Source organism: Prionailurus viverrinus, chromosome B4 (assembly GCF_022837055.1).
Source record: "Prionailurus viverrinus isolate Anna chromosome B4, UM_Priviv_1.0, whole genome shotgun sequence".
In the NCBI taxonomy this organism is placed as follows: Eukaryota; Metazoa; Chordata; class Mammalia; order Carnivora; family Felidae; genus Prionailurus; species Prionailurus viverrinus.
In genome coordinates, this window is record NC_062567.1 from 52,237,360 (window position 1) to 52,309,448 (window position 72,089).

The 72,089-nt window shown below is 38.2% G+C and overlaps 1 protein-coding gene across 2 annotated transcripts; it reads right to left on the bottom strand.

Moving 5' to 3' along the window:
* Nucleotides 1–2,100: 2,100 nt before the first annotated feature.
* Nucleotides 2,101–52,862, bottom strand: GYS2 (glycogen synthase 2). 2 transcript variants are annotated; one of them, XM_047866760.1, is made up of 16 exons: nt 52,742–52,862; nt 44,113–44,294; nt 39,994–40,185; nt 37,668–37,850; nt 31,329–31,473; nt 27,773–27,890; nt 27,233–27,353; nt 23,926–24,032; nt 22,979–23,038; nt 21,964–22,042; nt 21,097–21,210; nt 11,418–11,544; nt 7,760–7,855; nt 6,200–6,363; nt 4,666–4,746; nt 2,101–2,489 (listed from the first exon to the last, which is right to left on the bottom strand). In XM_047866760.1, exons 1-16 carry the CDS (start codon nt 52,860–52,862, stop codon nt 2,271–2,273), a joined length of 2,109 nt encoding a protein of 702 aa, XP_047722716.1. In that variant the 3' UTR covers nt 2,101–2,270. The 2 variants fall into 2 exon arrangements, with proteins under 2 accessions (XP_047722716.1, XP_047722717.1); XM_047866761.1 differs by lacking the exon at nt 39,994–40,185.
* Between the last annotated feature and the right edge of the window lie 19,227 nt (nt 52,863–72,089).

A 72,089-nucleotide genomic window follows, 5' to 3' on the forward strand; every position in this document is an offset into this window, starting at 1 on the left:
TCTGACTCCCTGTGCAGACCTTCCCAAACTGCTCTGCAGATGTTGGGTTAATTTGGCATGCACAGGACATATTTCAAGGATTAGGCTTTAGGTAATTTATTTCCCTTTCTCCTGGGCCCTAAATGAGGTGAGTTTGCAATCATCTTCCATTGTGACCTGATTTATGGCATATATCCACCATTCATCTACTTTTTCTTAACAATAGTGATGCGATTTGAAGTTTCAGTTTGAGAGCGAACAGCTAAGAAAGAATTTCTGAGATAGTTTTGGTGCAAAAAGGTGATTTTATTATAGCATGGGGACAGGACCCATGGGCAGAAAGAGCTGTATCTACAAATATGAGGGATGACTGATTATATATTTTAAGTTTGTGGAGGGGGGTGGGGTAGAGGTAACATAAGTTTCCAAGAAATATTTGTATGCTGAAAGCAGGGTCTTGCAGGACCTTGAAGATTTAGCTATTGTCAAGATAAGGTTGCTTCTAGTCTTTAATGAAATATAAACATTAAGGCATTAAGGCAGCCGTGAACCCCTTGAGGCGTGTCATGTCCTGCATCTATCAGTGGGCTGCAGGCTGTAAGGAGATTTAACATAAACTGCATTTTTCTTGCCTTTGTTCTCCTCAATGGGGCAAGCAGTGGAGAGCTAGATTACAGTTTTCCCCTAGTCCTGAGCCATTCAACCCAGACCCACCACGGTCGTTGTTATTCTTCCCTTGTTGCCATCAACAATTCCACACTGAACAGACTAAAACTTTTTTAAAAGCTCTGCAGATCTAGGTCAACTGATATGCCAGCCAAGGTTTTCACTGTGATCTAAATGTAACAATACTCAAGTTGTGGGGAAAAAAAAAATTATCCAAGAATGAAGGTGGTTTCTTTTTTTCTTTTTTTCTTTTTTTCTTTTTTTTTTTGCCTATTTAGAAGTAATTACATTTAATAATTTTTTTAAAGTTTTTAAATTTATATTGAGAGAGAGTGGGAGAGGGGCAGAGATAGAGAGAGAAAGAGAATCCTAAACAAGCTCTGTGCTCAGAGCAGAGCCCAACATAGGCCTCGATCCCACAAACCGTGAGATCATGACATGAGCCAAAACCATGAGTTGGACACTCAACGGACAGCCACCCAGGAGCTCTTAGGTTTAATTACATTTAAAACAAAGATATGTTTACAATCACTCAACAATGTCCCTAAGCACATCATGGATGTGTTTAGAAACATTGTTCTTATTATAATTAAGTAGACTCTATATTTTCTTTTTGCTAATTTTTTAAAAGACAGTTTTAAATGTTATCCGTTACAAGGCACTGTTTCATAGTAGGTGCTTTCTACAAGTTATCTTATTAAATGTCTTATTTACAAGACATCAATGAAAGCTTAATTGATATGTTGATATTGATATACTAATTCCTTTGGATTTAACAATTCATCATTTATAGAAGACTGATTGATTGACCAAGTTTTTGAAAAAGCTTTCCTTTTAAAGAACAGAAAGATTGTTTCAGTCAGATGGCATAGTACAGATGGTAACATCTTCCCATCATTAAGTTGAGACGTGACCTTGTAAATATGCACGAATAGGTATCAGGATCTGAATTTAAGGTAGCTTGTTTTCTTACGGATTTTGATTATCTACAAAGCTAGATAGAAATTCATGGTTCTGACTCATGTGAAACATGGAAATAATCACTAAAGACTGAGTTAATTAAAATATGTTTGTAGTAGACATTCAGGGCTGAGATCAGGATCCTTTGTGGGGAAACTGGGAGGCTTGTTTGGTAGTTATGGAAGCTGTATAAATACTAAGCAAAGGATTATGGTGATGATCACTTAAAAATAAACACTAGCAAATGAAAATTCTTATTGCTGACATTAACCATTTTAAAAACATTTCTAAGAGCATCTGGGTGACTCAGTTGGTTAAGCATCTGGCTCTTGATCTCAGCTCAGGTCCTGATATCAAGGTTGTGAATTCAAGTCCCACGTTTGTAGCCTACTTAAAACAACAACACCCCACATCTAGTCTTCCTCCTTTAATGAACACTCTTCCTCGTGCCTAAATTTACTGGGGAAAAAGGAGTAGGGGAAAATAACTTGGACTTTATTAGAAATTACAAAATTGCCATTCACTTAATTTTCTCCCCTTTGGAGGCAGAGAATAAATCCTGTTGTAATGGAAGAAGAAAAAGAAATCTGTAGCATTTTCATGTCTTTAAGTAATCATTCTTACTATGTTCTTACTACATTAGTTCTGTTCTACAAGCGTGGAATTCAGTTCTTGTATTCACCATGCAGCTTTTTCTTCCCACGAGGAACACGGCCCAGAGACCATGGCGACTTGATATTTAACCGATCCCTTTCAGCCTCCTCTTCCTCATTGTAGCGCTCATCCTCTTCATCTTCCACATCACTGCTCTGAGGACTAGAGACCTGAGACCCTGAAGGGGAAGGTGGAACTGAGGAAGGCCTGGGATATTTAAATCCTTCTGTCTGCCAAAGACAAAAATAAGTCACAAACACTATAATGACTTCTTGAGTTTTCCAATGCTGTAAACACTTTGCATGTGCATTTAATAAAAAAGCATAGTTGGATATTTTTTATGGTCTGTTCATGAGCTATTATCTTTGATTTATTTTGATTCTGATACCAGCAAGCTCAGGAGAGATTCATTAAATAAATAACTTAGTTTTATTATGCACTGAAATGTGCCATGTGCCATCTATCTATCTACCTACCTACCTACCTACCTACCTATGTTATCTTACTTATTCCTAGTAACAACACCAATAAATTTGTTTTTCCCACATACAGAGACAACTGAGGATTAGAGAGGTCAGATGACTTGCCCAAGGTCACACAGCATGACCCTGTGTTAGAGCAAAGATTTGTATCAGGGCTATGATCACTCCAGATCCTTTAATATCAACTGTCATGTTACGCTGCTGATATTCTCAGTCTCTATGTCACTTTTCAGATTTGCTCAATGAAATTGCCAGAATATCGGCATTCTGGACATGCATGGACAGCCACCATTAGAAAGAATCCTGGAAGCCAGGTCACTTAGTTTACCCTGAAATTCCACCAGTTACTTTTAGTTCAGTTAATGAGTAAATATCACTAGATTTAATCAAATTGCCCTTCTACCTAAGATTCACTCAGATAACTCATTTGTTAAACAAGAGCTAAGCACAACTATGGGTCTGGCACCATAATGTCACTGAGGAAACAAAGATGAAAACCAAGATTCTTGCCCTTTAAGAGCACACATGCTTGACCAGGGAGGACAACTGTATAAAATAGTTGCAGCCCTCGTCACTCTGTATGTCAACTATTTGTGCACATTATTATCATGTCATACCTATACAATCACTGCAAGGTTCAGATATTTTGCCTGAAAGCAATAAAAAAGAAAAGAAAAAACGAGCTGAGTCATGCATTTAGGACCTGGCTCAAAGCAGGAGCTCAATACTTGCTAATTGAATACGCCGAATAAATGGATGAATATAGGTGAATCACCATCAAGTAGAGTGACTGCCTCTAAATAAGCTAAGCAATTAACCCTGTTAAAATCATGAACATGAGAGTTGGAATTTGTATTCTGAAGGGTTTTAAAAACCCTGTCATTTTCCATATGGGCAAATTCTACCTTGGGTTAACTTTTTAGATCCATTTCCCTTGAGACCTGATGGAGGTAGACCATAAGTTGTATTATTAAGCAAAATTGATTATGGTAAAAGTGACTCCTGACTGGGAGATTACATCTGAACTCAGAGGATTTATAAATACTTGACAAGGATTATAGCTTTGGGGAATCCCTGAATTTGATGACTCTTATAACTGTACATATTCTTTGTGGAGATCATGGAAGCTGTGAGATATTGGCTCCTGGGCAGGGGCGGGGAGGGGGGAGGCATAAAACTACTAAGCTAAGATAGATCTCATACCCAATAATATAGGTTTCATCTTTTTTACACCTAAGCTTTTACCTGGTGGATAGGGTGGCAAAGAAGTGTAACTTTTGGACTGCAATGTAGACTGCTGTAAGGATGAATCCCACTGAAGAGAAATGTCTGATGCTGCCCTACTTCAAGCTGTGTTTCCTATCTTATATCCTTCTAAGAGAATGTGGTGACAAGTAGCCTATGCTGGTCTCATGAATATAGATATCTAAGTGAACTTCAGAAGAAGACTCCTGGGGGCACTGCTGACTGGTACATGAATACTCATCTAATCCAATTCCTCCTGTGGTTTCTGAATTCACTCTTTCTCTTGCCAAGTAGTCACCTGTATCTCAACATTTCCTTGGATAGCGAATTCACTGGCTATGAAAGCAGGGCAGTTCATTTCTCAATAACTCTCAAGAGAATGGGGGTCTAACAAAGCAGTTTCAAGCACTAAAGCAGGGAGAGTTTTAATGTGGGGGTGCTTCTCCAACAACATGAATTAGTTGACTGTCTGCCCATCTGCATAAGGCTAACTCTGAATCAAGGGCTTTGACTTGATCTGATCTGTTGGTTCCTCTATTCTTTGCTTTAGGGCAAAATTATGAAAAAAATATAATAGTTTGTGTATTTAACTACTTCTAAATTCAAAGGTATTGGTAGGACTTACCATACATAAGAAATTTAGCTTTCAAAACAAATCCACAATACATAAAACACTTACCGTTGGTGGTGATGTAGGTTCCATATGGAATTTATCTGGAAAAGCTCTGCTTAATGTCAGGTACCTGGCATGTTGATAATACTGTGATAGAAAACCAATGCACAGGTTTAAAAAATTACATATTTCAGTAACCAAGCTATTATGTAAAATCTTATTCTCCTAGTTATAAAACCCATTTTTAAAGTGGTAAAACCAGGGCGCCTGGGTGGCTCGGTCGGTTAAGCGTCCGACTTCGGCTCAGGTCATGATCTCACGGTCCGTGAGTTCGAGCCCCGAGTCGGGCTCTGTGCTCAGAGCCTGGAGCCTGTTTCAGATTCTGTGTCTCCCTCTCTCTCTGTCCCTCCCCTGTTCACTCTCTCTTTCTGTCTCAAAAATAAATAAAAACGTTAAAAAATTAAAAAAAAATAAAGTGGTAAAACCTATTCACCCTAAATTTAAAAACAGAAAAAAATGAGTTTATAGTTTTATTATTTTCCAGTGAATAGGTAAAGAAATACTACAAAAAGTTGGAGAGAGGGGCACCTGGATGGCTCAGTCAGTTGAGCATCAGACTCTTGGTTTCAGCTCAGGTCATGATCTCACAGTTCATGGGTTCAAGTCCCGCATTGGGCTCCATGTTGACAGCACAGAGCCTGCTTGGGATTCTCTCTCTCTCTCTCTCTCTCTAATAAATAAATAAACTTAAAACAAATGTTGGAGGGAAAAGCCATACTGACCTTACTGAAAATTCTGAATTGAGCACTAAGGGGACTGAAAACACTGGCTTCATTCCACAGAAAAGCAGTATAACATGGGGAAAAGGTGGGGTCTGAATAATCAGACAAACTGGACTTAAATTCTGCTTCAGACCTTAGGTAAGAAACATTACTTGTAATAACCTTATCATTCTGGTTTTATTACAAAATGCAGACAGTACAATTAATCACCCAGGATTGTAAGACACTGTCATTAGCATGTGTAGACAGTCTGCAAATGGAGCATCTATCATTTTTCAGGGAGAGTTTAGTGATATCTAAACAGATCTATTATGTGAAGGCAAAGTCAACTCATTCTTTATTAAATCATCCAGTGCTAAGATATATAGACCTCTGGGTACTTACAAACCTATTGCATAATTGAAAGGAGGTATTTTCTGTACTTATCATTTGAAAAACAAAGTTATTCCCATTCCCACTGTATTTGAGGCATATGGTCACGTTATGGCTTAGAGCCAAACAAGATACAAATGTTTCTTTACATGTTTTCCTCATATTCATGAACCAATATCTGTAATGCATCAAGTTAAGCACTGACAATAGAGTGGTAAGATCACAGCTAGCTCCTGACGGATTTGCTGTTATAAGCTCAAACTAAATATGAAGATTTGAAGTTAGGACTTTGCGAGTTTATAGTAAGTAAAAAAGTACGTGAAAACATTACTGGAGATTTTAACAATGATGGTACTAAGTTGACTTTGTAGATTATGACAAGAATCTCGATTTTTATAGTTCAGTGGGATTTTTAAAGTGGCTCTCTTGATCACAGACTTGCTTACTCTGCCCAAGTATCTCCAATCCAGAAGATCGGAGAGCCTCTCAGTTCGGTTTCTCTGAATAATTCTCTGGCGGCGGGACTGTTTGCAAAATCCATAGAGAAACTGAGTCAGCTGATTGCAGGAATCATCTGGAGACTGGAACCGCCTGTCAACAATGTAAATGCCTGAGGGGCACAAAAACCAAAGCACAGATAAACGTAGGGCTAACCTTGGAATATTTCTTCTCCCATTCCTTACATTCTATCTCAGACCGCCACATGCATTACCCACTCCTTGACAGCCCCCACTGCCTGTTTCATCTTTCCCCTTCCAAGACTGTATTTCTCCCGTGATCTCCTCCTAATGGTTCACCACTGTCACCAACACACAGCCAACACAATGGATCTTGTTAAAAAATTTGGCAGCAGAGGAAAACCCTGGATCAGGGATTCTCCCCAGGACTGCTCACTAACCAGAATCTCTGGGGTGAGACCTGGGTGTCAGTGATTTTTTTAGGCCCCTTGGTGTTCCCACCATGCACCACTGGCTGAGAACCAGAGCTGTAGCCTGAGGAAAGAGAACCATGACAATGCAAGGGTAGGAGACCAGGAAATTGGGAATGTGTGGGCAGACAATCTATCCCCTCTCCCTTTCTTGCTGCTGGGCAACATGGACACAGAGATGGTGGTATGCAAATTCTCCCGCCATCTTAAACAATTTAAGTGAATTTTGCTAACTTGGCACAGACCCTTAAAATAATGACACTGGGGCACCTGGGTGGCTCAGTCGGTTGAGCGTCCGACTTCGGCTCAGGTCATGATCTCACAGTCTGTGGGTTCGAGCCCCGCGTCGGGCTCTGTGCTGACAGCTCAGAGCCTGGAGCCTGTTACAGATTCTGTGTCTCCCTTTCTCTGACCCTCCCCTGTTCATGCTCTCTCTCTGTCTCAAAAATAAATAAATGTTGGGGTGCCTGGGTGGCGCAGTTGGTTAAGCGTCCGACTTCAGCCAGGTCACGATCTCGCGGTCCGTGAGTTCGAGCCCCGCGTCGGGCTCTGGGCTGATGGCTCAGAGCCTGGAGCCTGTTTCCGATTCTGTGTCTCCCTCTCTCTCTGCCCCTCGCCCGTTCATGCTCTGTCTCTCTCTGTCCCAAAAATAAATAAACATTGAAAAAAAAAAATTAAAAAAAAAAAAAATAAAAAAATAAATAAATGTTAAAAAAAAAATTAAAAAAAAAATGACACTGACCAATCTACATACTCTAAGGCCATGGTTACTGTAATGTCACTTCTAGATAGTAAAGAGCCAAACCAGTTCAGAAAATAAAAAGATAAAAGGGCCAGACTTGTCCAAGTTTAGCATGCCTTTTATGGTTTGTCTTTTGGACCATATATTTAATATTAACAGCATTTTTATGTTTTCTGTGAAACACATAATTAAATCTACTTTTAATTAACAAGAAGTATAAACATTACTTTAATCATCAGGATAGCTTTAGAGTTAGGCTCCATAAAGACCCTGTGCTTTGTTTGGCTAGAGGTCACTTCTCCCTGTGTTGGGTGAATGATGAAAAACCTCACCCACCGTAGGCAGTAGGATCAGCCACGTGCTCCTGCATGAAACAGCCAAAGCCGGACAGGTTTGTTGTCACACTGGGTATACCCATCACCGTACATTCAGCTGCCAGGGAAATAGACAAACACTTGGCTTCAGACCAGTCCCTATATCCTCTAATGCACGCAGAGGGGGCAAAAGCCCAAGTCTGCCTAGTAATAGTGATGTTTATTTTGTACCAGGCACAGTACTGAGCTCTTTACATGTATTAACTCATTTAATCTTCTCAACAACCATGTGAAGTGAGACTGTCATTATCTCCATCTTACAGATGAAGAAATTGAGGTTAAATAATTTGCCCAATGTCATAAAGCCAGGGAATGGGGTAGAGCTGGGATTTGAAGGCAGGCGCTCAGCTCCAGGGCTCTTGTTTGGAACTGCTACTCTATACTGCCTCTCTCATTCCAGCTGGTTTTGTTTTTTGCTCCATTCTAAGCCATGTCTCAAAGTAAGTGGTGAGTTTGTGGTGTCAGTAAATAGACTTTGGACATGAGCACCTCCTCCTATCAAATTAATCTGCCATGCCACAGATCCCTCCCCTTTTCCAAGTGGTCCCTGAACCTAGTCCTCTCTCACCTTCTAGTCAAAACTTGTTTTTCATAAAATAGCAGATATGGTTTTTGTTTTGTTTTGGTTTGGTTTTGGTTTTCTTGTTTGTTTTTAAAGAAGTATTACTTCTCAGGGTGCCTGGGTGGCTCAGTCAGTTGAGCACCTCAGGATATGATCTCACAGCTCCTGGGACAGAGGCCCATGTCAGGGTCTGCACTGACAACTCTCTCTCCCTGTCCCTCCCCCGCTAGCAGACACCCTCTCTTTCTCTCTCTCTTAAAATGAATAAATAAACGTTTTTAGAAAAAGAAATGTTACTGCTCACAAGGATGTCTTCATTTTTAACAAGGAATTTACATTTGTTTATGGAATTACTCTTGGTTGACTGGTAGTTTGGGGTTAAAAAAAAAAGATTTCCCCACTATTCAAGAAGTAATACAATTTATTTTTTTATTTTTTTATTTTTTTAAATTTTTTTTTTTTAATGTTTATTTATTTTTGAGACAGAGACAGAGCATGAACAGGGGAGGGGCAAAGAGAGGGAGACACAGAATCCGAAATGGGCTCCAGGCTCTGAGCTGTCAGCACAGAGCCTGACGCGGGGCTCGAACCCACAGACCGTGAGATCATGACCTGAGCGAAGTCGGACGCTTAACCGACTGAGCCACCCAGGCGCCCCAAGAAGTAATACAATTTAGACAGTGGCCTTCCTTCTCTTCTGCTCTGCAAGTATTTCCTCTAGAGAGATGTGGTTTCCTAATTTGGTGGAGAGGGGTTGGTGGAGGAGAAAATGAGACAGGGATTATTGACTCATACAAGAATCTAATGCAAACCTGGACTTCCTTCCCAGAAAAATTCTTATGCATATATGTATAAGGAATTTTGCCTACAATTCCACACAAGTTCACTGAACCTTATTTTTATTAAATACTCATTAACACACATGTATTGAAATACCAGGTACCCATAACCTTAGTATATGTCCATTGAATGAATTTAATGGAGCATGTGCTAATATTCATTAGATTTTCTCAAAACACAAAACACAGACTTAAATGAATACTTTCTGGAGTATGTTAAACTTAGTATCAGATAAAAAGTTATTCTAAAACAAATAGAGTTATCTAACATGCTAACACCAAACTTATACCACAGAAGAGATATTGTTATTCCTGTAACTATAGGTTAGGTGAAGGGTGGCCAACTTTCTTTGGGTAATTCAAAACAGAGAATGACTCATTCACTATGGAGTATTTCTCAACCTTCTTTTCCTATCTACTTATCTTTTATAACACCTTTGGTGGCCTTTATCTTAAAACACTAGATGTATCTCCTCTATCATTTGGGTTAAGTTTATCTTTGTCCTATAAAATGACATTTGGTGGAAAGTCCTCTGTAATTTATAGGACATGCTCTTTACCCAACATAAATGACTTCCCACATCCCTCAGTCACTCATGCTTTGATTTTGTGCTTCTTTATTTTTGAAACTTCCTTGATAATAAAGTATGTTACTTCCTAGAAATAAAAGGAACAAAAGTCAATAACAAAATGTGAAGTCCACCAGTAAAATGTGCATTTCATGTATCTTAAAGGATAGACACTCTATTATAAACAATTTAAGGTGACATGTGGGGATTTCATAGGAGATATCATCTTTACAAAAGTGAACTGATACCCATAACAATTTTTAGAACTACAAGAGTGATAGCTGGAGGAGTTAGATCAATAGCTTTTCTGTGCCATATTTCAGGAGGAGATAATCCTTTATCTATTTTCCCCCAAAAGTTTTCATGTTTTTACAGCTGCTGGCAAATTATTCTTGGTGGAACTTAAAATGATAGAATAGGGCCTTATGTCAAAAGATGCAGAGACTTCATGTTGCTCTTGTTGTAAAGTAAGATCCTATTTATATAGAATATTATTCTTTTTCCTTCTAGATGTCTATTTATTTGAGAGAGAAAGAGAGACAGAGAGGGAGAACGAGTGGGGGAGGGGCAGAGAGAGAGGGAGACAGAGGATCCAAAGTGGGCTTTGTAGTGACAGCAGGGAGCCAGATGTGTGGCTTGAACTCACGAACCGCAAGATCATGACCTGAGCCAAAGTCGTAGACTTAACTGACTGTGCCACCCAGGTATCCCCTATATAGAATTTTAAAATCTATATTGAAATTCTGGGATCAGAATACAAAGATTAGAAAAATTCTTCCTCTACATAATTCAACCTATGATCTCCCTAACCTTGACTGCTGCCGCCTCTCAGTTGGGCAATGATGACATTGAGATCAGAAAGCAAAATGTATTAATTATTTGTAAAAACATTTTCTGAACCTTTTCTTTTAAAATTCTAAATGGAATTATATTTAAATAAAAAGGAAAATCTCTGATTGCCAATGTGAGAAGGAAAAGTTAGTGTTACATTCTTTCCATTGTCATATATGTAAAGTACTTGTTTCCTTTTTAATAGGCATTTCTGTACAAATACAAATTGAGTGCTCTTGATACCAATGACAACCATGCTCATAAGGGACAAAAATGGAAAACAGATAGTGGATCCAAGAATCCACCACTAGAGAGAAAAGAACAAAAGGAGGATGAAGAGGTAAAAGGGTCTGAATGGAAGGATGTCACTGGTCATAACACCTACCACTGAATTGGCATTTTATCTTAAAAGTACCTCTTTTTTGAATGACAAGGGTATGAAGAAAACTTTTCACTGTACACCTTCTTATATTATTTATTTCTTTAACTATGTGAATGTGTTCCCTATTAAAAATTAAATACATTCGTTAATTTTTAAAAAACCCACTTTGAAATAAGTTTTAGAGACTACTTTTGCTGGACCATTGTTTTTCATATTAAATTTACTTGTAGTCAATTTCTCCTTCACATGGATAGTTGGGACTGGTAGAGATAACTCAATAACATGTAATCTTTATAAAACATTCTTTTTCTTTGTAATATAATGTATTATTATAATTTAACCTTAGTGAAGTTACATATCAGCTTTGAATATTATATCTATATGCATAAAATATTAATAAAATTTAAAACATTCCCCAATCTATACAAGCCATATACCTGGAGTATAACCCCATGGTTCATAGTATGAAGGAAAAACTCCTAGATGACAACCTCGAACAAACTCTTCATAATCCATGGGTAATAAGGGGCTGGTGGAGGATAGGAACTCTGGGTGCAAAATCACCTAAAAAAGGGAAAATTCTAATGAGAAAAAAAGAATAGAAGAAATTAAAGCAAAAAATCTACCGTTTGGTATTCTGATACTGTAGAATCCTTGTGTTCTAGATTCAGGGAGAGAGAGAGAGAGAGAGAGAGAGAGAGAAGTAAAAAGAAAAAGAAAAAAGTGTGGGTGCATTTCTCTCTCTCTCCATTCTGTGTATCTAGTCTGTGGACCTACTTTCCCTCAGGTTCCAAGGCCTAGATTGGGGGGAAAATGTGCCCGTTTTTGTTCTCATGCTGAACTACATCCTTCAACCCAGATTTCGTTGACAATAAGGGTATTGTTTTAAGACTTTATTTCCAAGTAATCTCTACACCCAAAATGGGGCTCAAACTTACAACCCTGAGATCAAGAATCACATGCTCTACCGACTGAGCAAACCAGGCATCCCAACAATAAAGATTTTATTTTGTTTTCTAGTGGCTGACTGTTGTCTTATTTCTCAATTGCTCCTACCTCAGGCAGGAAAGAGGAGAGCTATGTAATAGGCCATTCTCCATTGCCCCAGGCATGAGTTAGCCCAGAGTAACAGAGCTAAGAGACAGAGATACTAGGAATCTAATCTAAATTAGATCAGACTAGAAGCCTTCACCCAAATCACAATCCTTTCTCACCTCGAGGTAATCACCTCCTAATCCATCTCCCTGTTTCTATTCTGGCAAGGTGTCTACTCAGTACAACGACTAGAGGGAACCTTTAAAAATGCCAACCCCTCCTCTGCTCAAAATCCTTCAGTGGCTTCCCATTTCACTCAGAGTAAAGTCCAAAGTGTTTACCATGGTCTTTTAAAGCAGTGGTGTCCAGGTAAATGTTTAAGAATGAAAAATCAAAACATAAGTATATATTTGTACATAAATTTACTACACATTTTACTGATATAAAAGATGTATAGCATACAATTTCCAAATAATAAAAAAATGTACACACAAAAACCTACACACATATGTTTGTATCAGCTTTATTCATAATTGATAAAACATGGGAGCCGTTAAAATATCCTTTAATAGGTGAGTGAATAAATAAACTGCAGTACATCCAGACAATGGAATATTTTTCAGCACTAAAAAGAAATGAGCTAGCAAGCGATGAAGAAAAATGTACATGGGAAAAAAATGTATATTACTAAGTGAAAAAAAGCCAATCTGAAAAGGTTAAATATTGTATGAATCCAACTATATGATATTCTGGAAAAGGCAAAACTATGGAGACAATAAAAAGATCAGTGCTCAAATGGGGGCAGGGTTGAATAGGCAGAGCACAGAAGATTTTTAGGACAGTAAAACTATTCTGTATGATTTTGTAATGATGGATACATGTCATACATTTATCAAAACTCACAGAAGGTACAAACAATGTAAACTATGGATCTTGGTAGGTAATAATGTGTCAATATAGGTTCACCAATTGTAACAGATATACCATTGTGGTTGGAGATATTGATAGTGGGGAAGGCTACATATGTTCCCAGGGAAGGAGTACATGGGAGCTTTCTGTACTTTCTGCTCAACTTTGCTGTGAACCTAAAACTTATCTAAAGAATAAAGTCTATTAAATATATATGTAATGTACTCCTTATTATAAATTCTAGATGATTAAATACTCCCAAATGCTTTTGTTGATTTTGGCCAAAATCTTGTATTCAGAACTAGTACATGGTTTCAATGCCTGAACGTAGTAGTTCTGACGTGAGATAAATGTCAGAACTTCATAGGTTCATCGGTGACATGAGTGACTTCTTCCCTGAGTTGGACATTAGCCTTTGAATACTGGAAAAATATCTCCTCATGTTTTTGTGCCACTCACAATTTTGTGTAACAACCATAGACACAACTCCCTTTTTTTTCTTAATTTTTAAGTTTATTTATTTATGACAGAGAGAGAGAGAGAGAGACAGCATGAGTAGGGGAGGGGCAGAGAGAGAGGGAGAAACAAAATGGGAAGCAGGCTCCAGGCTCTGAGCTGTCAGCACAGAGCCCAATGTGGGGCTTGAACCCATGAACCATGAGACCATGACCTGAGCCGAAGTTGGCTGCTTAACCAACTGAGCCACGCAGGCGCTCCTAAACACAACCCTTTTAAGCTTTATCTGCACTGTTAATACTTTATCCCTTTCTTAAGTCTAGACAATCGAGACACAATTAATCAACCCATGATGGGTAGTGTTCACTGTCTTCACTCTCTAGAGACTCCCACCATGGCCAGTTCCAAGTTATCACTGTGATGTCACTGAACCAGAAATAGGAAGGGCAGTAGCACGTCCTTATAGAATATTTCCACCGTGTGGGCACAATAGCCATAAATAACTTCAAGTGCATAGGTAATCATAGAATGTAATAAACAATAAGTATGTGATGTTTTTTGAGCATTACCTTTCATTTTAATATAATTGATTTATATTTTAAGTTGATATAATTTAAGTTTTTGATTAATATTTTTTAAGTAAAATTTTTTTTAATTTTATTTTTAGATGTTTATTTTTGACAGAGAGAGAGAGAGAGAGAGAAAGAGAGAGAGAGACAGAGCATGAGTGGGGGAGGGGCAGAGAGAGAGAGAGACACGGAATCTGAAGCAGGCTCCAGGCTCAGAGCTGTCAGCACAGAGCCCGACGCGGGGCCTGAACTCATGGACAGTGAGATCATGACCTGAGCCAAAGTCAGACGCTCAACCGACTGAGCCACCCAGGCCCCAGTTGATATAATTTAATTTTTTAAAATATCTGTTTTTAGGGGCGCCTGGGTGGCGCAGTCGGTTAAGCGTCCGACTTCAGCCAGGTCATAGCCCAGAGCCTGGAGCCTATTTCCGATTCTGTGTCTCCCTCTCTCTCTGCCCCTCCCCCATTCATGCTCTGTCTCTCTCTGTCCCCCAAAAAATAAATAAACGTTGAAAAAAAAATTTTTTAAATATCTGTTTTTAAAACTGGCTCACAAAATTTCTGAAAATTTAGCAGTTGGCTCTTGTGGGCTGGTATGAGCCACTACTGGGACTATGCTGCCTGCAATGTTATGCAAAGGCAGGGACAAGGGAGACAATGGCTATCATTAGAAAGCTATGAATAGAAAAGCTAGTTAACTGGTCACTTGGATGAAAGAACTCTGCTATTTCTCCTATTTATTAACATTTTTCTTGAATCATTATTAGGTAATTTGTTAGTTTCTCCCCATAGTTAAGTAGTTATTAAAAATAAATAGAATCTGAGGGCACCTGGGTGGCTCAGCTGGTTGAGTGTCCGACTCTTGACTTCAACTCAGGTCATGATCTCACAGTTCATGAGTTTGAGTCGCACATCTGGCTCCAAGCTGACAGTGCAGAGCCTGCTTGGGATTCTCTCTCTCTCTGCCCCTCCCCAACTTGTGCTCTTTCTCTCTCTCTTAAAATAAGTAAACACACTTTAAAAAAAAGAAAAAATTTAGAAAATAAAATCTGATTTTAAAGTATTGGGATTATAATTATATATATAAAATTCATATACTATATATTATAGTATTTATATTGTGTATATATACATCATATACATCATATGCAAACATATATAAACACATAATATAATATATAACATATATATGCTTATATATATGCTTATAATATATATGCTTATAATGTGTATATATTATAATATACATATAAATATATTGTTTATATTGCATATATACATAATATACATACATATATACATAATATAATATAATAAAAGAATAAGTATATATTTTTCCAAAGATAAATTTTTCTATATTTTTCCAAAGAGATTACTTTCAAGAAAAACCCTAATTTAGATATATAAGAACAATAACAGTTATATAATATGTTCTATATTATAAATAATGTTCTCATATATCACTTCACTTAATCCTAGCAGAATCATGATATTCTCATTACCCTAATTTTATTTTATTTTATTTTAAAGTTTATTTATTTATTTATTTTGAAAGAAAGGGGCGGGTGGGGGGAGAGAGAACGAGTGGGAGAGGGGCAGAAGGAGAGAATCCCAAGCAGGCTCTGCACTGTCAGAGTGGAGCCCAGTGTGGTGCTCAAACTCATGAACCGTGAGATCATGACCTGAGCCGAAATCAATAGTCGGACACTTAACCGACTGAGCCACCCAGGCACCCGATATTACCCTAATTTTAGAAATAAATTATAAACATTAGAAATAAATTATATACATTAGTTATATTGCAGGAGATCCATAAACAGGAGATAGGTTAAACTTAAAAAATAAAATGGTAAAACATCCAAAATTGACACAAATAGCAAAGTAAAAATAGGTAAAATGTTTTCCTCCATAAAGCAAGACCCGAGTTCCTATCATGTGCAAAGTACTGCAGTAGGAAAAGCAACAAAAACACAGATACTGACTGTGTGCAGGCAGTCATCAAATGGGCAGCCCACTGTACTCCTGGCCAATATCAGCAAACAGGGATTCAAAACTCATTGTGTCTACTTTGGCATTTGGAAGCCTAGGAAAATTTGTACTCTCCAAAGACCATTTTGGAACATGAAAACATCATGGCTCATTCGTTTTGTTTCCAGCCAAACAGAATGACAGCACAACTAAAATAAGAGAACAGCTGCTGTGGGCCCTAAACAGCCAATTACAAGGGCCCAGGGCAGAGGAAAGGATGTTTGAGGTCAGCCCAAGGTCATAGGGAGGATTAAATGAGATCCTGTGTACAAAAGCCCCTAGCAGAGAACCTGGCTCACAGCAGGCCTTGGATCAGTAGGGGAAAAACAAATAAAAACCAAAACGTTGCCTGACCATATTTATCCTGTGAGGGAATCAAGATCCCAGGAAGTTAATTTACTTTCACTGAGTGGTGGCACAGGGTCAAGACCTGGAATCTGCACTGTGGGGTTTCCCCACTACACACACTGCCGAGACAGAATTGATGATAAATTCAAATTCAAAATAATCTGCAACACTTCCTGAATCAACTGGCCACAGTCATATGGAGAGCTCATCATTGCACTCTGAGGGTTAAGAATCACTCGATAGAGTTCTATAAATATTCAGGTGGTCAAATATGCACTTACATTAGTTAAGCTTTTAAGGTTAGTGTTAAGCTTTTAAAGGATACCATTCATAAAATAAAATACCTGATTCTGAATTGACCCAAATCCATCTCAGTGCTTTGAGTGTATATTGTTATGAAGGAGTTATTCTTTTATTTCTTGTGTCAGTGTTTGCTTTATGATAATAATCAATGAATGTCTCAAAAGATTCATGAGTGTAACTGTATAAACATAATTTGTATGAGACAAACTTCCTTCCCCATTCACTCTACATAAGCCATGTGCTTTTATATCTCTGGGCCTCTTCATCTACTTCCTCTGCCTGTTATCTTCATGATCAACTGATACCGGCATGATAAACTCCCACTGGCTCCTCAATCAAGATCTAGCTCACAGGTCATCCATTTTATAAAACGTTATCAAGTCCTCCAGGCAAAGATAAGTCCTCCATTCTCTACTCTCATCAAACTGTTTACACCTCTTTTCTAAGAGTCATTGAGTACCAGGATTTGCTAGTATGGGGCTAAGTACAGATAAAAGCTAACATTTATACTGCATTATTATGCACCAGGTACTGCATTAAAGGCAACATCCATCATTTATTTAATCCTCACAACAGTTCTGTGAGTGTGGGTTTATTTGACCACCATTTCACAGATGAGAAGACTGAAGTCCATTATGTCATTTTACAAACTGATTAAGTGGCAGAGATTAAAGCCAGACAAGGGATCTTGATTGACAGCCCCAACTGCCTCCCCTGTGGAGAAACTACAGCAGTTGCTCTTAGCCTATAGACTTGGCAGAGGTGGGGACAAGGGCCAACTCATTTCTGCCCAACCAATGACTTTTTAAATGGGTGACATTTGTTTGGAAAAATCCCTACTGTGAATAGGAATCCCTATTAAAATTGTCGCAAGGCACCCATCTGCCTACCAACCTGAAACTGGTAGGTGAACAAAACACGTCAAAGTAAAACATAAAGGAAAGGTTTAGATACAGGGAAAAGACATATGTAGTAACACTTATCATATTTTAAATAAGTCAACAGTAAACCACAATCACACACGCGTGTGTGCACACACACACCTCACATGGGTATCTTTTGTATTAAGAAAGGAAGCACTGTAAAATAATTCTGAATCTGTGTTAGCTATAGATTGTACTGTTGAAAACTATTTTTGTGTGTGGGCACAGGAGTGCATGTGCCTCTGTGTGTGTGAGTGCACGCGTGTGTGTTTCCTTCCCCTAACTGACCAGCCATGTTAATGGTCTGTCTTTCCCCCTCATGAGTCACTACATAGTGCTGCCATGTGTGCATATTTTTCGTTTATTTGTGAATTTTTATTAATTCTAGTTTTTGTTAATGACATTTGACTTTCCTTTCTGTAAAAAAAAAAAAAAAAAAGGTTGAGCAATTTTTAGAACTGGGCTGCAGTCTGTGGGTCTTTACTCCTCATCCTTCCTCCCCGCTCTCTCCACCTGTCTGACTACCCCTCCCTGCCTGCCTTTGCCTTCAACCTCTTTATCCTTCACAGGCATTTTCACCAACAAGTGTTTCCACGTCTAATCCTGTCTTGGTGTCTGCCTCTCAGAGAATGAAAACTGAGAAAATTCATATGAGACATAATCGCTGCCTCAAAGAACTCACAGTCTCACTGAAGGAATGGACATAAATATTTTAAAAATACAAATAGTTCAGTGTGATGATTCCTAATTTGCAGTAGATAGAAATCATCTTGAGGATGCACATAAGGAGGCAATTGTTCTATTTGGAGTAGATGAATGCATGTTAAGAACAAATAAAGGAAGAGATGACTTCTAGGTTGGACCCCAAAGGAAATGTTAGAGCGGCTGAAGTTAGGGCACTTGAGAAAGAGAGAATAACAAAAACAAAGACACAGAGTTAGGAAAGCATTTGACATACTTAAGAAATATGTACTTGTCCATTCCTGAGAAATTGCTTCACTTTTACCATACTTAAAAAAACAACAACACAGGTCAGCAAAGCATACTTTGTTCAGAGCTCTTAATTTCAAGAGACCTTCCAGGCTCAGTCTTCCCAAGAGCAAAGGAAGCATGAACCACAGCCATGATTCCATGCTTCCTGTGCCATCTGTATTTACTATGCATATCATGTGCCAGGCACCCAACAAGTCCTCAGGGGAAGAACCACAGATTTAAATATAAGTGTGACATACAAAGTTCTGTAAAGCTGAAAAGAAATTCATAAGTTTTCCTTCTGCCACTATTTCCTTTTTAAGGTGTGTGTGGGGGGGGAGGGGGGGACTTGAGAAGGACCAGTCTAATTACATGAAAACGAGGTCAAATTAGTGCTGATACACTCTGAAGTAAGGTATGTTTCTGCAGATCCAATCGTGCTGAAAAACGTAAAGGATGGTGCACCCTTGGGAGATACATCCCTGCATTTTCAGGGAAAAATTTGTAGCCTACCTATTATGTGATGTGTGCTACAGGTAAAAATTTTGGAAATGCAGAAACACAAATGAAAAAATAAGTCACCCATAATTCTATAGCACATATTTTGCATGAGTGTGTGTGTGTGTGTGTGTGTGTGTGTGTGTGCAGAATGTGTTTAAATTGGATGGGTAACACCGCATGGGATATTTTATAAACAGCTTCTATCATTTAATTCTGCACTATGAGCTACATGAAAATTCCTCCTGACTTAATTTCTGAGATACTTTTCCTCTTCTAACTCTTGCTCCTTTCTTCCACGGACTTTTCCTCTAATCTCTTAAATCTTGAAGTTTTCTTGGGTCAACACTTTTCTCTGCTCACTCAAGCTGGTCTTCCAGCACAGCAGGTTTGGCATTCCCCGGTATCCTCTACTGCCCCTGCACTGATAGCTCCCTTCTAAACCCAGACTCTGTTTTCTAAATACACACGAAACATCTCTACTTGAATAGCTCACATGTAACTCAGACTCAATCTATCAAAAACAGAACTCAATTCATGATGTGACCTGACCCTCAAGCAAGCTTCTGATAATGCCTTTCCTTAGATTTTAGAAAGTATTGATTAAATAATGAAGCTATCATCCTTGCCTTCACCCTCTTTTTCCTTCCCAATGACCATGGGTCACTAAGTGTGATCTTTTCTGTAGGCAACCACCATTGTTCCTTCCTCTTCAGCACTTCTGGCATGGCCTTTGTAAAGGGCCCTTATCATCTCTCAGCTGTACTTGGTGGGGCGTCCTTAACTTGTCTCCCTCTGCCACACCCACTCATGCTTGTACCAAGGAATGAATGCAAGATGAGGAATGAATATACGAATGGACTATTTTTTTTTCCAAGAAATTTTGCAGAGAAGTGTGGGAAAGACAGAAACATTTAAAAACATCAAGAGGAGACCAGGTTAAGGCAAAGCTTGTTTGCTTATTAATGTGAGAATATTTAAGGAATGACAGCAAGGGAAGGAGCTAGTAAACCTGGAGCATAAGGGAGGACTAACAGGGGAATGAGGTCCCAGAACACCCTCAGAACCTAAAGGAAAAGAAATAATAATAGGTCAAGGTTTATATTTGAGGGGTACTGAAGGAATTTAGATCTCATTGAATTCTCTGTTCACCTGATAAGGTGAAAGAAAGAAGAAAAAGTGAGACCTTTGAAAAGATTGGTAAAAGCTTATGACAACTTCATCTGGAATACTGGTGAATGGGTTGAGTAGGGATCAGCAACTATCGTTTACATGTTCACCATTGTGCCCTGCACCAAGCACTGTACCTGGAACATATTTGGCCCTCGGTAAATGTCCTATAGACTAAGCTCCACAGTGGCAGAAACCAGGTCTTATTCATGCAATGAACACTGTGCTTAATCATTGTAGAAACTCAACCTTCAAAAAGAATGACTTGGTCTATAGAAAATTCTATAAAAATATCATTAGCCACACTCTCTGAAACCGGAAGCTTCTCTTATTACCCCTTTAAAGTTGAACTTTATCAGGAAGAAACAAAGAAAAGTCATGCTCATCTCAGAGATTCACTAATTAAAGTAATTCTTAGATTATATTTGTATCATTAAAAATGAGGCAATTTCCTCATTCTTACTGCCAGTCTTGTACAACGTTAAGAATGATACTAAAATAGTCATTATATTTTAATCACCCAAGACAGGAAATACAATTATTTTTTTAGAAATATTATCTGAGGGGTGCCTGGGTGGCTCAGTTGGTTAAGCATCCAGCTTCAGCTCGGATCATGGTCTCCCTGTTCCCTAATTCGAGCCCTTTGCCAGGCTCTGGGCTGACAGCTCAGAGCCTGGAGCCTGTTTCAGATTCTGTCTCCCTCTCTCTCTGCCCCTCCCCTGCTCATGCTCTCTCTCTCTCTCTCAAAAATAAATGAAAGGAAATGAAAAAAAATTTTTTTAAAGAAATATCATCTGAAATAGTTCTGATAGGTGTCAAAACAAACACGGGAGGCTTCTAATAAACTCTCAAAAATATATTCTATGTCATTTTGAAATGCCCTATGTAAACAATTAGTTGTACCTTGACTCTGTCTGTGCGGTTGTTGAAAAGTCCGATCCGTCTAATGGTGCTGAGAATGGGATCAGTGGAGTCATCAATCATGTTGTGAGTGGTCACTGGAGGCAAAGACTGTCGCTGAAGTCATAGAGGAAAGAAAATGTCAGTTGTGGAAAGAATGAGTGTGACTAACTTCAACAATAGGTCATTGGCAACACATCATCAGCCTTCAGTCTGCTGAAATGACAGTAATGATGATGACTAAGTTTTGTGTGTTTCAGAGGAGGATAATGGGTTGAAGAACTTCCTTCAGATATTATGATACCTTTGTTTTTCACCTGCAGCCACTATGTGAAAGGCCTAGACTTCTTGACTACTTTCAGGATTTATTTAGAATGAAGGTGTCCTGAAATCTTGACTCAAGATGGATGCCTTTCCTGGATCCTTCCTAGCAGGGCTGACCTCTGATGGTTCCTGATGCCTCACTACTGTGACAAGATGTGACACCTAGCTTCCATTTCTTGCAATAAGTTCACTCAACTGAGAAACAGTCACCGTTTCTCTATCATGACTCAAAATGCTCTGCTTTTTGAAAATTTTAGGGATGATTTTATCGTCATTGCAATATATTCAGTTTTTCAAATGGATATATTCATTCCAAACAAGTTTTTTAAGTGGATAAAAGACACATTCCATGAAAATGTTCAAAAGAGCCCTGAAAAGCACCCATAAAACAAGCAAAGTTGTTATTTAGGTGAATGCATAAAAAATGACTTTTCTAGCTCTTACGCTTAAACATTTCCCAAACTAGCCCATTCCAATAAATTCAAATATTGATCTAAATTGATTTTAACAATCTCGGGAAGTGATGGGCACTCTTGTCCTTGTTACCTGAGTTGAAAAGATGGCTCTTTTCATAACTGTTACATCATCTCGATCCAAAATATTGTTCATGTCAGGAATTTCTCCTCTGTGAGGAAAACCATGTTAATAACAAAAATAAAAATAACTGGCACTAATTCAATTGTTTCCTATGTGTCGGACTCTGTTCCAAGCACTTCAAAAGTAAATACAAAACATAGTTTTATATAAATATAAATATAAAAACATATGGTTTCCTGATTAAGCTTATAGACAAATTCCTAAAGCATGAAGAAAAATAAAAGAAAAATTTTGATAGCATAAAAGAAAATGAAAATTTTTAAACATTAATGTTGACCATGAAAAGGACATTTTCATCATATTTAGCCTAATCTTGAGTACCATGTTCCAAAGTGGCCATAACTGTCCATCTATGAGTTAATATTTTTACTGGTAAAAGGAAATGATGCATGCCTGCCACCATCGATCAGAAGATAACACAGCTTTCTCTTCATATTATAATAAAATCCATATATTTTATATATATTATTATTTTATAATACATTTTAATTTGATTTGATTATTTAGATTTTATTTTATAAATTTATATATTTAATTTATTTCATTATGTATTTAATGTTTATAATTCATAAAGTAAATATAGATTAATTAACATTACTTAATGTTAATAAATATTTTAATATGTGAGTAAATATAAGTATTTAATATATAAAGTCAATGTATTTTTTGACTCAAACATCTTGTGAAATCTCCCTCTATTTCACGTTGACATATAATCCTTAATGAGACTTCCATTGAATTAGAACCTATTTACTTATGTAAATATGTTCTCATTTGTACATCTTGTTTATAACTATTTGCCAGATGAAAGAGAAAACAAAACCTGTTCACATGACATAATACATATTCAAAGTCTACTAATTCCTTTATATTGGAACAAAGGAAACACATTATAGTGTAAATTGTTAAATTTGAACAGTGGAGCCCTAAAATGTTTGAAGTGGTCAGGATTCCCAGCACCTACCTTAATAATGCATCATAGAGTTTCTTTCCAAATTTTTCCTTCACAGAATGTGCAATGTCCCTGTATAAATTGAAAGATTTATAATTTAAACAGTGTCACAATTTGTAATCTTTTTTTGCTATGGCCATGCTGATGTTTTTGTCAGTGTATTTTTTGAAATTACAGGTCCTTTGGTACAAGCTCTTCTACTGTTTTTCCTGGTTGCCAGTCTAGTTGAATTAAAACCTCCAGAGCTGAGGCAGCAGAACTGCACTGAGCGGCCCACAGAGCTTCACATTTTTTTGCTTCAGGCGAGGGCAGGGAGGGGGTGTGGCTGGAAGTACAGATGTAACAAGATGGGGAAATTCTGTGATAATTGTTGAATCTGGGCTATGGGCATGTAGGGTGTCATTATACTAATCTCTTCAGCATTCATTTTTAAATTTTCACAAGAATTTTTTTTTTTTTAAGTTCAACCCATTTTTAAAGATTTCTAGGGCCTCCTGGGTGGCTCGGTTGAGTGTCCAACCTCAGCTCAGGTCATGATATAACAGTTCATGGGTTCAAGCCCTGCATTGGGCTCTGTGCTGACAGCTCAGGGCCTGGAGCCTGCTTCGGATTCTGTGTCTCCCTCTCTGTCTGCCCCTCTTTTGTTCATGCTCTGTTTCTGTCTGTGTCTCAAAAATAAATAAATGTTAAAAAAAAAAAGTCTAAAAAAATAGTAAAGATTTCTACAGAGGTTTTATCCTTCCACAGTGGTTCATTCCAAAGCTTTTACAGTAACATAGTCCAATAGGCATTCCATAATCTGACATAATAGCCTAATGAGAAGTGAGTAGCATTTGTGCTATAATAATATTAAGGGGAAAAAAAAAACACAACAGTCCAAAAAGATGTATCAGAAATTATGCATGTTAAAAAAATCTCTACACTTATTGCTTGAGAACATTTATAGGACATGAGATTACCATAGTTGTTTCCGCACTGCCTGGCCTTTCAGGGTTTCCACATTGAAATTGTTTGTCTTGGCAGGCATAATGAAAAACACCACCACTGTGACGTCACTTTTATGCATCTAATGAGGGATTAGGAAACACAACCAGTCAACTACCACAGATAAAAGAAAACATCAACAGATGGACCTTAAACTTAAAAAAAAAAAAATAGTGTTTTACATTATCTTTAGATAAAAGGAATACTTATTTATGACTGACAGAGAAATTATACCCACTTTCCTGAAGCTGACTCCAAAATATTATTTTATTTGGGCTTTCAGTCAGGATTTACTAACAATTTGAATATTCACACATAAAATATTTTCATTAACCAGCTAAAATATAGAGCAACTGCTATTGATAATTACAGTGCTTTTCTGGGGTTAAAAAAAGTCATAGGAGGGGCACCTGGGTGGCTCAGTTGGTTAAGCATCCGACTTCAGCTCAGGTCATGATCTCATGCTTGTGCCCTGCACCAGGCTCTGTGCTGACAGCTTAGAGCCTGGAGCCTGTTTCGAATTCTGTGATTCTGTGTCTCCATCTTTCTCTACCCCTCTCCAGCTTGTGCTCTGTCTGTCTCGCTCTCAAAAATAAATAAACATTAAAAAAAAATCTACAGAAGTCATAGAATAGGAAACTCACTCCAGGAATAGCCACTGTATTAGAGAAGAATAAATGTACTATCTGAAAGAATGCTATCTTTCAATTTCTCCAAGTATTATAATTATCTTTGATGTCTAAAATAGCAATTGGCTTTTTCTTCACACTTAAAAATAAAGTGACTATTAGGAGCACCTGGGGGCCTAGTCGGTTAAGTGTCCCACTCTTGATTTTGGCTGGGGTCATGATCTTGGAGTTCATGACTTCAACCCCCGCATTGGGCTCTACATTGACAGTGCAGAGCCTGCTTGGGATTCCCTCTCTCTGCCCCTCCCCTGCTTGCACTCTCTCTTTCTCTCTCTCAAAATAAATAAATAAACATTAAACATACACACACACACACACACACACACACACACACACACACATTTATGCAGCCACTCTGGAAAATAGTGTGGAGTTTCCTCAAAAAATTAAAAATAGAATTATCCTACAACACAGCAATAGCACTTCTAGGAATTTATCAAAAGGATACAGGAGTGCTGATTTGTAGGGGTACATGTACCCCAATGTTTATAGCAGTGCTATCAATAGCCAAATAATGGAAAGAGCCCAAATTCATCAACTGATGAATGTATAAGGAAGATGTGGCATATATATATATATATATATATGTATACACACACACACACACACACACACACACACACACACACACACAATGGAATACTACTCAGCAGTGAAAAGTAATGAAATCTTGCCATTTGCAACAATGCTGATGGAATTGGAGAGTATTATGCTAAGTGAAATAAGTCAGTCAGAAAAAGATGGATATCATATGTTTTAGTCATATGTGGAATTTGAGAAACTTAACAGAAGACCATAGGGGAAGGGAAGGAAAAATAAGTTACAAACAGAGAGGGAGGCAAACCATAAGAGACTCTTAAATACAGACAATAAACTGAGGGTTGATGGGGGTGGGGGATTGGGGGGGGCAGGGGAAACAGGTGATAGGTATTGAGAAGGGCCCTTGTTGGGATGAGCACTGGGTGTTGTATGTAAGTGATGAATCATGGGAATCTATTCCTGAAGCCAAGATTACAATGTATACACTGTATGTTAGCTAACCTGACAATAAAATATTAAATATATATATTTATTTATTATACACACATATATATGTGTCTATATATATATATTTAAAGTGACTGTTAAATAAATGTATAGATAAATTGATTAATAATGTCCCTAAACATGATATATGTTTGATATAGCCTTGACTCCATCTATAAAGCTTGTTGAATAGATACATACTAGGAATATTATGGAATAAGATTATTCCAGCCTATTCTAGAAAAATCCATCTGGTCTTTATTATTGTATTACTTCCTTATTAATGTGGTATCAGGAAATCTTTTAGGATACTTAGTACAATATCTGCTCTAAGGCAAAAACAAATCTATGTGCAAGAAAAAAAAATTAACTGGACAGTGGTTCAGAGCTCAGTAAAGTTTAGATTGTCTTGGTATCTCAGTAAGATTGAAATTCTACACCCATCACCTATAGCGTACTCTTATTTATTCTATATTTCTACATGATAGAATTAGAATATAAGCCAGAAACTTTCATCACTAGCTTTTACATGATACCATTTTGTATAGCTGCTTCTACTGGCACAAGTTTTATTGCTGGATTAACTGGGAACCTATATTAAGTCTCACCTTCCTGAGCAAAAAAAAAAAAAAAAAAAAAAAAATGATTCCACATTGAAGTGGGAGGCTCCTTTCCCCTCCTTCATGTGTCCCTGTAGTGGGACATCTCCTAGTTTCACAATTCAAGACTCTTAATCTCAGGGGGAGGCATGGCAGATGAGTAGGGAGAGGAAAAGCATTTGTGTGTGTCTGCCCAGTTGTACAGAGAGCAAAGGCTTGGATGCCAGCTGTGCATGGTACATGTTCCTCTGAAGGCCTTCTTAGGTTGGGGGAAGATGGCAATCGGATGAGATAACGAGTCTTATAGCAAGTTCAATATTAGGAAGCCTATTGGTGTCATATACCAAGCCACATCTTCCATTAAAGACTTTTTTGGTTTTAAAAATTGCAAATTTTGGGGCGCCTGGGTGGCGCAGTCGGTTAGCGTCCGACTTCAGCCAGGTCACGATCTCGCGGTCCGTGAGTTCGAGCCCCGCATCAGGCTCTGGGCTGACGGCTCAGAGCCTGGAGCCTGCTTCCGATTCTGTGTCTCCCTCTCTCTCTGCCCCTCCCCCGTTCATGCTCTGTCTCTCTCTGTCCCAAAAATAAATAAACGTTGAAAAAAAAAAAATTAAAAATTGCAAATTTTGTTCTGCGTTTGCTTGATTTCCTCATATTTATCTTTCAATCGATTAACTCTTGGGACAGGAGAAGGAATGTTACAATGTCATCTTAAAACATAACACCATAAGCTTGTGGCTCTCTTTAAAAAATATCTGATCAGGTAAATATACAAGTGAACAATGTAGCAATCCCAATAAGCAAATTGAAAGACCAGAGTCATTTTTAGAATAAGGTTGTCATTTTAAGTAATCAAAATCACATATTCTCTTGAAAACATCCTAAGAAACCAGAAAGTTCTTTACTTCTCACAGAAGGAAGTCCTGTTATAAAAGTAGTACATGGTGTACCACCTAGGGTGTTCTTACCCTCAGCAGGAAATTTAACCTGGATAAGGCTTCTAGGAAGATGTCAGCTCCTTTGTTTGAAAACTCGTATCTCCCAGCAATGAAAAGGAACAAAGTCTTTTCAAGGTCAAAGTCCAGATGACTAAAACAAAACAAAACAGTTTCAAATAAAATAAGACAACAGCAACAAAATGTACAAATGAATTCTGTTAAAATTTAATGGGACTGAGAAAGGTAAACATTTACTATAACAATCTTGTTTTCTCTATGTCATAGGTCCCTAAAACATGTGCTATTTTTTAAAAAAAATTTTAAATGTTCATTTATTTTTGAGAGAGAGAGGGTGAGTGGGGAGGGTCAGAGAGAGAGAGAGAGAGAGAGAGAGAGAGAGAGAGAAACAAGAATCTGAAGCAGGCTCCAGGCTCCATACTGTCAGCACAGAGCCTGACACAGGGCTCGAATCCATCCATGACCTGAGCCGAAGTCAGACACCCAACTGACTGAGCCATCCAGGTGCCCCTGTGCTTTTTTTTTTTTTTTTTTTAATAAAGAAAAGCATACCCATAGAAATGACCTCGAACAAAATCTTGGATCCTGGCCTTGTACGTGGCATGTAGATTTTGAAACTCATGTACTGCTGAAAATTTCTTAACACTCAAGCCATTTGGAGTAACTACATCTGGAAAAGCAAAAATAAGATCACCATAAATATCTTCTCTTGGGAGGGGTACCATTGTAGAAAAATAGTGTGCTTAAATATATAAAATTAGATGTCTATTAACATTTCTAGTTTCTAGCATAGAACTAAAAATTCGTAACACTTCACAATAAATTGTTGAAATAGGAAATCAGGAGTGTGTGACCAAAATAATATTAACTAGTACAATGAAACATCTAATTAAAAGCACTAATAACGATTAGTATAATTTTCCTTTATTGATTGCTTACTATGCACCAGGCACTGTTCTAAACACTTTAAAATGTAATTCATTTAATCCTTGCAAAAACCAATGGAAGTAGGTGTTCTTATCTGCATTTTCAGAGACAGAAACGGAGGCACAGAGTTGTTAAGGAATCTGTCCGAGAACACAAGTGTCAGTAGGAGTAGAATCCATGCATTCTGCTTCCACGTGTTGTGTCTTAATCATTTTGTACACTGAACTACCTCTTAGCAACTTATTTTGACCGACTATGTGGGAAATGTTCTGTCCACTTGGAAAACTGGAAAGGCAAGCCTTTATTTCTAATTCCCAGAAGATTTTACTCAAGCAGGAAGACATTTTTGTTTTCCAGAATACTAGTCTGTGACAAGAAAGATAGAGACTACTTGGAGTACAAAATTAGAGCTACCTACTGACTTGAATACATGGGTTGTTGCATTTAGTAGCAGTAAAAACAAATGAGATAAAAAAAAGAAGCTATGTCAAAAAAATTTAACATATGGCATTGGAGATTTTTGCTAGGTTTGAGATTTGAGTTAAAATTATAAATATGCCATTATTTTTGAAGGATATTTTACAGTTAACAAACTACCTTAAGTTTTTTTTTTAATGTTTGTTTATTTTTGAGAGAGAGAAAGAGAGAGACAAAAAGTGTGAGTGGGGGCAGGGCAGAGAGAGAGAGGGAAACACAGAATCTGAAGCAGGCTCCAGGCTCTGACCTGTCAGCACAGAGTCTGATGCAGGGCTCAAACTGCTGGAACCGCAAGATCGTGACCTGAGCCAAAGTCAGATGCTTAACCCACTGAGCCACCCAGGTGCCCCAACAGACTCCCTTTTGAAATGGTTCCACAAAATCAACTCAGGCTTCTTGGTCATTTCTCATATAAACAACTCATGGTTCTTATGAGTTTTTACTAAGTAATTGGGCAAATGCTATACTCCTTTGCATACCTCCCCACAGCAGAGTGGATTTTAGGTTGCCAAGGTTTCTAGTAAAAGCCCTCGTGAATAATTCCTAGATGAAATGGATAGAGTGATCTGGATAGTAGACAATCCTCCCTTATAATGTATTTATCTTTCCTTAACATTATATAGTGCTTACCTTGTGCTAGACTCTAGTATATTTGATAAATATTAATTTAATTTTTGTCAAACTACAGGAAGTATAAGTTATTTTGCTATCCTCATTTTACAGATGAAGAAACTGGCCTGTTGAGAGGTTATTTGGCCAAGATCAAAGTAACTACAAAGTAACAGAGGTAGGATTTAAAAACAAGGCAGCCTGGCTCTGAGGTCTATGCCTTTATCCACTGTGGTGGTCAGCTGTATTGTCCAAAAAGATATAGAAGCCCAAAATGTATATGAATATCTCCTTATTATGACTCTATTTCCTCTGGAATTTTTTTTTCATTGTTTCACAAACAAAGCTGTATAAGGATGAGATTGTGCAGATAGGATAGTAGCTTTAAGAGAAAGTTTTATTTTAAAACAGGAAAAAAAACCCACAAGTATTTTTGTAAGCTCAGAAAAAGATACTGTATGCAAGAAACAGGAAATATGCAAGAAAGAAATAGCGTGGTGATGGAGTACGTTTCTGTAAGGGACATGACAGTGATAATCCAACTGAATGCTGGAGAATACTTGGAAAGACAAAAGAGGAATAGGCTCTTTATTCTGCCATGATTCAAATTTCTTGGATTCTTTTTTTTTTAAATTATCTGGCACCTTGAAATACTTTCTCTAGACATTCAACAACCTATATTTGGAAGAAAGACAACCAGAGACAAGATCACAGGGATTAAAGAAAGAGGATATATTAATTAGGACTGTTTGGTCGCAAGTAACAGACCCAGTGCTAACACTGTGTGAATAGGTCCTAACCCTGGTTTATCTATAATAATGAGGAATTTATTCACAGGATGCTAGTGTCTCATGGCAAGGGTTTCTCTGGGCTTCAGGAATCGGTTTAAACCATTAGTTTAAATCACTGTGGAGAATCTAGAGTCTGTTTCTGCTTTTCATTGTACTTCACTGTAGGTTAGCCTTCTTTGCATCCCATACAACATAGAAGAAAAATGGGCACTGCCAACAGCTTCAAAGCTGACATTTCTTTTTTTTTAATGTTTATTTATTTTATTTTGAGGCAGAGAGAGGGAGTGGGGGAGGGGCAGAGAAAGAGGGAGAGAGTGAATCCCAAGCAGGCTCTGTGCTGACAGTGGGTCTCCATCTCACCAACTGTGAGATCATGACCTGAGCCAAAATCAAGAGTTGGGCGCTCAACCAACTGAGCCACCCAGATGCCCCTCAAAGCTGACATTTCTGTTATACAAGAGTGCATTCATACAGACTCATCTGTTTAGACTCCCTCCTGTGGGAGTATTCTGATTGGCCTGGTTTATGCTGGGTATCTGCCTCTGGACCAATCTGCTGTGGCCAGGTGATAGAGTCAAATTTTTTTAAAGTTTATTTATTTATTTTGAGAAAGAGGGAGAGAGCGCACAACCAGGGGAGGGACAGAGAGAGAGAGGGAGAGAGAGACTCCCAAGCAAGCTCCAAACTGTCAGCTCAGAGAGGGGCTTGATCTTACAACCATGAGATCATGACCTAAGTCAAAAGCAATAGTCGGACACTTAACCTACTGAGCCACCCAAGCACCTAGAGTTATGTTTTATGAACATGCCTCTTGGCATTGCAACCTCTGGATGGATCTGGAGATAGTTCCCAGAGAAGCTTTCAAGGTCTTGGGAGAAGTAAAACAGTATGTTTCTACTAAACAGGACTGATGGGGCAATGTCATAAGATGTAGGACTGACATAATCTCACACAAATTTCTGATATTTTCTGAACTTTTATTTCCTTAAAATAAAAAAGTTAACTTGCTTACACCCACCAAGTCACTGTGACAACCCTAGGACATAGGCCTATTTCAAGCATAGCTCATTCATTCAACAAGCACAGATTGAACACTACTATGTTGTAGATATAGCTTAGTGTTCATTTTATTACAAAGCTACTGAAATTGAGAATTAAAATATGTGTAAAGATCTGGGTGGTAATAGTGAATGTAATTTTTCCTCTATTATTTTATGGATTTTTCTTTGTTTTAAACAAATTTTTTATACTTCAATGTCATTTAGGACTGAAAGATTTTTGACAAACTCAGAGATAATAATTACCAGGCTTTCTCTTCAGCATATGTTCTGCCTCTATTGCTGTTATTTCAGATACTGTGGTGAACACATGAGCACAATGGACAGAGGCTCGCTCCATGCAATACCGGTGGTAAATCTGCCTTTCCCCAGCCTCTTTGTCTATGTCAAACTGTTTAAAAGAAAAAAAGAAGGAAAAAGCAAAAACACAAACACATTTTCTCATACTACTGACGCTTGAAAAGCATGGAGGTTAGTGGCATTGACCCCTGTGTAGTCAGAAATCTGCAACTAACTTTTGACTCCCCCCATACTTAACTACTAGTAGACTACTGTTGACCAGAAGCCTTACCAATGACAAAAACAGTTGATCAACACATATTTGTATATGTGTTACATACTGTATTTTTACCATATAATAAGCTAGAGAAAAGAAAATGCTGTTAAGAATATCATAAGGAAGAGAAAATACATTTATAGTACTGTACTTATTAGAAAAATCTGTGCATGAGTGAACCTGTGCAGTTCAGACCTGTATTGTTCAAGGATCAGCTGTACTGATCCATTTACACAAGGAAAACAAAATCACATATATTCATACTGTTTTTCTTCAAGACTGTGTAAAATTTAAAAAAAAAAAAAAAAGAGGTTAGAGTGGGAGAGAGCCAAAGCATAAGAGACTGTTAAAAACTGAGAACAAACTGAGGGTTGATGGGGGGTGGGAGGGAGGAGAGGGTGGGTGATGGGTATTGAGGAGGGCACCTTTTGGGATGAGCACTGGGTGTTGTATGGAAACCAATTTGTCAATAAATTTCATAAAAAAAAAAAAAGACTGTGTAAAATTTTATGACCAGAAAAAAGTAGTAACTTTTTATTATACCTATTACTAAAATGTATACCCACTCACGCTTTATTTATTTATTTATTTATTTATTTTATTAAAAATTTTTTTAGTGTTTATTTTTGAGAGACAGAGCATGAGCGAGAGAGGGGCAGAGAGAGAGAGAGGGAGAGACTGAATCCCAAGTAGGCTCCAGGCTCTGAGCTGTCAGCACAGAGCTGACGTGGGGCTCAAACCCATGGACAGCAAGATCATAACCTGAGCCAAAGTCCGACGCTTAGCCCACTTAGCCACCCAGGCACCCCCAGCCACTCATGATTTAAAAAGTACTGTTCAGGGGCACCTGGGTGGCTTAGTCGGTTAAGCGCCTGACTCTTGATTTCAGCTCACGATTTGATCTCACGGTTCCTGAGATGAAACCCTGCATCAGGCTCTGTACAGACAGCACAGAGCCTGCTTGGAATTCTTTCTGTCCCTCTCTCTCTGCCCCTCCCCCCGCCCTCTTTCAAAATATAAATAAATAAACATTTTAAAAAGTATTGTTCATTTCTGCTTCTAAACTGCTGTTTAATCCTCACGTGAATATTTCTACTTTGCTGTAATTACTTAGAATTCTTAATTTTTGATATCTTAATTATATTAACTTACCTTACATTTTATAAACATTGAGCTAATTACTTTCCCCAAGGACCTTATCATATTTTCCCCATAAGCAAAGAAACAAAGCCGACAGTAAAGTCGATACTGAAAATAAGGATAATTATTATCACCCTTAATTCACTGAAAAGCTTTCTGACAAAGAGAAAAGACAAATGATTTTCCAGGGTTATATAATTCCTACCACTGTATAATTTCAAGAGGTGTATGGTTACTTTAATTGGATGGTGTGTTAAATTGTGCAATCATCCTCTATTCTGGGTATCTTAACTTAAAAAAAAAAAAAACAAAACAACTTTAAAAACCAACAAGCCAAACACCAAACAATTGATTAAATAGTTGGCAACAGTTATGGGCTTTTGCCATTTTGCTTAGCTGCTGAATATTATGTCTCACATAGCTGCAGATGAAACTAGCTGTGTTTAAGAGAGAAAAGTATATCAAGTTTCTGGTATTATATTAGCAGGGTGTTTTCCATAATAAAGAGTATTAGAAGCTCAACAGTACTCATCAAGCTCTCTTCTAAGCATGATGTCATATTTAATCCTCATAAACCACTAAGGCTTGTATTGTGTCTTCATTTTGTGAAGGGGAAACTTGAAGCTTGTAGAGGTTAGGAAATCTGCCCAAGACCACATTCCTATTAAGTGTCTTAGCAGAGCCCTAAACTGATCCTTTATCAGCCTGACTCCAAGATTGTGCTACCTCCTGCTTTTAGAACATTTAGACTCTAGCTCGACCAAGTCAGTCCCAGTAACTACTGTCCCATATAGAGGAAAATACCGAAAAAGACTAAGTAGATGATTCTAAAGACTACAACAAAGAAAGTCTTAGAGGGTTCTTTCTTGTCTGTAATGTTTGCAACTATTTATCTGAAAATGTTTGAATCAGGCTCTATATGGCATCCTTGGATCAGCTGAAGTTTTCCCAAAGGCTTATTTGTCTGGTCTCATTTATACAATCAAATATGTCATTCAATCAATATTTGTTGAGTAATTTATTGTTTCTGTAGCCCTCAAAGAGCTTATAAATTAGTGAGAAAACAGGTTAAAATTAGGCAGAAATAGGTAAGTGCCTGAGGAAGGCATAGGGTCAGAATGAAACTGATTTACAGAGTGGGACTGAGAATAGGGAAACATAGCTCATACTATGCAAGTGTTTATATTGTCAGTATCACTTCCAGAATGTAAGATTTTCAAGGGCAAGGACCATGATTTATTAATCTTTGTACCTCCAAGTTATATTGTTCAAGGATCAGATGTATGTGAATAAAACGGCATTTGAACTGGGACATGAAACTTTAATTTGGGGAAAGGTTATTTTGGATTGAAAAATTAACTGCCCTAAAGAACAAGTACGTAAAGTCAAATAGGGTTCCTGGGTGGCTCACTCGGTTAAGCATCTGACTCTTGATTTCAGCTCAGGTCCTGATCTCATGCTTCATGGGATCGAGCCCCATGTCAGGCTCTGCCCCTCCCCTGCTCACTCTCTCTCAAAACAAATGAATAACTATTTTTTAAGTAAAAAAAATATAAAGTAAAATAGCATGTGCAGAAAAATAGCATCTGATGTGACCGTAGCAGAGAGTATAGAATGTAGGAGACATAGTAAGACAATAGACAAGGCTAGAAAGTTAGCCTTTGTCCTGTATACAGTGGAAAGCACTAAAAGGGCTCATTTAAACATATGATAAAGACAGTCTATGCTTAGAAAAAATAACTCTGGAAAAAGTATGAAATGTTTTCTGTTACTGAGCTTTTGTGAAGATTAAATGAGATAACACATAATAGATGTTTAGAAAAGCGCCTGGCACATGGAAAGTGCTCAACAACTTTACCTATAATCATCATCATTATTGTTATTTCTGTTGGTATTGTAGAAAGTAATAAGATTTCATATATGGGGAAGGGTTTACCATCTGGACATTTAGAGATAAGACGATAGGATGTCTAGATGAGCACACCAAGTATGCAGATATACAAAGGGAGAATAGTAGAGGCCTCGTGATCCTGTGAAAGGTCTCCACGAAGACAGGCATGTGCCTTTTCCTGGTCCTGTGGGGTCCATTACCTTCCAGGCCTGCAGTATGCTTGCCACATCTGTGGTTTACAGCAACTCTAGGTGTTTATACATACTGTCCACTTTTCCGCATGTTTATGATAGCCTGTTAAAATCTCTGTCTGGTAATTCCAACATCTAGGACATATCTGGCCCTGGATATTTTGACCATGGATCTTACTTTCCTACATTTTTGTATATCTCATTACTTTTTCCTGAATTCAGGAAAATGTGTAAAAAAGAACAAAAAGTGAGACAGAGCATAGATAAGTCAGCAAAGCACAGTCTAGTGACAGAGGATGATAATCCTGTGATTGAAGGTGATGAGCTCAAAACTTGGTCAGATGGAAGAGTTAAAATCCATCAAGCAATTGTCTATGGTTTCTTTCACTGTCTGTTCATTTCCATCCAGACAACACCGTCCTTACATTTCCACCCAGGAAATCCTGATATCATCAAAGAAAGAGAGTCCAAAGCATAAGAAAATTAATGGCCTTTTTTTAAAGCAGTAGTTATGTAGCCATTATAATTGAGGGAAAAATCGATCAATGGCTAGACCAATAAAAATGAATTTGGAAATATCTTCTTGGAGAGTCTCAGAAGACTGATATGCTGGCTGAAAATTGTTGAAATGCTATTTTAGTTAACAGAGTTAACTAAAAACTTAAAGCGACATCAAAGTCCTTTTGAACTGGCTATTAACTAAACATATTTTCAGTGAGCAATTAAAATTTAAGTGAAATAGTTCTACTCTTTCTGTTTTTAAATTAATTTTTGTTTTTATTTTTGAGAGAGTGCAAGCAGGAGAGAGGCAGAGAGGGGTGGGGGCAGAGGATCTGAATCAGGCTCTGTGCTGATAGCAGCAAGCCTGATACGGGGCTTGAACTCATGAACTGTGAGATCATGACCTGAGCTGAAGTCGGTGGCTCAACTGACTGAGCCCCCCAGGTGCTCCTACTCTTTCTGTTTTTATAACAGTTGGGTACTATTATTCTTGTTCCCATTTCTCCCCCATATTTATTTGCCAGATTCAGAGCTTACCTGATTCTGGGTCTTGCATCAAAGACTAAATTATGACTCATCTCTTATGTTGAACTTTTAAAAAATTTTCATGTATACAATTTGTTGTTATTATGCAACATCCAAATTCTGAACCTATTGTGAGCATGAGGTGGGGGGATCTGCTGTAGAAAATGATTATGGGGGCTTTTTCTGTGAAAAATGATTAGGAGTTTAACTCAAAATCTAGTTCCCAACTATTTATGATCTATACTCACACTGCTGGGAAGGATATTTTACTAGAAAGACAGGCTGGGGCTGACTAAGCTCACATATTTCAACCACTTTAAGCTGGTGAGATATATCCTATTTGAAAAAAGTATGATATAAAAGGATATTTTATTAAGAGGATAAATTGAATTATGTAACTATATACTGTAATCATTTTTTTACTTAAAAGCAACTAATATCCAATGAATTTTATTCGTTGTTTTTATTAATTGTTACCATATAATGGTCTTAAGTATACTGAAGTAAAATACTTGATATGCTTCTCCAATATTTTCTCTTTCACAAAAATCAAAGTCTGCTCTTTTCTGGGAAATAAGGTTTCTGAGCTTATCACAGATCACTGGTTTGCCCTTATCAGTCTACCATTAGTACATACCATCAGGAAATTTCCCTGATCTGACTTTCTGAATTCCTTGGTGACTTTATTTTGAATGTACATCTTATGTTTACAATCTGACCTTTAGATTAGTCTGACCTTTTTATAGAAAAACTCTCATTAAGACCACAAATTGATTTTCAAATGTTAAAGGTTGTCAGAAAGAACTTTCCTGCACTCAGAGGTCTTTGGGATAGTAGGACAGCTTACCACTACCGTTATCTAAGTATTCATGTATTACAAACTCTCTCTCTCTCCCTCTCTCTTTCACACACACATACACACCACTCACACATGCACATATTATTTCCACAGAATCCTAGCACTTTTTTAAACTGGGGAAGTGTTTAGAAATCAACTTTCCAACTTCCTAATTTTTCTGACAGTAAATAGGACCCTAAAATGCTAAGTTGATTTCATTGGCAATATAGATACCAAATTTGTAAAAGCCTGACTTTGTGGTACTCAGATACTTTGTTGATATTATTGACATGATGATATAAAAGATATATTTTTATTAATCTGATTTAACTGACAGAAAACAAAAGAAAAAAGTCAAGACTGAATGACTTTGGTCCTCTTTAGAGTTGGGCAATCCACTAGGATAAGGAAACCCAACTGTTTGATCACCAAGGATCCACATCCCTGTTCTAAATAACCTGTCTTACTTGACCCTCCCACAAAACTCCACCTACACATTGCAGAGTTACAGGAGAAAGCTGACCATTTATTCATTCAAAGGAGAGAGGAAGACCCATAGTGCAAGCTGTATGCCTAGAACCCTTGATCTGTAGCTGCCACTCAGAGCTCGTGTGGATCTAGCATTCTCACCGTGTTTCTCCAGCCTCAGGGTAGACAGGAGTCCAACCCACCTATGCCCACCATGCCTCCTGGGATCTTGGGTCTGTCGCTCCAAAGTAGGTAGACATTGGCCTGTCACCACAACACTCTACCTCACTCTGAACAAAGTTAAACTGAATTGGCTGTCACCTCAGGGGAGGCTTTGTCATGAATATTGATTAGTTAAAAGGGCATTTCTGCCATCTGGCTGGCAGATGAAATGTAAAGATCAATACTTCTCATCTTTCAGTTTCAAGGATCAGAAAGAAAGGTGGTGAGGGAGGAAGGAGGAAGGACTTTTTACCTTATCGAGATGGTTGTAGAAATCAATGTTTGCTGCACAGAGATACCTGCCAAGCAGTGTGGCATGAGTGGTAAATATTGTAGCGATAGGAAGCTTCCGAGCTCGAGAAAGGATCAGTCCAGTTCCTGCCTGCCATTCATGGAATTGGGCAATGACATGTTTCCCATCTGCATGATCCGTCACCTACATCAGAGAAGAAGCATTTAAAACAGTTGGTAAAGCCTGACCTTGCCCATGACCCACAGCATAAGGAAAGTTATCATACCTGTTAATTTTAGCAAAATTTAAAGAGAGTTAAACATGATGTGTACAGATTTAGCAAGCAGAATTGTTTTATAGGGTTTAGCTGCATGTTCATAAAACCCATGTATTTTTATGGTATAATCCTTCCTTGCAGTAATGGATCAGATTTATTTTTTGTATCTACAGAGGGGCCTCATAGAACAAATGCACAGGAGGCACTCAATAAATATTCATTGAATGGATGAATGAATAATAGCAATAATATTCTTGAAGATCTCGCTAAGCAGCTGAATCAGTTGGGACTACCCTCTTATAAGCTTCTTTTGAAACAAACAATAAATGACTTCATGTTTTAACTCCATCTTATTTGGATTTTCTGTTATTTGCACCCAAAAGCATTTTAACTGACATATTATTTTAAGAATATGGAACTGGGCAGAAGGGGACTAATAACTTGTTTAGAAGCAAATCCTAATTTAGTAAGACCCTGAGAACATAGGTCTAATCCCAGTCTAGATCTAAAACTAGGGAGGTGTCAGTTTCTTTGCCTTAAACTTACCTTGTTTCACCCTTTACATTCTACTTTTAATATTTACATCCCACTGCCATTATGACTGCCTATTTCCTCAATGAGGGAGTAGAATTGATAACGCAAAACATGTGCATTCAAGAAAACTGAGCAGAGAATTGGGAAGCCGAAAGTTTACCCAAGGAGGCAGTTCTCATATTTAGAGAACATCAGCATCACCTGGAAGGCTGGTTAGTCATGGATATCTGGGTCCCATCGCCAGGTAATCTGATTCAATACTTCTGGGCTGGAGGCAAGAGCTCTCATGTCTTACATGTTTGCAGGTGATGCTGCTCATGGCCCATGGAAATACTCTTTGAGAACCACTGACTTAGGCTAGGACATTTGTATTTTAGAGTACCTGCTCTTCAAAATTTCCTCACAGTTATTACCAGTTGCACAGATTGGTGGCATCCAAGAGGTGACTGCAGAAACAGGGCTTGCCCAGCAGCCTGGGATTTTTGTTAATGTCTTTATTTACCCTTTGAATCAAAGAAAATTTCTGTTTCTGAAACGGCTTTATTTTAGAGAATATTGGGGCTTTATTTTCTTGCTTCTCTCCTCTCCAGTTCTCTTTAACAGAAAGGAAGAGGGCAGACACACACACACACACACACACACACACACACACACACGGAAGCTGACCTCAGTCCTGGGCGGCAGTGGCTCAGGGAGGCAGTTTTCAGAGGAAGAGTTGGTTCCACCAACTGATGATAACACAAAACTGCTTACTGTCATTAAGCCAGATCTTGTCAGTACCCTCACCCTATTCTCCTAATTCTGTCACCAACACAAGCAATGGGACTGCCCCTTCACCTTCCCCTTGACTTCAAGGCAACCTTTTTGTGGCTATTGGAATATGACTTCATCGGTAAGAAAGACTGGTCAAGGGGACCCACTGCCAAGCATGCAGTTCTGTGATTTGTCCTTAGACTACACCCCTCCCCCTTTACTAGGGATGTTCTTCCTTCACTATCTGATTTTTAAGTTAGGCATAATCATTTTGAGTTAATGCAAGGAATGCAAAAAAAAAAAAAATCCTCCTGCCATGCTTTGAGAACTTAAGAAAGTGCAGGCTTGGCTTGTTTCACAGGAATTGATTTCTAAGGCTCTTGGTTTTTTATTTTTTAATTTTTTTTCATTTTGGGGATATTGCACTACTGTGGACTCCTTAGCACCTGCTGAGATCACTTCAGCCCTTAGAAAATGATGAAAATATCTAAAAGCCACTGCAACTGCACAAGTACTCGTGCATAAACAAAACCAAATATCTCAAGCTACTTTCTACTCCCATAAGTCTAGAATTCATGTACATAGTGCATGATCATCAACCATCCCAAAGGCTAGTATCTAGTTAGAGGAAAGCTAACATTTTCTCAGATTCTTTTGAAATGTATTAGGACAATCATGATGGCATCATTGCATTTAGCTTAATCTCAAAATCATGGGATCATTGCTGGGCACAGACCACAATCATGTTCCTCCTCTGTTGTATGACTATATGATAAACTATACCTCTTTTAAGAACCAGGCGGTTAAAGATCCGAATATTAGCATATCGTTGGCTTCTCGGTCATGATAAGGGATGCCGACACTGCATGCTTCCCAGAGATCTCCCTTCCATCTGTCCAGGTTCCAAGCCGAAGAGCCTATGTCAAATAGCACCACGTAAGGACTCCCTTCTATCAGCCACCTTCCAAAGTACACCTGCCATATAAGGAACACATGGGCTTATGTGTAATAACACATAGTAATATCAGTAATAACAGGCAATGCAAGGGAGAAAAAGGTATTTATGCTTAGAGTATGTACACTTTATTTAGAACTCAACAGCAGATGATCCAAGCTGTATACGAAGCTGTAGTGGTAACCCAAAGCATCTGATATTTGAGCCTGAAGATGAAATGGGCTTGCATCCATTCATCTAGAACCTCCAAGTTCTTGCTCTTCATTAAATGTGGTCATTTAAAAACCAAGTATCTAGATCATGTGATCTTTGTCCATCTGTTTCTGATTACCCTCCTGTGACCTTGAGTTCATGGTTTTAGGATTTAATATCATGGTCTATGTTTTTATGATAGAGTCATAAGATGAACTGGTCTGTATCTTTAACTTGTAGTGGGATATAGTGTCTATGGTGTCACTTATTTCCCTATATGCAACAGGACTTGTAATAATAGGTCATGCTAGAAAAATGTGTTTCTGTGGACAAAAGTATACGATTTCTTTCATTCCTTCTATCAAAAAAAAAAAAAAAAAAAGGTGACACAAAGTGTTTCCCAATAGGTTGCTGCCAGATGTCTTAACTAAATATATTGCCCAAGATACTTTATCTCTTTAATCTAGCAGCTCAAAGTCTAATCCTATTACATTCTTCAAATTGAAGTCCTTTATTCCTATTTTATTTTGTGCAAGTTTTAATGTATTAGCTCTCATTTTTTTTCCAATTGTAATTATATAATCACTGTATATGTAAGTTTTAACTTTCTTTTTGGCCTCTATTTTTTCCACAGTAATTTACACATTCTTTTGTCTTGAGTTTTATTTTATGTTTATTCTCCTATTTCGTGGTATGTAACTCCATTCATCACTTCAAGCGCTTCTTGGAAATTGGTGAAAACTAAGAGCCTCTCATTGGGTAAACTGAATGTGTCCACATGTTTAAATATTGACCCTTGTGACTCCACCCAACGCTGAATTTGGAGAGCTTGAAAGCCCATTTGATCATCATTCTGTTGCACAGGACTCAGGAATGCATGGTGATTTCTCTCCCATCTAGCCTTGGACAACTGTGAAAGACCCCCATTATCTGTCGGTTGCTCCCATTGTTATTAGCATTTATCATGGCATTCCTCCCTTTTCAGACTGAGTTTTCCTGAGCCCCAAACAACTTTTGAATAGTTTTCTCTTTGGCACATTCATTGATTTATGTATTCATTCAATGACTAGTGCCTAATATGTGACATATGATACAGTGAGCTAGGGTCATAGAGAAGTGTTGATACTAGAGAATGTAAGCTAGCTTGTATTGGCTTCCAGTGACTTCTTGGCTATAACAGAAACATCCATACATCAGAAATACATTTAGAACCTTGAGATCAATCAGTCCATTATGCTTTTCATCTCCCTCTTCTTTCACAAGAGCTTTAAATGCAAGCCCCTTCCAGAGTCTTATTATTTCACCCCAATAGTACAACAGGCATCCCTCTCTCATTTTCCTATGTTCTCTATGCTACACTCACTGATATATTTCCCTGGTGCTCTGTGGGAACTCAAGTTCCCTTCATTTAAATCTTCTGCATCTTAAGCCTTGCATATAACTTGTAGATGCTGCTACCCACATGGACATCTCAATGAGGGCTTCTCATTTTTCCACCCCCAGAAACTATATTCCTGGGATGAGTGTGAAGGAAGTTTGGATTTTTTTCATTACACTGAAATTTTATTATTTGTGTATAAAGTCATCTTTGAAATTTATGGTATTCAAACATACTACCTTTCCTTGTTCTATTAATCATCTGGTTATTTTTCCATCTTTTTCTGGGCAATTTCAAAATCCAAGATTTTATCTTACACATTTACCTCATAGTTATCTGACTTTATTAACCTCAAAGAGCTTCATGTCCATGGCATTTCAGCCACCCAAGCTCATGGCTGCATCGTTATCCTTGTCAAAACCCAAACTATTCCTCCTCTGGTATAATAATAATGGAATTATTACTTGCCCACAATGTCTATACCTGCACTTCTCTCACTCTGTTTCTCCCAGTGTGTATGTTCTTTTTTTTTTTTCCTCTTCAAGACCTCCAGTTCCTGGAACCTTCCATTTTTTCCTATATCACTGCCTCCTTTCTGACTTTGCTTCCTTTTCCTATCCATTTTAGATATAACTGTCCATCAATTTCAACCATTAATTCAATCAATTGCTTAATTACCTCCAGGACTTGTGCCACCTCATCCCATTGCTGAAATTAAACATCACTGAATCCCCAATTATTCAACTTCCTGCACTTGCTTACCCTCAGGCTACTGGTTGCTGGAGAAAGTCACAGCCATGTATATTTGTGCCACTAAAAAGTTATGAGTATATCTCAAGGTGTCCAGAAATTCTTTCATCTTCCTTTTTCAGATCTTCTTCCTCAAATGATCTTATTTTAACACTTTCCTAACTCTTACAAGATGACCTTCAACTCCTACTTCAGCAAGATCATCAAAAATGAGACCATCCTGCTTCTTGATCAACTTATCTCTATTTGCATTCATCCTTTATTTTCTGTTTGAGTCAAAGGGGGAAAATAATCCTCTCGATAGTGCTTTGGATTGTGTTCCCTCTCCAATTCTCAGTGATCTTACTCTCTTCGATTGTCCATTTCTTATGAATTTTCAACTTCTTCCTGTCTGCTAGGTGTTTCCTTTTGGCATATAAATATGATCAGGTCTCACATTTAATAAAACACTAATTCTCAAAACAATGCCATTTGCAAACTACTTAATTATCCTTTTTTCTCATAGAAAACTCTCATTGACACAGCTTCTGTACCCTTTTCCTCCCAATTCAGTCATTCCTCAACCCACTGCAATCTGCTTTAACGCTCTTCTCTCCTGAAGCTATATTTCACAAGATTACCATGAAAGACCTGAATGTTGCCAAACCCAATTTACCCTGGTTTAATCTTTCATTGACTTAATCCCTTCTTCATAGTTGAAACTTACTCCTCACTTGTTTTGACCTATTCTGTTATGATAGCAACAGATTACCACAAACCTAGTGGCTTAAAACAACACAAATTTATGACCTTACATGTTTGGGAGTCAGTAATCTGAAACAGGTCTTGTGAGTTAAAATCCACACATTGGCAGAGTTGCAGTCAATCTGTAGTCTCTAGGGGAGTCTGTTTTCTGGCCTTTTCCAGCATCTAGAGGCTACTGCATCCCTTGGCATGTGGCCTTTTCCTCCATCTTCAAAACTTATTAGGCCAACCTCTCCTTCCACTGGTACATCTTCATTCTGATTCTGACTCTACTGACTCTCTTTTATAAGGACCCCTGTGATTACATTGGGCCCACCTCAATAATCCAAGGTAATCTCCCCACCTCGGGCCCCAAATATACAAAATCCTTTTGCTATATAAGGTAACATATTTTCAGGTTCTGAGGATTAGGACTTGTACATCCTTGTTTCTGTATCACTAGCTGTGTTTCTACTTTTACAATCTCTGAGTTGTGGGGTTTTTTTTGTTTTGTTTTTTAATATACATGTTCTAACATGTTGACACTCCCCTCAAGGTTTGGCTCAAAACATCTGCTTTTAGTCTATAAACTTCTACTGAATAATATTATCAACAGCCATAATGTCAACACAATTTAAACACAAATAACTTTCTCCCAAACATCTCTATCCTATACTTTTTGTTGAGCTCCAAACCTATAACCCTACTGGACATTTCTTGATGGTTTTCACAAAGTGCCTCAAATGTAACCTATTTACACTTAAATTGATCATCTTTCTCACAAACCCAGTCCTTTTCCTTAAGGAGATAGTCTTCTCTTGTGAGGTCATGTGAATGGTGGTCTGTTCTCGCATAACAGTTTTACTAGGTCTTGCTGGGTGAAGTGTCAGTCGGTGTCCCTTACCTGGCAGCCATGTTTATTCATTGTATCCACTGCTCTTCTGATAGCATCATTTATAGGTTCACACCGTTCCACCTGAGTCTTCATATTATGCTCAAAATAGGGGCCAATCAGAAAATAATTGTCTCCCCATTCATCTGCTGTGGTTTTGGCCTTCGTCTGAATCACAGTATAGATGCCACCAACTGTTGAAAAGGAACGGTTCTGTTTATCGTTCAGGTTAGTATTTCATTTTAAGTGATGAAGGCATGGAAATGAGTCCTTGTTTTTAAGTTAGCATTTAGGATTTATCAAGCACAAGAGTTTATTTAACTTTCTAAAAGAAAGTTTTATTTATTTATTTAAAAATATAATTTATTGTCAAATTGGATTCCATACAACATTCAGTGCTCATCCCAACAAGTGCCCTCCTCCATGCCCATCACCCACTTTCCCCTCTCCCCCCATGCCCCATCAACCCTCAGTTTATTCTCAGTCCTTGAGTCTTATGGTTTGGCTCCCTCCCTCTCTGTAACTTTCTTTTCCCCCTTAAAAGAAAATTTTTAAAGGACACCAACAAATAGTTACTATTTGGTTCAATTCAATGCATATTTTAAAGCCTTTTCTGGGTGCATGTCAGAGAGCAGCAGGTTGGCAGCAGCAGAGAATTACAAACATTTGAAGGAAATCTGAAGAGATGATTGGAATAGAGCAGTATGTAGCCTAAAGCTCTATCCACACTGAAGGGTCAAAGTTGGTTCCCATAGCCATTGTCACGACACACACCCTCAGCAACAGTTTTCACCTTTTACTCTTGCAGTGGTCCAAGAGGCCAGAGTATTCCATGTAACAGCCATTGCTGAAATGATGACCATGTCTCTCAAGATAAAGAACCACTTACCTTCAAAAGTAACCAGCAAGGTACCTTTTGGTTAGAGAAAAGAGCTGATAGATTTTGAGGTGGGATGCTTGGCCCAAACCTTGTGTCGAACCCAATGACACAAATTTTCACGTGATATTTCATTTTTCTCCTCTGGCACTGATGTCATGACTACTAAGACACAGGGCCAAAAAAATATGTACACTCTTGGGAAATATGCACACTCTTGGATCCAGCATGTCTACATTGTTCTAGGAAATAAGAAGAGTGCCAAATGATGTCTATTAAGATATTTATTGAAGCATTACTGTGGCAAAAAAAATTGGCAACAACTTAAATTGAACTAGTTAATTCAACTTGTCTAAGGCTCAATTAGCTCTTCTGTTCAGTGGGGATAAAATATTACTTAGCTTGGGGGCAGAAGGCAGGTTGTAGCAGAAGTATCCCAAACTAGGGCTCATTTGAGTAAATACTGAAAAGGGTGAAGAAATTAGGCAAGCAGCTATCATGGGGAAGAACTTTTTAAGCAGAGAGAAGAGTTACACCCAAGGCCCTAAGTTGACAACACAGCGTGCAAGGGGAGAGTAACAGGATGCAAAAGGAAAGGTTTGAGAGGCAGGTAGGTAGGAGGAATAGGGAGGACCAAGGGGAAGACGACCTTCGTAAACTCAGGCAGGATATCTGGTGCTGGCTGTAAGCAATCATGTTGTATGAGAATATGAAAACAGTCTGAACCAACTTCTTGAATAATTCTTTGTCCATGAGCTATAGGTGAGGAAACAACTCAAGAAATGCCGTGAGAAATCACAAAGCTAACACAGACCATGGCACCAATCTTCAGCTCTATTTCCTGGAGCAATTTTATTACTTGTATATTAAAAAGAGAGATTTCTATTTTTCATCTCAGGTTTTCATAAGTTATTTCAATTCATCAGGATAGAGCGTTCGATAGCAATTGCATCTCTTAAATTGTCTCGGTAATTTAGGCTTTAAATAATAAATCTTACCAGTAGTCACAATCTATGGCCAAAAGGTAGAATTACCATCTGCAAATTTTTCTTTACACCTGAACCTCAAAATATACTTTTGGTTAAATTATTTTTAAGAGGTGAGACACATAATGCAAATGTTCGTACTATTATATGAGACCAACAGGATTCATTAATTCACAAAAGAGAAGAGTTAATATAATTTCCCAAATGTAAATATTATATGCAAGTAATTTTCATATGAGTCTACATAAACTTATTGTCTTTAAGAACTTCGTCTCTAAGAAAAGACTTTATGACTATAGAAAATTTAGAGAAATTTGAAACTAACTTGAACAGAGAATGGTAAGGACATTATCAATCACATTTCAGATGCCAGGTGATGAGAATAGCATGGAACACATGAAGACAACCTGTAACCTTGCCATCAGAGACTTCTACACTGGACCAGGACCAACGGGATTCACTTACCATCAACAATGAATCTGAGATGACATACATTGAGGCCAGCACCAAATATGCCTAAATATTTCTCCAAATTCCAGAAAATTTTATGAACTGTTAAAACCATTTCTTGAGGAAAACAAATTTAGAGAAATAATTGCAAGAGTAGCTAAAACTTTTTTTCTTTAAAGAGTCACATCGTAGCAACGTACTTATATATAAGCTTTATTCACACTTGTTATCCATAAAAAGACAAAATCTTCAAATAATTTCTTCTGTAGACTTATTTCCTTCATCTTTATCTTATCAGGAGCTATGTTATAGGATTCTGATGGCACATATTTATTAATGCCTTACTCACATCTCTACTCTTGAAAATTCTCTTTTATGTGCAACTATGTATCTTGCCCAGAGATCTTAGGACATCCTTGTTTGTTAGATTATGTGTTTCAAGTTCAAATACACTTGGGTAAATGCAAATACATTTTTATTTGCCAAAGTACAAAAAGGAGAAGAGAAAATCTTTACTAAAAAAAAAAAAAGAATTATTAGATGTGGGAATTGAAATGCAAAATTAAACATTGCTAATTAATTTGCTACTTCTTTTTCCCATTTCAACTTTGATGGGGATAGTCCCCAAATGGCATTAGACTGTCATAAATACTATGGATATGCTGTTCCAGTCTATCAGGAATAAAAACATAAAATTTAAAAAAAGGCAATCCTGTATTGGTTGGGGCCTAATTTAAAATGAATCTTTCCCCCTTGACTTCTTCCTGTGCGTCTATTCCTGGGGAGGTCACCTCATCACTATTTCATATATTCAAGCTCCGTTTTAGCCTCTCGCTGTCCTCCTCATATTTAGATGCCAACTAATTTCCTTCAGCTTTTTCTTTGTCTAAATGCCACATGTTACCCCAAATTCCTCTCCTGGCATGCTAACTACAGGAGAATGTGATTGCATAGAAATAGGATCATTCCTATTTTCAAATTTGGAGCATAAACCAGACATTCCCCAACACATATTTTTTATTGAATTATTGTTTTGCCACAGCATAGGTCACTGAATTTGGATTCACCCTTCACTTTCAAACATGTACTTTGTATTTTATTGATCTATATTTTCCTGAAACAACATGGGAGCTATCTTTAGTGTGAGGGCAAAGTATCAGGCCTTTCATAAGAAAGAAAAGATGAGATCCCATGGCATATGCCATGGAGATAGTTAAAACCCCAAATTTTCATCTATAAACGCTGCTTATATTGCTAAAATCAGGATTCCAAAGCAGTATGGAATATGGACACCAGCCAAATAAGTTGCTGTCTCTATATAATAAATTATATGTTATTATGCTAAATATATTATAGACAAGAAGGATATATATGTTTTATATAATAAGGAGGTATAGTTGACCCTTGAACAATGTGGTGGTTAGGGTTGCCAACCCCCCACATAGTCAAAAATCCACATATAACTTTTGACTCCCCAAAAACTTAACTGCTAATAGCCTACTGTTGACCTGAAGCCTTACTGATAATATAAACAATCGATTAACACATATTTTGCATGTTATATGTATTTTATATTATTTTATTACAATAAAACAAGATAGAGAAAAGAAAATGTTTATTTTAAAAATGAAAATGTTTATTTAAAAAATCATACGGTAGAAAAAATACATTTACAGTGATGTACTGTATTATTGAAAAAACTCTGCATGTAAGTGGATCCACATACTTCAAAATGTTCAAGGGTCTACTATATTTTACATATTGGGAGAATCTTCACTATTTTTAATTGCTTAAAGTTTACAGAATTTGGAAGTTATATGACTTCTGTATGCATAGCTACTAACCTGACCCTCCTGTTCCAAGATACAGTTGCAGAGCAGGGGAAGTCATTATACAGTTAGACATCATTCTTTGGGCAGCAGGTCTGATGGGAAAGAGTTACTGGTGACAATGGTCAACAAATGGTTATGTGTCCAGAGCTTTGCTGGTCTGTGGTTTAAATTAAAGCATATGCAGTTTGGGGCAATGGAGGACAATACACTCAAAGCAAGACTTTAGACACTCCCCATCCTGAATATTCCACAATGATAACTCCAACTGTTTTATACAGGAGGGCTCAGACATGGTAATCTGGATGAAAAGGAAGTGAGGAGACTAGTGCTCATCTTGAAGCTATATGTGTGTCAAGCATAGTTTTTGCATAGATTGTGTTCCATGTGGTGGGGCTTGGGATGCCACTGACACAGCCACTGCATATCCACACTGGGCAAAGGCACCTCAACCCTAATTACTGTAACCCTGATCCATATCTTTCCCTTCTCCCTCTCTGCTTTTGCATTTAAAAATAGAATCATGGAATTGCTCAAAGTGAAAGGCAGTATGAAAATGAATGATCCAACTTCCTCATATTATGAATAAATTTTATGAAGAAATAAGAATAAGCTAACACCTACAGAGCATTTATTAAATGCTAGGCACTGTTCTAAGTGATTTTCAATTGGTATTTCTTCTCATTTGCACAACATCATTATAGGTAGGTGCTATCATTATCTTTATTTTTAAATAGAGAATCTGAGGCACAAAGAGGCTATGAGACTGATCCAACATCACACAGGTAATGATGGAGTTGGGATTCCAATCCAGGAAGTCTGACTCCAGAGCCCACAGGCTGTAGACAGCAAGATTGTAAGAAACTGTGTGGAACAACATATTGATGGATTTTTAAAAGTGATGAGTGGGAGGGACAGAGGAAGAAAATGACCAATATCACAAAAAGATAAATATCTAAGACTTGGGAAAAGTGGAATCCTTTCTATTCTGCCTTAGAGAAAATCTATTTGGAAAACAATACTTAGAGGAAATAGCTTTTTTATTTTGTCTCTTGACGCTTTGGGTTAACAAAAAGGAACTCAGGGTTTAGGGAACTTTAGAGCAGTGGTCCTCACATCAGTCATTAAGGCTTTTGGAAATCTGATGAAAGCATTCAGTACTCTTCTCCAAGAGGACTTATACATACCATTTTCAGATACAGTTTTAAAGGTTTACAAACTCCTTGTGGTCCTCTTTTATCAGGGTCCCACCTTCCAAACTCCTGCCTTAGAAGAGCAGACTTGCAGTTACAATCAGTTTTTACCACACCGTTTTGACTGTAGGTTTCTGAGTTTCTCCCTATGCCTTTCACACCATGTGACCTAGAGCGTTGATGTCCAGTTTGAGAAGGGAAAAAGTAGAGTATTGAATGTGTTATATTACATACTGGCCTAGGACTAAAATGTATTGATTTTAGTAAATTTTTAAAAAGAAGCATTCATTTAGCGACTATATTTCAGAAGTGCTCACATGTATTAAATTAGCAACATTATTTGTGACAATATTTATTCAAGTCTTTTTAATGACCTTAAATATTCTCAACATAATAATTGGTCCATAATCTACCATGATTTGGGCAGGTCTTTGCAGAAGAAATGATTGTAGTGAGGCCTGTCTGAACAAAGGAGAAAGTAAACCATTTTGTTTCTTACATCTGGGCAAAACTCTCTATCCTAGACCACATCACAGTCTTTAACTTGTCTGTTACTTTCCTGCTATCCTCTCACCCAACTAGTAATAGCACTTTTTCAAAAACACACCTGACTACTTAGTACTTTTTGCTGTTTAGAACTTCAGTGGCTTCCCACCATTCACGCATTGGAGGTAGAATTTTTAAGGCTATTAAGTAACCCTAAACTTCATGAACTGCCCCCTGCTGGTATTTCCCATCTGCCCTCACATTCCACTCCTTTCCCCTCTCTGAGCTTCTCTCAGATCTTTCTCTCTGAGCTGTTCTCAGGTGAGAACAGAGTACACTTTCTCACCTCTGCATCTTGGCACATACAGTTCCCTCATCCTTCTTTATCCTTCCTCCATTCACCATTACCCAATGGCTATTCATCCTTCAGGTGTCAGCTCAACTGTGTCTTTCTCACAGAGGTTCCCCCCGCCCAACCCCAATCCAGGTAGAAACCTCCCCTCCCTTGCCCCCAACATATAGTCTAAGAGCCACTTGTTCTCTTATTCTTATTGTCATCACATTTGACAACAATTGCATGTTCAATGTCTATCTTCCTGCAGGTTTGTAAGTACTGGAAGACTGGGAATCAATTCTGTATTGTTAAACTCTATCTCCTTCATTTCCCCGTGCCTGACATCTAATAAACACTTGATGAATCTTTATGAATAATAAATGAAGAGCAATGATAAATGGATAAATGAATAAAAGCAATGAATGTCAAGGGCAATATGAACAAGGAGAAAGTGTTACTTTGAAGTCTGAGAATTAACATCCAATAATTTAACTGTGACTCTCTCACTTGTTATATTTTACCCATATTCATTGTTCATTGGCAAAATTCTGGCAGAGAGGGATTTTTTCCCTCTAATAAATCTTTTGTTTTCTTGGATGTAAATAGATTTCCTTGCTTGCCACAAAACATTGTGAGATACCAGGAGCGTATGACATTAACTTCATTCATGAATAAATGGATATTCAGGTAATTTAAAGGATGTTTTTTCAAAGTCTTAGAAATCTATGTCCCTTGACCATAAGTCCTGTGTTCTTTCATCTATAGGACATTTCCTTAGGCAATGGTTTTAATTTTTCATTCTTGTGTGGTAGTAAAAAGAGAAATGAGCTTAAAGAAGACCTAAATGCTAGTCCCAACCCTCCCATTTGCTTAATCATTTAATGCCTTAGGTACCCATTTCATCTTTGAAATAGAGAAGTTGGATCATTGATCTATAAGATGCCTCATATCACTGCCATGAGCTACACGGAAGTAAAAGTTCAAAGTAAATTTAAAGAAAACCTACATATATAATATCAGTGTATTGCCAAGGATGAACACAATAACTGTCCATTTATATAAAAATTTCTAAAAAAATTAGGCTGTAATAAATATTAAAATAAAGATATGATGGAGATGGTGTCAATGTTGGTAAATCACATTGTGGTTCCCTTTTCCACCAAAAAAACCCACTTTTTTTTCTTTCCTTTGCATGGGAAACAAAAGAAACAGGTTTCAAGGAAACTTAGGGCTAAAAACAAAATGTATTTATTCCTTCATTCAAAAGAAAAAAAATGCATTGAGCATTTTCTGTGTACCGGTACCATTCTAGGTCCTGAGATCAGCACACACGTCACCAAGATGTAAGGGATAACAGTTTTCACCAGTGTGTTCCCAGCGCCAGGAAACAATGCTCCGTTAATGTTTGCTAAGTGGAGAGAAAAGAAGGAAAGAAGCAAGAAGAGGGGGCTCTGCTCAGGTGCTAGAACTCACACAGGGGTCTTCTGAACTGATTCCTGGTGCTAAAGAATCCCCCCAATTTTTCCACCAACAAGCAATATCCTTGAGTTCCCACCTACTCTGTAGAGAAAAAAACCTTCATTTCAGGTCATAGCCTAGGATATGTATAATAGAGATGACTCTGTTCCAGGGAACTTTGGGCACATTCAAACACCTTGTGAGTGGAAAAAGAACATTAGAAAAAGCTCTTCATAAAACACTTTTCCATAATAAGATTTCTGTCCTCTTTGCCTCCATCTCATTAAACTACAGAGAGGAAGAATGTACTTTGTTCTCTCACATTCATTCTTGCATTTCTACATAAGCAGAATTGATTTTTTATTTTGATTTTATGAATTTTATGAATGTACACACATGAGAACTTTGAACACTTAGTATAAGGTGAAAATGAGAACATATGTCAAATATAATTCCTCTAAGTTTGAAATACTCTCATTCTTCTTAATAGGAGCTCAATATAATACATTCTGAGCAGCTTCTAAGTTAAAACTTTAACTATAAGCTGATCTTGAGTTATTAGAAACATTATTAAGTATTTCACACAATCTTTAGCAGTGCATTAAAGTGCTTGGCATTAAAGTTTGCAATTGGTCCTGATCACATATGGTTTTCCTTAAAATAAAATACTTGTTTATGCTTTTTTGTTGAGAGAAATCATAAAACCAAAAAAGTAAATTATTATTATATTATAATATATATAATTATATATAATATATTATTATTCCTGTTTTGTCATAACATGCATGTCAAATTTAATTTAAATGCACATTCCAACGACTGCTTTCAACTGTCTCCCTTCCACACAGCCCCATCTAAGTTATCATTGTCTGTTGAAATAGACAAGGTTAAATGTAACCTAAACTTATGTTCAGTTTGAATACTTCCCTCACTCACTGTCAGTTCATTCTCACTACAGTCCCCTGTGAAATCCTAATCTGCATTCTTCAACAATCTGCCAAAGAGCCACTTTCTAGGGCAGTACAAACCTTTATTGGTTACTTCCCAAGCGACTTCAAACAGTAGTAAATCGTCCACAGGAAGTTCTTCCACTTCCCACCGAGGAAGCCCGCTCAGGGATGTCACAGATAGAGATCGGCCTCGGAGCATTCTTTCTCTGGTCCTCTGAAACTTTTTTGAATCCCTTTTTCAATAAACTGTGATGCCAGTAGCGGTGTGTCGAGAGCCTTGCAGGGTCAGAGCTGGAAGATCTCAGGCTTGGGGAACTTATTATAGGTATAAACCAGTCAAATGAAATCTCATGTGCTTCCCAGAGAACTCTCAGTTGAAGGAGGAATTATCAGCCCTTCTGTACAGTCTTTCTGGGCAGGTCCAGTGAGGACAGTATCTCCAATCAGTATCAACCTGACCAACTCAATCATACATAAAATCCTCAAGTTCTGGGCTTAGGTAAGCACCCCTTCAGATGGTGGAATCCTCATAGGCTGAGCACGACACAAGTCCTGACCTTTAGTCCTTGTCCTTTTGGCCAAACTCCTAGACTCATTCAGTCATCAATGCTTATTTCATCACTTCCAGAGTGATCCAAGATTAGCAATTCCCCTTATTAGGGTTACAGACCATTTTAGATTACACATAGAATTCACTGGGACCATTTACAAACTTTCAATCCTTTTAGATTTCCCAAGTATTCTTTGAGGATTTATTTCTAGAGCATTAAAAAAAATCCTGGTTTTTGTAGTCTACATTTATAATCTAAATTTTGATGTTAGGCATACATCTTGGTTCCCCCTTCTCCTAATTACTTTTCTCAAAAATTTCCCTATGAAAAACTATAAATCCCAGGTGGTTTTGAGTACAACATGCAAGAAATGTAACTTTGACTGATCAATGATGATTAAAAAGTAAAAAAACTATCTCCAAAAGTTTAATCAGATCACCTCAGGATTGTTTCACTTATTCCCATCCTCAGCTCATTACTCTTTTTGAAATTCCTGGTCCTCAATTCCCATTTGGGGTTTTTGCTTCAAGTACCAGCATTCTCAACAACACATCATCTCCTAATGACCCTTCAAGTAGACTTACGTAACTCTTTTGATCCTATAATTCCTAACAGAAGAACCCCCTTTGCCAATTCTTTGCTTTTCTGTGGTGAATGCCATTTTCAAAATTTCTCCTTGAGTCAAGAGGAGTGAAATAAATGGAATCATACAAAATATGTCCATGGGATATATCTTTATCTATCCATGTTATGTGGATGAATCTTCTTTTGTGTGTGGCAGGGAGGGAAGGCAAGGAGAGACAGTAATTTATGTAATAAGATTTGGAGAGGAATCAGAAAAAGTTTTCTGCTTTCTGTTTCCTTGAATATTCTCTTCAAAGATTTGTGCTGAAAACACAAATTGAGGGCCACCTGGGGTGGCTCAGTCGGTTAAGTATCCAACTCTTGATTTCAGCTCAGGTCATGATCTCATGGTCGTGCAATTGAGCCCCACATCAGGCTCTGTGCTGGGTGTGGAGCCTGATTAAGATTCTCTCTCTGCCCCGATCGCCCCACAACAAAAAATTAAAAAACAGGTTTTTTTTTAATAAAATAATAAAAACGTAAAATGTTGAGCTGGGAGTAGAAAGAGAACAGTCATTCAGACAGAAAGGCAGGTGGAATTTCTCCAAGACGGCAGAAGGTCTCAAAAGTCCTGATCTCTAATTTCAAACTCACACTAACACTTTATCATTCAATGAAAATGAGGTAAGAGGACAATTAGGGAAAAAGGAAGACTTCTGTTTGGTTTCCTTAGTAGGTATTCCAGCAGAGGTCACTAGATACGTTTAGAAAACCACACATTTTGCTTTGACAACATGTAATCTTCTTGTAAGTCTTTAGGATATTGAAGGCTTGATTAGCCTTTACCTGCATATCCAGAAAGAGTCAATTAATGTATTTATGGAACACCTATTATGTGCTATTATTCTGGAAGCTGAAGGTATTTTAATAAACAGTAAACAAGTCCTTGCCTTCATGTGGACAGATAGGCATCAATCTTGTTAACAACTAAACAATATTATTTCAGCTGTTACTAAGTTTGTGAAGAAGAAAAACTGCAAAGTGATAGTGCTATTCAATAGAAATGAGTGTCTTAGCTAGAGAGTGCTTGGAAGATTGTTCTGAGAAAATGATATTTGAATTGAGACACAAAGGATAAGAAAGAGGCAAAATGTTGAAGATCTGGAGGAAAAGGGAGCCCTAGCACATTGTTGGTGGGAATGTAAAGTGGTGTAGCCACTATGGAAAACAGTATGGAGGTTCTCAAAAGCTTTAAAAAAAAAAAGTACTACAATATGATCAAGCAATTCTGCGTCTAGGTTTTTATCTGAAGGAAATGAAATCACTAACTTAAAAAGATATCAGCATTTTTGTGTTCATTTTACAGCATTATTTGCATTAGTTGAGACTAAAGATGATGTGTTTGTAGGATTTGGAAGTGCATCATATGAATATTTAACTTCTGAAAATTCAATTATATCTTCTAGACAAAAAGAAAACAGAAAGAACAAGACAAAAAAATTTAAATAGCTTGGAAGGATCCATGTGATGAGGAGAGAGGATGCCCCAGATGAGGGGGAACTAGGAAACCACATTTCCTACATTTGGTCTTTCCATAGTCTGAGTATCTCATTGGCTGAGTATCTCATGTTACTGAGGTTTGACATACATTTTTCCATTTGTATAATGGCTATAGAATCCAACCTCAGTAAAAATGGCTCCAATTAACTCTATGTAAAAGATAGTAGCAATTTGCAGTAGAGTAATAATAGTGAAAGTAGAGAGAAGTAGGTAGTGGGATATGGGTAACAGTTGGCAGAACGTGGAATTGATTGGGTGTGGAAAAGTAAGGGTAGTTTGGTACCTACCAAAGAAGGCAGATGGTTAGGTAGTGGACTAAAGTAAGAAATATGGGGGGAAGAATAGATTTATTTGAGAAACTAGGTAATGACTTCAATTTTAGAAATGGCAAGTTTGAGATACCAGCCAGATGTAGAAAGTTAGATATTTTTGCCTCCTCAGAACCTCAGACAAGAAGTCTGGGACACAGCTGGTAACTGAAGCCACGGGAGTAGTGAGATCTCAGGAAGAGGGAGTGCAGAGTGGGTAGGGTAGATCCGCCGGGAAGAGAGGGTACATTGTTCCAGAAAGTTCAACTTTTATGGCAACGACGATGATATGGCGCACTGAGTTGTACTTGGTACATACAGCACTGCACAAAAGGTACAATTATTTCTCAAAAATGGGGATTTCACACAAAACTTTGGATCTCTATGTTTCATTGAAAACAAAATCTAAACCCATTTTTCCTATTTTTTGACAAAGACAACAATCTGCTAGAGTAAATCTGTCCTTTTAACTGCCATCAGGGTCACCTTAGTCCCATGGGGCTATTTCACTCATTTACCCTGTCACATCTCTAGAAACACAGGAATCTTAACTTCTGATTCACTTTTTTTTTCTGTGCATATTTGGAGTTGATGATCAGGAAATGGCCAAAGAAGGAGGAAGTAATAATTGTTAAATTAACATTGTAATCTAAATGGACAATGTCCACCCATCATATTCAAGACAATGAGAAGGATTTTTGACTTTGACTGTTGAGATTTTTTTTAGAGAGAGCGTAAACAGAGTCTTACTCAGACACCCAGGACATGTTTTTAGTGTAGACTTTTTGCTTTACTGTGCTGTCTTCTCTGGTTTTATTTTAATCTCTTCTTTAACTGAGTAGAGTATAAAAGATAAAGATATTCAGAAGGGTAGCTTTAGCCCCTTTAAATAAAGAGGTGAAAGAATGAGATTTTGAGCAAGAGAGGAGGCAGAGATATCTCTCTGGAAACAGTCACCCTGAGAAGTTCAATCACATTTTGTGATGTTTTTGTCAATGAACACCCCTCCTCCATTTTGCAGTAAATTTTCAATAAAATCAATATGAGCGTTTTTTTAAAAATCAGATAAAAAATCAGAATCTGAAGCAAATGTTTGTGAGGATGGGAGCAAAAGCTGCCAAGAGCAGGAAACAGATGCTGTATATTTACCAGAAGGTTGGTAGAGGAACAACATAGTGGAATTGTTAAAAATGAGGGCTTTGGAGTTGGGCTCATCTCAGTGAGAAGTGGACTATTTACTAGCCTGTAACATAGGGGTGATAATATTTACTTCTTGACAATGTTGTGAGGATTAGATAAGAGAATGTACACATGTCTCTCCTACAATATCTTCAAAATCCTGCTTCTCAGGGTCCAGAGACTGCAATCTAGATGCATGAAGTTGACTGATGACAGCCCAGCTCAAGCTGCTAATCTCTCCCTCCTGCCCTGGTCTCAACTCAATATTTCTAACCTCCACACCAGTGTCCCTGCATCTACGTAGAGCTTGGAGGAAAGGGAGTTTAATGGCAGCCAACTAATGGTCTTCTAACTATGGGCTTACTTTTCTGATAATCTCCACCAATTCATGATGTAAAATATTGGCACATATTTTTACATAGTAATTTTATAGTAAACACAGATATGTATACTATGCCAAGGCTTATATATATATATATATATATACATATATACATATACATATATGTGTGTGTGTGTGTGTGTGTGTGTGTGTGTATAAATGTAAATGTCAAAATGACAAGGGTAACAAATAATGTATGTGGTGATGTTAAATGAATTTCCTTCCCAAACGGTGTCATGGAAATAGTTGATTTAGTAATATTTATTTGTTTGTTTGCTTTTGATATAATGAAAGAAACTGTAATGGTAGTACGGCCATTGCACTAGATCAGTTTCTGCTGGGCAGAACACCTGTTAGTAATCACCCACTTTCCCTTCCTTGTCAAGGCTCAGCGTAGTTAGGCAAACATACACAACTTGATGAAACCAGCAGTACATGAGACCCCAATTAATTCTTTTACCATCAATGTTCATCAGATGTCTCCTTGAGATCAGATATTTTTTTGATTTAGCCATTTATATCGACCTAATAAATCTCCATTTTGTGTGCAGAAGGCATAAGATCTTGTTCTCATTAAACACAAGTCTTGGATTTGATGGAGTCAGAACAAAAGGAAAAGTCATAATAGTCATAGACATTACCTCGCTCTGTTTATAAACACAATTCCATGGGAAAATCAGATTTTAAAATTTAATGTTAGATTATATTCACATTTAAAGCTTTTTTTGGGGGGGGGGCGCCTGGGTGGCTCAGTCGGTTCAGTGTCCGACTTCAGCTCAGGTCATGATCTCGCGGTTCGTGAGTTCAAGCCCCGGGTCAGGCTCTGTGCTGATGGCTCAGAGCCTGGAGCCTGTTTCAGAGTCTGTGTCTCCCTCTCTCTCTGATCCTCCCCCGTTCGTGCTCTTTCTCTGTCTCAAAAATAAATAAACATTAAAAAAAAAATTAAAAAAAAATAAAGTTTTTTTTTTTTTAAATCATATCTTTCACAAGACCAGTAGAGAGTTTCTCAATCACTACACTTGGAAGAGAAGTGTTACTTTATGTAGTTGGCAATTCCACTTGCACTTTGACTAGAAAACAAGTTGTTCTTTTAACACTGAAGTGGCTCCCAAGGAATACTGTAGAGTCATTTTCCTGATAAGTGATTATAAAACTCTTTAGTATTGGGGCACCTGGGTGGCTCAGTTGGTTATGCATCCAACTCTTGATCTCAGCTCGGGCCTTGATCTCAGGGTCATGAGTTCAAGCCCTGTGTTGGACTCCATGGTGGGCATGGAGACTACTTTAAAAAAAATTGGTGTTGATGTAGACTGGAAGGTTAAGAAGAGGAAAGGGGTATAGAAGGGTATTAGAATGCCAAAAGATTTCTTTCTAAACCCATGAACTAGCCTACAGATGGCAAATATGTTCTATTTGTTTTAACAGCTCTTCCTAACACAGTGCAATGAAGATAGGTATGCATGGGAGTATATGCTTCATCATTACTGATATCTTAATAATTAAGAGCATGGGTTTGATTATCGGGCTGGTGTGTGTGTGTGTGTGTGTGTGTGTGTGTGTGTGTGTAAGATCCCAGGCAATTACTTTAAATGAAGTCAGTGTTTCATCAAACATGTGTATAACCATGTAGTTAAATCCACAAATGATTGAATAAATCAGTGATAAATTAATGAATGGTTGATTAAAGGTAATGCTGTTCTGTTACTTAATAGGTTATGTTAACTTTATTATGGGAAAAGAAATACATTTTCTTTCATATTTTTTTAGAGATGTTACTTAGAAAGATCAGCTTTGCTTGAAGAACCAAAAGTTCATTTCATGAATAAAAACAAACTTTAAAAATGCTTCCTTTTTATGGGCACCTCAGTGGTTCAGTCAGTTGAGTGTCTGGCTTAGGTCATGATCTCATGGTTCTTGGTTCTTAAGTTTGAGCCCTGCCTCGGGCTCACTGCTGTCAGTGCAAAGCTTGCTTCAGATCCTCTAATCCCTCTCTCTCTGTCCCTCCCATCCCCCATCTCAAAAATAAGTAAACGTGAAAAAAAATAGAAAGCTTCCTTTTTAGAATATGTACTAAATTGGTTTTCCCATTAATCCTGGGAATATGGCCACCTGACAGAGAACACATTCCTCAGCTTTCTGCAGACCAGGTGTAGACATGCAACTAATTTTTTACCAAAGGAAGGTGAACAGATTGAGTTGTGTCCCTGACTTCAGTTTTCCCCCAAATGCCATAATTCATAAAAAATATTTTCTCCGTGAAAATATATCATATAATACCATAATTAGATAAATAGTAGTTCTTATATAAAGGGTAACATATTCCTTAGGGTGAACCAATCAGGAAATACAAAGTAACTGCAGTACCAGCAGGTATCTCTCAGGTAAGTTCAGAAAATTAATAATCAGAATATAAAGCATGCAGTTTCTTTTTTTTTTTTTTTTAGGAATTATTCCGTTTATTAGATGAATGTTTTGTGTGTCAGTCTGAGTACTCCCAGAAGCACGTGCCAAGACAGAATTAAGTGTGTAAGGATTTTATTAGGTAAAACAAAGGTGAGGGGAAATATGGAGGGATCTGGAGAAGTCAGGGAGGGCAACTTCAACCCTGAGACAAAGAAGAGGAAGATCACTATGCAGTCTATGGCCAACCTCAGAGGAATCTTGTGTCTCCCAAGAAGAAGGTGCTGTGACCAGTGATTGGCTTGGGAGCAGTCCCTGCGAAGCTGGCTTCAGCACAAAGTGTGCAGCATGCAGTTTCTTTTTTCTTTTTCTTTTTTTTTTCAATTTATTTATTTATTTTGAGGAGAGCACGGGAGAGAGAGCAAGCGAGCACAGAAGCACAAGTCGGGGAGGGGCAGAGAGAGGGAAAGAGTCCCAAGCAGGCTGTGTCCCTGGGGAGCCCCATGCATGGTGCTCCATGCATGGTGCTCCATCTCAGGAACCCGTGAGATCATGACTTGAGCTGAAATCAAGAGTGAACTGTTTAACCGACTGAGCCAGCCAGGTGCCCCAGCATGTAGTATCTTCTGAAATAACCAAGGTAACCAGGTAGAATTAAAAATTAAAAGCAATCTCTTATCTCATTGGCAATTAGACTAGCAGTTCTTACCTTCAGGGGAGAGATGGGCAAATAGACAGAGACAAGTTAGATTATGCAATTAAAAACAGATGTTGAGGAGCACCTGTCTGGCTCAGTCAGTGGAGTGTACAACTTTTGATCTCAGTGTCATGAGTTTGAGCCCCTCATGGGGGACAGAGATTTTTAAAAAATAAATAAACTTTAAAAAACAACTGATGTTGAGTCCTTAAGTCCTAGACCAAATTAATGTCTGGATTGAAATTCAAAGATACTGTTGTTGTTGTTGTTGTTTTCTGAAAGCATTTATTATCTCAACTTTGCAACTGGCTAAAATTAGGCCTTGATTCAAGAATAGAACATACAGCTTTCACAAGAAGACTTGTGGAAAAATAGAAAAAGACCTTGAAAGTTGTTTTTAAAGTTTATTTAGTTGCATACTATGCAAATCTTAATTAGGAATTTTAAAAATCTAAATATTTTATAAAGCAAAAAGTCTACATGTTTGCAACTAAATGAATTCTACAAAGAAGTTTTGTTTTGTTTTGTTTTTAGGTTTTTTTTTTAGTGTTTGCTCACTACTGGTTCAATATCTGGCACCGTTCATCACACCACAGGAGCTCTGGAGACATACTGAGATATATGTATCAGTCTATGGGATACAATTGTCTTAATTTTTGTAGACTATTAGAAACTCACCTTTATCAAAATGCATCATTTAAAATAAAAAATGCTGTCTTCTTCAGGAAGGAACAGGGAAGTTTGTAGAATAACAGGAAGAAAAAGTAGTTATCTATCCTAAACACATTTCTTTCTCTTTTGATTTTTTTTTTTTTTTTTTGAGGACTTCAGAAGATTCTAACGGCTAGGCTTTTACTCTGATAATTATTTGCTAGAATGATATTTTTGGAACTACATCTTCATGGAGAATTGACCTTAAAACTGTCTGAAAGATCAGGGAGAAAGGAATCCATCTCTCCTGGTGCAATGAATTTATTCTCCAGAGTCAGCAAATGACACCGCAATTGGACTAGCGAAAACAAAATTCTCTGAGAAAGACTGCTAACCCAGTGTCCTTACTCTGGATAGCAGAAGACTGAGTGCAAATCAAACAGCATTGACCCAGTTGAGATACGTAATGCTTATCAATCTCTGGAGGGCTTCCCTAACTAGGATTTAATGAAGAAAACAGGGTTAGGTAAGAATGAGTGAATTCACATTATGCCATTAATAATATGAACAATTTTTAAACACTTAACTGAAGCCTAATCTATACAGCAAAAACAAATGATAATTTTGTTATTAGTTTCTAGTTTCTTCCTTGCAAGAAACGCTGAAACCCTTAGGTAGTTGTGGCTGGTAGAAAAGTCATTCTTCTCATTATTTCTAGATCTTCTTTTGAGATACCTGGGTTTTACTGATGCTTTCCCTAAAGTTTCTTATCAATTACTCTCATGATACTGTCTACTGGGGATCATTACGTCTCTCAAGAGCCTGTTTCTCTCTGCTGCCTCTGTTGCTACCATGGTCCAAGTCACCCTCAGTTATAACCTGTTAACTTCTTATTCCTCCCATCTACACCCCCCCCCCACACACACACACATCACGTCAGCTCTTCTTCCTGTAGCATACACACAATCTACTTTCTACGCAGCAACTAGAGTGATCATTTTAATAGGAAAATTGCAACATCTCATCTAATTCTAATGTACTAGGATAATCCACCACCACCAAAACAACCACCACCCCTTTAAACCTTCATTCCACCATGCAAAAGCATCAATTCATTCAGATTCTGCTGGGGGTTCAGGTAATTTCATATTGGGAAGAACAGATATTGTTACAATGTTGTCTTCTCACCCAGGAATATAAAGTATCTCTGTGTTCAAGTCTTTTCATTGGTAAATTTTGTAACATAAAATTATTCCATTATAATTTATAATAGTAATTTTATAATTTTTATATGAGATTTTACTTTTATTTTGCTTTTCTTGTTTAATTTATTCATATGTATTTTAAAGCCTTTATCATTAGTGTGACATGTGAGAGAAGGTTTTTTTTCACTTCCATTTTGAATTTTTCTAGTATAAAAGAAAGCCATCAGTGTTTATATAGTTAGTTTGTATCTGCCATCCTATTCAATTGTCATATTAGCACTGATAGGTTTTTAAATGCTGCTTCTTGGATTGTTTAGTAGGCAGTCATCTAAAACAGTAATTCCTTCCCAGTATCTATAACCCATTTCATTTTTGTTTGGTTGCAATAGCTGGAATATGCCAAACATTGCCAAATAACAATGACAAACATCTATAATGTTTTACTGACTTTAATGACACTACTTTTAGTATTTCAATATAGTATTTGCTATTGACCTGTAAAATATAGCCTTTTTCATGTTGAGTAGGTTTACTTAATTTTCTCTTATTTTTACTGTATCAATTCTGCTTCTTTTATTCAATTTGTTAATTTCAGATACAGCGTTTTATTTTAAAGAATTTCCCGGGTTGTGTTTAACATCGATCTTCCCGAGCCACCTGGGTGGCTCAGTTGGTTAAGCAACGGGCTCTTGATTTCGGGTCAGGTCATGATCTCACCAAGGTGAAATTCAGCCCCACGTGGGGCTCTGCAACAGCAGCATGGAGCCTGCTTTGGATTCTCCCTCTCTCTCTCTCTCTCTCTCTCTCTCTCTCTCTCTCTCTCTGCCCTTCCCCTGCTAGCACATGTGCACTCTCTCAAAATAAAATAAATAAGACTTAGGAAAAAAAAGAAAAAGAGATTCTTTCTTGCCAGAGTCCAGCTCCAGTAGGTCCAGGGGTCCCCGAAGGATGAATGGTGTCCACGAAAATAACAAATGGACACAGACAACAGCAGTGTGTTAGACTGGCCGCTTTATTGTGGCAAACGTGGCATTATGTTTGTTAGCAATTTCCTTGTAGCGTGTGTCATCTATGTTTCTCGGCATTACCTAATTCTAAAAATGTTCCTTTGTGTAATCACCCATTAAGGAACTTCATGGTTATTTCTTTGTAACATTCCCTCCTGCCCTTTGTTTATTGATTAATTTCCTCATATTATTTTCATTATGTATCTACATTTATTTATAGTTTATAAGGCATTTGCTTTGCTATTTTCATGAAAGGTCATCTAGCTCTCAACACCTCAAGTGGAACATTTACAGGGACATGACTTCTTAATTTTTCCTTTGACCCATTTGCGGTACAAGGAACAAAAGTATTCTCTTTGGTCTGGGGTGCCAGGAGGGAGCCAAGAGGGCCCTGGGAACCCACGCCTTATGCATTCCCAGAGACAATGTATACCTAGGAACTAATGAACCATTCTGTACCTTCACCCACCAGGTCCAATTATCATCTGGAATGTCTCCTGGGGGCCAAGTGGGCCTAGGGGTTAGAGTAACTTTTATCCATGGATACATTCCTTCATTGCCAGAGTGGGGATTTTGAACCCATTTGTCCCCCTCCTTGGCTGGGAAATATATGGGGGTTATCCCTTCTTTAGGTAGGGGACGGGCAGACAGGGGTGGCACCGGCTGGATATAAGGTTTCTTTTTTGTCCTGGGGGTCGTCCCCAGAAAATATCCCCGAGTTTGCCCCCATGGGTTTATTTTGAATTATCAGTGTCAATTGGACCACGGGGATGGCCATGATGAGTAACAGGAGGGATACCAGTAGCTTCCCATTCGGAGGGGCGCTGTGCATTGCCCTTCTGCCAACCACCCGGGCTGTGCCATCAGGAAAGCTGAATGGATCAGCTCCCAGCACTTTCTCTCCCTTTGCTCCTCCTTTTCTCTGACATGTGAGCGCCCACACTCTCTCTCTAAAACAGTAATAACAATAACATCAGTCCTCCACATTAACGTTTAGGCAGTTATTTCTAATTCTAACATACTAGGATAAATCCACCACTACCAAAACAACCACCACTCCCTCAAACCTTCATTCCACCACACAAAAGCATCAATTCATTCAGATTCTGCTAGGAGTTCAGGTGATTTCATATTGAGAAGAACAGATATTGTTACAATGCTGTCTTCCCACCCAGGAACATAAAATATCTAATGTCTATCTGTTGTGGTCACTTCTGTATCTCTACACCTAGCAAATCACCTGACCTATTATAGGCACTCCAGAAATAGTTCCGGAAATAACAGATGAAAGAGGGTCTCCATAGCTTCCTAAAGAGTTTGCGGCTAATTATTGTCCGAGGAACATTTTCTTATGTAATTTTAATATGTGTGCTCTGTGATATCTGGGCAGCTTCTTGTGATTTTGCCATTTTTGTGTTCAACACTCCTTGGCAAAAATGGATCACTTTTTGAAAGAAGAATAATTTCCTCACTGGGGTCTGACATTAAAAAAAAAAAAAGATTCTCCCATTGGGCAAAAGCATAATCATCTTTTGTTGATTATTACTAGTTTAGAGCTTAACAATTTCATGTCACTGAATGATTCATTCTAAACCAAGTTCAGCCAGGTTTGAAGGCAATGGATATCATTACTGACAGTCTTCCCTGACTCCTCCTCTTTTCCATCTACATTCCCCATACCAAACCTCATAGAATCAAACATTTCTAAAGAACTTGGTTGCGTCAGCCAATGTGCTAGATAGTTTACGTCTTTTGAGTATTTTGTTCTCATAGCAATCCTGGTGGGAAGTACCAATATGCATGCACATTTTACAGAAATGAAAATCAAGACTGAGGTTAATGAACTGGTTTAAAGTCATGCTGACAAGTGTTAGAGCCACGATTCATGTCAGGCAGTCCGACTCTAGAATCTGCACTCCTGACACTGTGGCCTAACCCCTGCTCGTTGCTCTTAGTGTTATCAGTGCAGCCTTGCAAATATCTCCAGCCTTCTCCCGTTTCTCTACTTCTCCATCACCACAACCCGGGGTAAGTTACAATCATCTCTTGTAGTAGTTTCCAGGATCCACTCTTGCCACTTGGAAACCAAAGTGCTTTTTGAAAATACAAATCCGATCAAGTCATACTCAGACTCAAAACACTCGATTGCCTCCAAATTCTTAGACTAAGTATTCAGATCCTAAACCTGTATGACAGGATTTTGTAGAATATAGTAAATGGGTATTTCTGCAGCTCTCTCTCTCTCTCTCTCTCTCTCTCTCTCTCTTTTTTCTGAATCCCAGCTACACTGGCTTTCTTCCAGTTTCTTGAATAAGCCATGACCCTTTCAACCTCATAGCCTTTGTACATGCTGTGCTCTCTTCCTGGAATGCTCTGCTTCTCTTTCACCATCAGATCTAATGTAACTGTCCCAGAGAGAAACTTTCTGTGGTTCCCTAAATAGGGCAGGTTCCTCTGTTAAAAGTCCTTGTTAGCATCCTGCAATTTTCCCTCATAATACTTAACACAGTTTGTGATTATATGTTTCTAGTTGTGTGATTATTTGATTAGTGTCTTTTTCCCTACTATGTTTCATGCCTGTTGCCTTCCACTCTTTTTTTAGAGCCTGTAACAGTGCATGGTACATAAGCACTCAATCAAAATTACTGACTAGATTCATGAATGTGTACCTGTTTCTGGGGGCACAGGCAGAATTCTTCATATTTAGGCACTTAAAGCAAGATTAGGCAAATTTCAGTCATCAAGCATGGGTAAAATGTTGAAATGTCACAGTTGCAAAAATACTGAGTATTTCTCTAAGGAAAAGATAGAAGATTTGGAAAGGATTGAAGGAAAGAAGAAGGGAAAGAAGGCTTTCTAACCCAGCCCTATTATGGAAGAAAGTCGAACGCACTTTTCAGGACAAGAAACTCTGCCTTCTTGGGGACAATCCCTCCTTCAGGAAATGATGCATTTCTTCCCTGTGACAAGCATCTCCATACATCCTAGCATCATGGCAGTCAGTTCTCAGGTTAAGAAATTGAGGAAGAGGAGGGGAGAGATTACTTATCTTTATAAAACATATTTATGTCAATGAATGTCCTTCTTTAGAGAGTTTAATGAGTATGTTATTCTTACATCCAAAAACCCTGAAAGATCATAACTATTCAAATAGCCTAAATATTGTCAGCATTCACTGTAGATTTCTTTCTTTCCTTCTTTCTTTCTTTCTTTCTTTTCTTTCTTTCTTTCTTTCTTTTAATTTTTTAATGTTTACTTTTGAGAGAGAGAGAGACAGCACAAGCGAGGGAGGGGCAGAGAGAGAGGGGAGACACAGAATTCAAAGCGGGCTCCAGGTTCTGAGCTGTCAGCACAGAGCCTGATGCAGGGCTCGAACTCAAGAACGGTGCGATCATGACCGGAGCCAACCAAAGGAGCCACCTAGGCGCCCCTCACTGTAGATTTCTAGATGCTCAGTGCGTTGCAGCACCACAACTTCCTGTAGCGAATATCTCTGTGGAAGTAAGCCCCTGCCACTGGCTCCCGTCTCCTCATCTAACACTCAGAACTGGGAATCTGATGCTCCAGCGACACCAGGCTGCACTTCAAAGCCCCTCCCACTCCCCCCCCCCTCCCCCCCCTCCCCCCCCCCCCCCCCACGCACAGTGATGTGACCTGTTTCTTTTCCTGTGTGCTGCGAGTTCCTCTCTCCTCTGGCTGGCTTAGTGAGTCCCCTGCTCATTCTGCACTTGGCCAACTCCTCTCTCATCCTCTAGGTGTCACTAGACCAACACTTTTTTAGGCTCCACTTTCCTAGGTTATGGTAACTATTCCTCCCTGATGCTTCTTTAATGTCCTGTGCCGATTCTCTGGCTACATTTGTCATACTGCATTTTATAACATTTTTCTGTTTGCACAACAAGTCTTGTTTCTTAACAAGACTGTCGAAAGTGGCATTGTCTTGCTTTCATCTTTGAATCCCAGTCCCGAGCACAATATCTGGAGCATAATTGTCAAGAATTCTGGAGGTTTTGCTTGCAGTGGCCTTTTATGCAGTTGTATTTACTCATGATATACATTTTTATACAATATTTCAAATGGTTTACAATGATACATTCAATAACAGGAAAATACCACAATTTTGAAGAAGGGTTAAAAAAAGAATAATAAGAACATGGATAAAGGATACTTAGGAATAAAGTTAAAACTGGATGCCATCATAAGTAAAACTTCTTTTTTTTTTTAATATATGAAATTTATTGTCAAATTGGTTTCCATACAGCACCCAGTGCTCATCCCAAAAGGTGCCCTCCTCAATATCCATCACCCACCCTCCCCTGGGAAGCCATCTGGTCCTGGACTCTTATTTGTTGGGAGATTTTTGATAACCGATTCAATTTCTTCGCTGGTTATGGGTCTGTTCAAGCTTTCTATTTCCTCCTGATTGAGTTTTGGAAGAGTGTGGGTGTTCAGGAATTTGTCCATTTCTTCCAGGTTGTCCAATTTGTTGGCATATAATTTTTCATAGTATTCCCTGATAATTGTTTGTATCTCTGAGGGATTGGTTATAATAATTCCATTTTCATTCATGATTTTATCCATTTGGGTCATCTCCCTTTTCTTTTTGAGAAGCCTGGCTAGAGGTTTGTCAATTTTGTTTATTTTTTCAAAAAACCAACTCTTGGTTTCGTTGATCTGCTCTACAGTTTTTTTAGATTCTATATTGTTTATTTCTGCTCTGATCTGTATTATTTCTCTTCTTCTGCTGGGTTTAGGCTGCCTTTGCTGTTCTGCTTCTAGTTCCTTTAGGTGTGCTGTTAGATTTTGTATTTGGGATTTTTCTTGTTTCTTGAGATAGGCCTGGATTGCAATGTATTTTCCTCTCAGGACTGCCTTCGCTGCGTCCCAAAGCGTTTGGATTGTTGTATTTTCATTTTCGTTTGTTTCCATATATTTTTTAATTTCTTCTCTAATTGCCTGGTTGACCCACTCATTCGTTAGCAGGGTGTTCTTTAACCTCCATGCCTTTGGAGGTTTTCCAGACTTTTTTCTGTGGTTGATTTCAAGCTTCATAGCATTGTGGTCTGAAAGTAAGCATGGTATAATTTCAATTCTTGTAAATTTATGAAGGGCTGTCTTGTGACCCAGTATATGATCTATCTTGGAGAATGTTCCATGTGCACTCGAGAAGAAAGTATATTCTGTTGCTTTGGGATGCAGAGTTCTAAATATATCTGTCAAGTCCATCTGATCCAATGTCTCATTCAGGGCCCTTGTTTCTTTATTGACCGTGTGTCTAGATGATCTATCCATTTCTGTAAGTGGGGTGTTAAAGTCCCCTGCAATTACCACATTCTTATCAATAAGGTTGCTTATGTTTATGAGTAATTGTTTTATATATTTGGGGGCTCCGGTATTCGGCGCATAGACATTTATAATTGTTAGCTCTTCCTGATGGATAGACCCTGTAACTATTATATAATGTCCTTCTTCATCTCTTGTTACAGCCTTTAATTTAAAGTCTAGTTTGTCTGATATAAGTATGGCTACTCCAGCTTTCTTTTGGCTTCCAGTCGCATGATAAATAGTTCTCCATCCCCTCACTCTCAATCTAAAGGTGTCCTCAGGTCTAAAATGAGTCTCTTGTAGACAGCAAATCGATGGGTCTTGTTTTTTTATCCATTCTGATACCCTATGTCTTTTGGTTGGCGCATTTAATCCATTTACATTCAGTGTTATTATAGAAAGATACGGGTTTAGAGTCATTGTGATGTCTGTATGTTTTATGCTTATAGTGATGTCTCTGGGACTTTGTCTCACAGGGTCCCCCTTAGGATCTCTTGTAGGGCTGGTTTAGTGGTGACAAATTCCTTCAGTTTTTGTTTGTTTGGGAAGACCTTTATCTCTCCTTCTATTCTAAATGACAGACTTGCTGGATAAAGGATTCTTGGCTGCATATTTTTTCTGTCTAGCACCCTGAAAATCTCGTGCCAATTCTTTCTGGCCTGCCAAGTTTCAAAAGAGAGATCAGTCACGAGTCTTATAGGTCTCCCTTTATATGTGAGGGCACGTTTATCCCTTGCTGCTCAGAATTTTCTCTTTATCCTTGTATTTTGCCAGTTTCACTATGATATGTCATGCAGAAGATCGATTCAAGTTACGTCTGAAGGGAGTTCTCTGTGCCTCTTGGATTTCAATGCCTTTTTCCTTCCCCAGTTCAGGGAAGTTCTCAGCTATAATTTCTTCAAGTACCCCTTCAGCACCTTTCCCTCTCTCTTCCTCCTCTGGGATACCAATTATGCGTATATTATTTCTTTTTAGTGTATCACTTAGTTCTCTAATTTTCCCCTCATACTCCTGGATTTTTTTATCTCTCTTTTTCTCAGCTTCCTCTTTTTCCATAACTTTATCTTCTAGTTCACCTATTCTCTCCTCTGCCTCTTCAAGCCGAGCTGTGGTGGTTTCCATTTTGTTATGCATTTCGTTTAAAGCGTTTTTCAGCTCCTCGTGACTGTTCCTTAGTCCCTTGATCTCTGTAGCAAGAGATTCTCTGCTGTCCTGTATACTGTTTTCAAGCCCAGTGATTAATTTTATGACTATTATTCTAAATTCACTTTCTGTTATATTATTTAAATCCTTTTTGATCAGTTTATTAGCTGTTGTTATTTCCTGGAGATTCTTCTGAGGGGAATTCTTCCGCTTGGTCATTTTGGATAGTCCCTGGAGTGGTGAGGATCTGCAGGGCACTTGCCCTGTGCTGTGGTGTATAACTGGAGTTGGTGGGCGGGGCCGCAGTCCGACCTGATGTCTGCCCCCAGCTCACCGCTGGAGCCACAGTCAGACTGGTGTGTGCCTTCTCTTCCCCTCTCCTAGGGGCGGGATTCACTGTGGGGTGGTGTGGCCCGTCTGGGCTACTTGCACCCTGCCAGGCTTGTGATGCTGGGGATCTGGTGTATTAGCTGGGGTGGGTAGGCAAGGTGCACGGGGGCAGGAGGGGCAGGCTTAGATCGCTTCTCCTTAGGTGATCCACTTCAGGAGGGGCCCTGTGGCAGCGGGAGGGAGTCAGATCCGCTGCCGGAGGTTTGGCTCCGAAGAAGCACAGAGTTGGGTGTTTGGGCGTAGCGAGCAAGTTCCCTGGCAGGAACTGGTTCTCTTTGGGATTTCGGCTGGGGGATGGGCGGGGGAGATGGCGCTGGCGAGCGCCTTTGTTCCCCACCAAACTGAGCTCTGTTGTCAGGGGGCTCAGCAGCTCTCCCTCCCTTTGTCCTCCAGCCTTCCCACTTTCCGAGCAGAGCTGTTAACTTATGACCTCCCAGACGCTAAGTCGCGCTTGCTGTCGGAACACAGTCCGTCAGGCCCCTCCGCTTTTGCCAGCCAGACTCGGGGACTCTGCTTGGCCGGCGAGCCGCCCCTCTGCCCCGGCTTCCTCCCGCCAGTCCCTGGAGCGCGCACCGCCTCGCCGCCCTTCCTACCCTCTTCCGTGGGCCTCTCGTCTGCGCTTGGCTCCGGAGACTCCGTTCTGCTAATCCTCTGGCGGTTTTCTGGGTTATTTAGGCAGGTGTAGGTGGAATCTAAGTGATCAGCAGGACGTGCGGTGAGCCCAGCGTCCTCCTACGCCGCCATCTTCCCTCTCTCTGCCGTAAAACTTCTTATAGTATGAACCTGTCTCAAATATGTCCATCATTGCTCTTATTCCATTCTTAATGTTCACAAAATAAGCAGCAAAAGCAATTTTTTTACATTTAAAAGGATTTTATGGTCCTATATATATATATATAATTTTTTTAATGTTTATTTATTTTTGAGACAGAGAGAGAGCGAGCACAATCAGGGGAGGGGCCCAGAGAGAGAGAATCTCAAGCAGGTTCCACACTACCAGCACAGAGCCCAATGTAGGGCTCAACCTCATGAACCAGGAGATTGTGAACTGAGCCTAAATCAAGAGTCAGACACTTAACTGACTGAGCCACCCAGGGCCCCTAAATATATTTTTATTATTAAAATTCAAATGACCTTACTATTTATTATATGGGTTGAGGCATGGAGGAAAGTGTTAAGTGACATTTATTTAGTTACTTATTTATCTATGTACTTTAAGTAAACTTTATACCCAACTTGGGGCTCAAACTCACGACCCTGAGATCAAGAGTCTCATGCTCTACCAACTGAGTCAGCCAAGCACCCCCCCTTTTTTTAAAGTAAATAAATGATATTTAATTTTAAAATGAGATGTAAATATATTACTGAGCTTACAACACATTCAAGATTAACATACAGAAAAAAATGTTTTCTTATGCATCTTGCATAAATACAATAAAGTATAAAATAGGTCTTTTAACCTAAAAATAGTTCTGCAAATACACAGTTGAACTAATTTTCATGAAAAGTATGCTTGTGTCAAACACATTATGCTAGCACACTTCCCTCTCCCATCCCCCCACACTATTATTAGGGTAGAAACAAAGAGTAATAAATTTTTAAATCTGAAGTAACCTCATGATGTTGCCTTGCAAAGCCCTTGGCTAATATATAGGGGTTATTTTTGTCTACTGTTAAAAATATCTTGTGCATTGTTCTTAGAATTATGTAGCTGATTAGAAAGGACCATTTACGATGTTGGCATGAATTGAAAGCACCAGCTGCCTGCTGTCAGGTGGGAGTCACAATTTCCAGGCAGCCTTCTAGATCCTCATTGCTAAGAGGACTTGCCCGGTAACCATGAATGTTTTGTAATGTGAGTGGCAAATACCATGTCAGTAGAACAAACAAGAGATAACCTGAGAAGTGAGTTGTCATCACTGTCTGATTTTTTTTTTCCCCTTGGGAGAAAAATTCCCCGTGTTATTTAACCCTTCAAAACCTCAGGGTTTTCTATAATTTTTAGAAAGTTGTTTTCATGCCAAACCAGATTCAGAATGATCTCGTCACCTATATGTCTGTTCT

What these genes read in the sequence shown, in the direction of transcription:
- GYS2 (XM_047866760.1), bottom strand. Translation starts at nt 52,862, where the DNA reads ATGCTCCGAGGCCGATCTCTATCTGTGACATCCCTGAGCGGGCTTCCT. An exon ending in GCAGTGCGGAAACAACTATG is followed by an intron (nt 23,039 to 23,925) that starts GTAATCTCATGT and finishes CAATTTATACAG; the next exon opens with GGACATTGCACATTCTGTGA. An exon ending in GAGCCATCTTTTCAACTCAG is followed by an intron (nt 21,211 to 21,963) that starts GTAACAAGGACA and finishes CTATGACTTCAG; the next exon opens with CGACAGTCTTTGCCTCCAGT.